This window comes from Pinus tabuliformis, chromosome 4_1 (assembly GCF_031772625.1).
Source record: "Pinus tabuliformis cultivar Carrire ecotype Pingquan chromosome 4_1, CPIR1, whole genome shotgun sequence".
Classification (NCBI taxonomy): domain Eukaryota; kingdom Viridiplantae; phylum Streptophyta; class Pinopsida; order Pinales; family Pinaceae; genus Pinus; species Pinus tabuliformis.
Window position 1 is genome coordinate 62,167,896 of NC_142303.1, and position 72,089 is coordinate 62,239,984.

The following is a 72,089-nucleotide window of genomic DNA, read 5'->3' on the forward strand; positions in this document are numbered from 1 at the left end:
AATACTGCTAATAGAATAATATACCAAGAGGTAGCTATAATGTTGTGGAATTTTTGATGTTTTGGACTAAAAACAAAGAGAGTAACTACTCCGTTTAAAACAACCCTTTCATGATCGCTAATGTCGAACGTTGCTCCACTCCCAAAGGAACTGTTCAGTACCCCGACAAAGTCATTCACCGAATCTTAGTATAGATTTCCTATATTCTTTTTTTTTACCTTATATTAGTGATCCTCTATTTTTCCCTGATTAAAGAGTCAACTTTGTTAACTTTCACTTTATCATTATAAGTATTAAATTCTACTTTTATGTTGGGAAATATGGGAAGATAACGCTCTGGGTAAACCCAATGCCACTAGCATTTCTCTGATGCCAGTCAAGAATTTTTAGTGCTTCGACGGAGTTGCTAGCATACCCCATCAGAGTAATCACAGTACAAGGGGGTGGGGAAGCAACACACTGGGTAAATCCCAATACCATTGACATCACTCCACTACCAGTCAGGCTTGTTTAGTACCTCGAAAGAGTTGTCAGCACACCTGCCCCAAATGCAATAGGTAACTCTATTAGGTACAGTATGGTGGAATAAATTAATTCATGAAGGGGAAGAAAAGATCATTTACAACCCAAAATTAATATATCCAGTAGCAAGTAGAACCTTAATGTAGAAAAAATATAGAACAATACTGGAATTGCTTGGTAGACCAAATGTTGAGTTAGTATGTATTTTAAATTGAACTCACCTCAATATCGAATTCAAAATACCAATAGGCAATTAATCCCATTGACTATAGCAATTATAATAATTTTATTTCTCTTTTTTTTCATTCTAACTGGTGTTTATTTGTTATTATTTACATATTATGTTCATTTTAACTCTAATTTTCTATGATCATATACACTTTTTCTTTGTAAGGAAATAATTTGGTATGTGAAGTAATGTTTGAGGAATTGGACATTCACTGAAGGGCCTGTTACCCACCATTTTGTACGTAATATCCCAAGGAGAAAAACAAATTCTCCAAGATGCTCCTCAACCATCAACCATCAACCCCTTGCAGGCACCATCTAGCTCATTGTGCCATTTCTGCGCCCCTTGAGCAAGCCATGTGGTCCCTCACCCATCTGCCATGATTGTATGTTTGAAGGTGGGCCTCTAAAATATAAATGTATGCATTTTCATCTGGAAATTGAGTATTGCAGTTTTCTTATCATGGACACTTCTGGGCACAGATTAATGGGGTTATTTGGTAGAAATAATGGGCTAGGTCTATGCTCTTGTCCCCTAGATCCCTTTTAGGTATTAACCTGAGATTCTAGTTTCGTGGGATCTCTTTTACTACCCATTTGGATCTAGGGATGGTATTTAATGCCAAACCTTAATTCTGGTTGCGTGGTCCTACTCCATTATCTTCTTATATTACCCTCTTTCCATTCATTACTACCCCATTCATCAATTTATCCCACATGGGTCCACATTCTCCCATTGGGTCTACATAGGGTTGGAATGCCCCTTCCCTTTTCCTATACCTTGGGTCATGGGTTGGAATGAAGCTCAGAGGTTGATGTAGCTAAAACAAAAGATAAAATCATATTCACCTCATTCAATAGGGAAATGTACCACATAATGCAAAAGACGGTCGGGACAAATATATTTAACACTTGGGAATAATCCAATACATGACCTCTACCCTTAATCATGGGCATCACCCTAGTTCCTATAGGTTCTATGAGCCCTTCTTCATCATATAGGAACCCATGATTGTCCCAAGCGCTGGTGGGCAATGAACTGCCCCACGTTTAAAGGGGGATTTCACTGCTATATGTTATACATCCTGTTCTAACCCCTTGAGCCCCGACAAGTTAATCAAAGAGAATCATAAAAAGGAATAAGGCATTAAAGAAGGGTGGAAAAATCAAGGCCCAGGCACCTCATGTACCGTGATTTCTCCCTCCTACACATTATAAACCCAAGTTTGGGCTTACCTCTTATTAGCTACCCTTGAACCCCAACATGTGACCCAGGGTTGCCCCTTCTCATTCCCTACTTCGTTCACCTATCTATCACATGCAACCACCTCTTGAAGGATGTACCTTGACTATATTATCCCCTTCAAAAGTAGAGACCACCTAATAGGATTATTGGTTAACCCCATTTGGAGTTTAGGAGACATTGGCACATCCTGAAGCCCATTATGGAAGGACAAGGAATTATGAAGTCCCCACCTATGGTCCATGATTAGGTAATTTCATTTACTCGATTTCTCTAATGAATTGTTGTACTAGAAGGCTAGGGGATGCATTGGATCTTATGTAAGATTGTCGATGGTTTCCATCTTGGTTTTGGTCACCCTATATAGGTTCCTAGCCCTGCAAAGGGCTAGATTGGCACATGTAGAGTGAGCGTTGAGAGCCACGGGCCTCCACAACAACATATCACACTCCATGGATCCCCACAACCATTCAAAGATCACTCATGGTTCACTTATTGGACAAGGAGGATGCACCTAATCCAACATGCCCAACTGGACCCAGATCTACACCATAGACATGGCAGATGATCGAGGACTTGCACAATGATGTGGCATCACCTACCCTATCATCGTATCCCTTACAGGTGATCTATAGGCATCTTCGATTTGTTTGGAGATCAATGAAGACACTTGTGTGCCCCCACATGACATTCGGGGCACCATAGGTTATTACAAGGGGCCACCCCATTGTCAATTACTTTTGAGGTCCCTTCTCATCATTGTGACACCCATGGACCTCATTAGGCATCTTAGATGGCTCTATGACATGTATAAATTATTATTTGACCTCTTAAGAGGTTTACTTTTTCATTTATGAGCTAGTTTGGTTGGCTGGTCACAAAAAGTTGTATTACTAAAACATTATTTTATTTTTGGGACTTATGTAGGCCAAGGAGGCTAATTCAAACTCCTAAGATGTGTATAAATACAAGTGAGATGAGTTCACTTCTTGTTATCACTTTGTTTTGGATCATTTATCTCTCTTGATATTTTTGAACTTTTTATAGAGGATGAATTAGAGCTTTATGGATGAGTTTTGATGTGTGGATATTGGTCTATCTTCTCTTCGAGCTTCTTTATTATAAATTGTGAATGTATGGATATACTCTATTACATGTAAGTATACAATTTTTTTTATGTTATTCTTGTTTACTTTTGTCATATATATCGGATTGGGATTTTTGTTGTTTTAGGACTAATTGTTGCATGCATTTACTGCTTAATATTGTGGAATTTGTCTCTATTATAGAATTCATTTAATGTATAGTCCATGTAATGTGAGTGAAATATCCTAGGGGTAAAATTTTATTTGAAAATCCATTCTTGTTTCACATCGAATTATAAAAGCTGCGAGGTTGCTTCTTCTTGACCTAGAAGGAAAACAAAGTGATCTTGAGGCCTCCTTGACTGGGAACTAAGAAATACTACTCTTACTCAACATAGAATCAATTCTCCCAAATATTAAGGCAATGATCTACCAAGGGTGGTCACTAAAACTCAAATTCTTTCACATCCTCCTAGGACTAGCCACATTGGGGTACCTAGGGCATCAATTTCTTGACAAGCTAGCCATCAAAATAATTTTATCTCCTAGGGTCTCCTACACTAGAATTTCCTCTAGCTCTCCTCCAATTTTGAAGACATTCCGATGGTGGAGTTGGGAAGAAAGCCAAGCCCTAGCTCTGGGACAAAAAATTTCCCCGCCATCCCCAAGTCTAGTACTTCATAGGGTTAAAATCCATATTTGAGTGAAAATAATTTCTTTGATCCTTTCCCCACATTTTCTAGAGTAAGAATATCATTGGTTGCTACATACTTCCCTCATACCCTAGACTAGGTCCACTTGGCCCTGTGTGGTGCTGCTCTTTTAAAAGAACATTCTTCAAGAACCATCTGGGATACCAATTCTAACAAGGATTTTGGGGATTGGGGAAATCCTTCAAAAGTTTCATCCCATAAAACCTAACCCTCAAAATCCTCTCTTCCTTTCCCTCAAATACATAATACCTTGCATAGAAAGCAAGCAAGCTCCATCCTTTAAAGTTTTCTGGGAAAGGGTTTGTTTGGGCTAGTCATATCCATTGACTTATCATTAATTAGTGATTCCATACATATTGGGTCTCCTCCCATTAGTGAAAGTATATAAATAAAAGGGAACCTTAGCTGAGGTGATAATGGGTTAAGTATAGTGGGCTAAGTGTCCATTTGTTGACCTTGGCCTAGCATTTTCCCCTTTAAGATCCCCTGCTAGTTTGAGCAATAACATTTTGGTGCCATTATTGTGGATGCGAAACATGTGTTTTGTTCCCCATATGACATATTGAAATATCATTATTGGAAACTCCATTAGAAGAATGAAACCCTAGTTCCTCATTAAACTTTAAGGTCGATGCTTGTAGGGTGAAGCAAGCATTTTTATAGGCATCTTTAATTTCACTTTGAAAACACATACATATGTTTCATGTATACGTCAAATAGGTTGCCATTCTTTCATAAAATTCCCACTTTGGACATTGCTAGCATCCTTGGACATCCTAATCATGTCATGGGAAGGATTCTATGTGGGATTCCCATGTTTGATGATGATGCACTCCACAATTAACCACGTAGAAAGATTTAATGCACATGCTTCAAGAGAGAAGGTTGTCCACCAAGGTGTCCTTATGTTGTTGTTCATGGGTTCAGTTGGTGGTCATAACTCATGGTTGCATGATCAAGAACCTAGGAGAATTTCATCTATTAAAGAGTTCGTTGAGGGATTTCATTTTCAAGTACACTCTATAGTAAGCATCCAAGAGGAAGGTTTCATTGAACATCATCAAGACATTAAGAATCTAGGTAATGAGAAAGAAGATGAGTCCTCCTTGGGTCCACATGATAAAATGATGATTTTGAGGACACAAGTGTTAGGAAGGATGAATTTATGGAAAAATAAATTGAGGCCAACCTTAACTTTCTCATGTCAACCTTTCTCAAGGAAATTACTCCCGATGAATCCTATTTAAAAAAAATTGAGAGAGATGATCCCATTAGCCCCTTAAAAGATGGCATTGAATATTATTTCCACATTGAAAAGGAAAAATGGAAAATTTCTGGTCCTAAATTTGATGGTGCTCCCATTTATGAGACCAACAAGGAGGAATAGGATGAGATTGGTCTTCCCTTGCCCTCAGGCACTATTTATGCTAACATACCAATTGATACCGTTGGTAAGGAGAATCTTCATTTTCCTTTTCACGAGGGGTAGTTGGAACTGAGAAACTTTCCTTTTAAGAGAGACCCAATCGTTGATACTAAGGGAATTGATAAGGCTCCCACTTCTCCTGAGTATGATTATATGTTAAAATCACTTGAGCCTTTAAATTATGACGGTTGGAAAGAGCGGCCCATTGAATACAATACTTATTTCTCCTTGTTTCCTATTGGTCATCATCTTGGGTCTTCAACAAGTGATTCCCTCACCCCTAGTCATATGATCTCAAGTAATTATGAGCCCCTTTCCCCTCCCGAGTATAGTTTCAAGGAAAATCCCATCATTGATTATACTTTTCCTCCTTGGACACACCCTCAGGGGTTTGATCACTCCATAGTCTTCCGTCTCTAGTGTAATCATCATGTGAAACCTACTTGTGTTTCTCCATCTTTTTCGCCACCCTTTCGCACTAATAATAACCTAATGAAGGCCATAAGCCATGGCATAAATAATAAGGACAATGTTGGAAGTGATATGGTAGAGCTTTCCATCCATCAAAGGTTTATGAGCTTGGACGTTTACATCTCTATATTTTGGTTTCAAGAGAATATGTCACAGAATAGATTACATCCTTTTCTAACCTCTTCTAACATAATCATCTATGTGTGGGCATCATATTTTCCCACCTCCCACCCACGACATCCTCCATGTGTTTGGATTTTCATTTACTTTGGGATTTTCTACATGAGTAGTCATACTGGCAGGAATATGTATATTGATACGATGATATGTTGGTTGCAATGGATTTATGATTACACTTAACATTAGCATTATCACATGAATGTTAAGGTAGGATGCATTGCATGTTGATTCTACATTAGAACTAATTTCATACGATATTTGTCATGATAGATAGATGCATATTTCTATATTTTATTTTTTTGTTGATTTTATGGCCTAACATATAGCATGTGCGATCGTGAGACATCGCGAAAGCATGCTTCCCTATGTAGGAGATAGGTCTATAGTAACGAAGAGATTGTTGGATTTCTTGTGACCTCCCATTTGAGTAGCTTCGCTCACCTATTCGAGAGATCATGTCCCAGTTGGAGCTCGATGTTACCCACCAGTTTGTGGGTAATATCCCTAGGAGAATTTTTTTTTCTCCAAGATGGTCCTCAACCAGCAACCAACCACCTCTTGTAGCCATCGTCTAGCTCACTGTGCCATTTTTCTGCCACTTGACCCAATCATGTGGTCCCTCGCTCATCTTCCATGATCGTATGTTTGAAGGTGGGCCTCCCGAATCTAAAAGTATGCCTTGTCATTTGGAAATTGAGTATTGTATTTTTCTTATCATGGACACTTCTGGGTATGGATTAATGGGGGAATTCCATGGAAATAATGGGCTAGGTCTATTCTCTTGTACCCTAGACCCGTTTTAGGTATTAATCTTGGATTCTAGTCCTGTGGGATCTCTTTTACTGACCATTTGGCTCTAGGGATGGCCTTTAATGAGAAACCCCAATTGTGGTTGCACGGTCTCACTCCCTTATTCGTTTATATTACCCTCTTTCCATTCATTACTACCCCATTCATCGATTTCTCCATCCTGGATCCACATTCCCCCATTAGTTCTGCATAGGATTCGCATTCCCATTCCCCTTTCTGACACCTTAGGTCATGGATTGGAATGAAGCCTAGAGGTTGATGTAGCTAAAAACAAAGTTAAGAGCATATATGGCCACATTAAATAAGGACATGTACCACAAAATTCAAAACATGGCTAGGACAAATATATTTAGCACATGGGAAAAAGCCAATACATGAGCTATACCCCATCATCATGGCCATCACCCTAGTTCCTACAGGTTCTATGAGCCTTCTTCATAATATAGGAACCCATGATTACCCCAACCCCTAGTGGGCGATGAACCGTCCCACCTTAAAAGGGGTATTTCACTACTATATATTATACATAATGATCTAACCCCTTGAGCCTTGAGTAGTTAATCAAAGAAAAACATAAAAAGGCAAAAGGCATTAAAGAAGGGTATAAAAATCAAGGTCAAGACACCTCATGTACACCGATTACTACCTCCTACACATTATAAACCCAAGTGTGGGCTTCCCTCTTATTAGCTACCCTTGTACCTAAAAATGTGACCTAGGGCTGCCCCTTCTCATTCCCTACTTCATCCACTAATCTGTCACATGCCACCACATCTCAAAGGATGTACCTTCACTATATTATCCCCTTTAGAAGCATAAACCACCTAATAGGATTATTGGTTAACCCCATTTCTAATTTAGAAGACATTGGCACATCCCGAAACCCATTATGCAAGGGTAGAAAATTATGAAGTCACCACCTATGGTCCATGTTTAGGTAAGCTCATTTACTCAATTTCTTTAATGACTTGTTGTATTGGAAGGCTAGGGGCCAAATTAGATCTTATGCAGGATTGCAGATGGTTTCCATATTGGGTTTGGTCTCCCTATATGGGGTCCTAATCTTCCATGGGGCTACATTTGTAGATGTAGGGTGACTGTTGATAGCCATGGGCCTCCATAATAGCATATCACACTCCATGGATCCCCACATCCATTCAGAGATTCCTCGTGGTTCACTTATTGGACGAGGATGATGCCCCTGATCTAACATGCCTAGCTAGCCCTATATCTACATCATACACTTGGAAAATGATCCAGGACTTGCAAGATGATGTAGAATCAGCTACCCCATCATCCAAGCCCTTGCAGGCAATGTACATGCACCTTAGATTTGTTTGGAGACCCATGCGGACACTTGTGTGACCACACATGACATTTGGAGCACCAATGTTTATTACAAGGAGCCACCCCCTTGTCCACTTCTTTTAAGTGTTCTTCTCCTCATTGCGGTACCCATGGACCTCATTAGGCCTCTTAGAGGGCCCTACGACATGTATAGATTATTATTTGACCACTTTAGAAGCTTACAAACTGATGTCAATTGTTGTATACTTCTATCACTGTGCTAAAAATTGTTGTCACTATCAATGAGCCCAATACAAATGTTTTCAACGAAAACTAACAAATCAGGTCTACAGATTTACATATCTGTATAATAGTAGAGAGAAACCCAGATCTACCATATCATGGAATAAAGCTAAAATCAAGATGTCGAACCATAGATCTGAACTCTGGTCGCTCTCATCAAAACTCTCTATGTGACTGAAACTACCTAGTCACTCTCTCAGTCACTATATGCACGCGACTCTAATTGCAGGGTAACTCTCAGGAAGCCTTTATGTGTGTGACTATGGAATAATACACTTAAGACCTATAGTTTCTCCCTCACTATTGATGTGCGAGTGATCGAGATGTTCTAGTCGCTCTGAGGAAGAAGAGTTTTTTGATAGGGGGAAGCTTAAGCTACCACCATTTATTGATTATGGTGTTATCTAGAATCTCTGCTAGTGGGCTACTACCTAGAATATCATCATCAATTGTCATCGGAGAGCATATCATCAAGGAGCACAACTCAACCTGGAACCACACTGAGGAGAAAAAGCTCCACCCATATTGAGAAATAGGATAACTCATCACACAGGGGAGTACAACCTTGACCCTAGAATTTCATCGAGGAGCTTATTTTCAACCCATAATCATATCGGGTTATCTCAATCCATCCTATTTCATACTGATCTTCCCATCGATGACCCAGAATAGTCATGTGGTAAAACACCTGCATCATAATCTACTTGGGTTTTACACCCCAAGTACACTCTCAACTCGTTGGCCAAAACAAAGAGCGGTATTCTCATCAAGTTGGCCTAGTTGAGGGTATGACGCCAACTAGGTATACTCTACAAAGACGAAGTAGGGGATCAAAATTCTTTGACCATATAAAGATAGGGGAGAAACATTCATCAACCCTCAGTAATAGATAGGGTAATGCCCTTTTGGCCAGAGTTCCCTCAACCCTAGGAGTCGTCTATCTCAATTCCTCACCTTGGGAACTCAAGTAGGGTAGGAAGAGTTTTCTCAGTGTCCTTGATCAAAACTGCTCTCATCATCAGCTTGTCTCAATAACAACTATTTCTTATTCATACAGAACATGAAATCAAATAGCATGTCAGATCATATAATAATCCTCCATCTTAAGGAGGTGCCAACCACAAGCCTGAGCTTGTTTTGCACTATCTCAATATATGAGAGTATCTTGGTCCCAACTATAAATATGGGACTTATTGGCAATCAGATCATCACAATGTATCCATGTCATATCCAGATCATGCTCAAACAACTCTCTAAGGAGCTTATATATCTTGCCTCACGGCTAGGCATGCTAGCAACATAATGATCAACCTCGATCATGCTATGGAACTCTCATCCAAGATGTCATGGAAGATTTCATACTAAAGCAACATCCAAATGTGCTTATCAACAAAAATATCAAATATCAGCAATACATATATATAGATACATATCATAGGAAAAATATCTGATTCTCAAAATATAATACCTCATGCAGATATTTCAAAGCATGCTTGGTGGCAACTCTCTATAAGTGAAGCAACTCACTCTTGAATTTATTCGGGTTCTATGTACATCATACATATACAGATGGATGTTTAAAACAAAACATCAATGCTTTTACCATCAGATGCTGATGCAGGAGCAGGAGGCTTGAAGACAAAGGATTCGACTTTTATTCAAAAAATACAAAAAAGTTTACAAGCAAAGGAGTGGGATATTTTAGCTGTCACTTTACAAAGCTTTCTAGATAGGATTTCAGCTATAATTCAGGGATTTGAACTATTTTGTAATTAATTCAAATATTTAGACTTAGTTGAGATTCTTGAGGAGAATATCATGTAGATTAGGTATCATCTAGTATTAGGCAAATTCAATCCATTGATTGAGGATCTGATTGTTGTATGTAATGGTATTTATGTAAGTTTTTAATTAGTGTAATGGGATTTGGTTGGATTTGGCTAAGGAGGATTAGACTGTAAAATTTGAAGTCTCTCTATATTTCTGTGTATTCTATGCATAAATTGTCAATCCTAGAGGTTTGAAGTTCCTTCAAAATATTTCTGAATGTTGTTGATTTCCAGTTTCGCCTTTAGAATTAGAGTTTTGAATAATCTTGTGTTATCACGGTTAAATCTTCATACACTGCACATATAAATAAATTGAGTGTATTTCTAACCCACAGAGTTTAATTAGCATTATCCTGAATATAACTTAAAGATAGATTAAACTTGGTGGAAGTGTTAAAACCTTGGCGGAAGCGCTAAAACCTTGGTGGAATGAGGAAAACCTGACAAAATTCATAAGAAACCCAAGACAAGGTTTGAACCATTTGATTGATAGATCTAATAGATCTAATGGTTATTGCGTGCTAACAAGTGCAAAAGTTAAACATAATAGAAAAGCGGTCTTTGAAGGAGAAAGTTGTTTCTCGCGTGGTCTCAAGACGGTAAGTTGAATTTTGAAAATTCATACGATTCCACTTAGCAGCCGACACGTAGCACGGGAAACTACTTTTCTTGTGTGCTCTCAACTTGTTAACCATCGCGCATTAATCCACATGAGGCTACGCGTCGACCATTGGGTCAAGCAGAATTGATCAACGATGGAGATCATTCAGCTAGTTTGCGAGTGAGGAAAGCGATAACCGTCGGATTGAGTGTTGAGATTGACGACGGAGAATTAACCTGATAAAGGTTTGTGGAATGACGAACGTGACAGGATAATAAAATGGAGTTTTAATTATTTTTTATTCCATGGGAAAGTGAAGGTTTGCCTTATTCCGGGTAAATTCAATAGTTCTACTGTTTTAGTAGAATATCTAAAATTAGAGGTTGATGACTAATATTCCAAAGGAAAGATCAGATAAAGAAGTCAGCATGGCTTTCAGAGTTGGAGGAAGACGTGATCAAAGAAGAGGAAGACTAGTTGCAAATGCTAAAGTGTTGGAAGCTATGCAACATATGCAAGCTAGATTGGAAGCAGTGGAAATGGGAAATCAAGGAGATGCAGATGCTGGAGATGTCAGTGAGCCTGAAGTTGAAGCTGTAGAAGTAGAGGAACCTACAGAAATTACTCCTAAAATGAGATTCTTTAAATCAGTGTTGGGATCCACATCTAAACCCAGACTTGAGGGTTTAGTTTATGCAAGAGGTTTAAACCCTGAGGAGTTGATATACTGGATTAATAGCATGGATAAATTCTTTGATTATGAAGAAATGGAAGAAGGAAAGAGAGTGAAATTTGTTGTCACAAAATTGAAAGGACATGCAACACTTTGGTGGGATGGAGTGCAGGTAGAAAGAAAAAGACTTGGTAAGAAGCCAATTAAAAATTGGAACAGGATGGTGGCAAAGTTAAGAGGTAAGTTTCTGCCAAGTGATTATCAACTTTCATTATATAGATAGATACAAAATCTCAGACAGAGGTCTTCGACAGTGAAAGAATACATAGATAAATTTTACAGAGTGAACATAGGAGCTGGAAAAATTCAAGATACAGATGAGAAGGATGCAATATATATAAATGGTCTCAGAATGGATATCCAAGATGAGATAAGTTTGCTGTCTCCTAAAACAATAGAAGAGGCTTATCAGATGGTATTGAAGGCTGAAGAAAAACTCATGAGGAAGCAATCTGCCAGAAGTAGAGGTACTTTCTAAGGAATGGGAAGTCAAGGTGGTAGAGGAATATCTACAACACCTAGAGATGGAGCTAGCAGTAGCTCGAGTCAGCATACACCCACAAAAGGTGATGTAAGTGGTAGAAGGAGTTTTTTCAAAGGAAGAGGAGGCAAAGGCAGAGGAAGAGAAATAAGAGGTTACAGATGTAATAAGCTGGGACACAGAGCCTATGAGTTCCTAGAAAACATAGGAACAAATAAGAGAAATGTAATTGTTTCTAAGACTAAAGAGGAAGCCAAAAAGGTGACAGAAGAAGAAAATGTACCAGAGAAAGGGGAATCTTTGATAGTTAACAAAGTTTTGTTAAAGCCAATAAAGGAAGTTGTTGAACTAGCACAGAGAAAGACTTTGTTCAGGACTGTGTGCAAGGTTCAAGAAAAATGTTGTCAAATGATAATTGATAGTGGCAGTATTGATAATTTGGTCTCTACAGAAGTGGTGGAGAAGTTGAAATTAAAGACAAAGAAACATCCAACAGCTTACAAGGTGTCATGGCTTCAAAAATGACATCATTTGTTAGTGAATGAACAGTGTGAAGTGGAGTTTCAGTTAGGCAGATACAAAGACAAAATTCTATGTGATGTGATGCCTATGGATGTGTGTCACATATTGCTAGGAAGACCTTGGTAGTATGACAGAGGAGCTATGCATGATGGGAAAAAGAACACATACAAATTTGGTAAAGATAGTGTTAATCATACATTTATGCTTATGGAAGAAGAGGATGCATCAAGAAAATATGATCCAAAGACTCTATTGCTGAGTGGAAAGGAATACTTGCAGCAGATTGAAGAGGATGAGGTAAATTTTGCATTGATTTTCAAACCCAAGGTAATAATGACTTCCACTAAGATTTCTTATTTGCCAATTGAAATTCTAGAGATGCTGGAGAATTATTGTGATATCATTGTAGATGATTTTCCTAATGAGTTACCACCCATTAGAAAAATCAGTCATAATATAGATTTGATTCTAGGGGAAAATATACCAAATAAAGCAGTTTATAGGATGAATCCCACAGAAAATGAAAAAATCAGGAAACAGGTTCAAGAACTATTAGATAAAGGACTAGTTAGAGAGAGTTTGAGTCCTTGTGCACTGCCAACAATGTTGAGTGCAAAGAAACATGGAGGCTGGAGAATCACTGATTCAATAGCCATCAACAAAATAACAATTAGGTACAGATTTCCTTTACCTAGAATTGAAGATTTAATGGATTGTTTGAGTGGAGCAAGATATTTTACAAAGATGGATTTAAAAAGTGGTTATCATCAGATAAGGATTAGAGAAGGTGATGAATGGAAAACTTCTTTTAAAACAAATGAAGGACTGTATGAATGGATGGTGATGCCTTTTGGGTTATCAAATGCTCCTAGTACATTTATGAGGCTAATGAATGAAGTGTTGATATAATTTATTGGTAAATTTGTAATAATATATATGGATGATATATTAGTTTACAACAGATCTAAAGAGGAACATATGAGACATCTGAGTTATGTCTTACAGAAGCTGCAACAAGAAACTTTATTGCTAAATTTAAAGAAATGCCCATTCATGAAGGAAGAGTTGGTGTATTTGGGCTTTATTGTTTATTTTGATGGATTAAAGATGGATCCATAGAAGATAAATGAAATCGTAGAGTGGCCTTCACCGAAAAGTGATTTTGAGGTAAGAAGTTTTCATGGTCTTGCTAGTTTTTATAGGAAATTCACAAGGAATTTTAGTAAGATCAATGCTTCTATTATTGAAACTATAAAGAAGGATAAAAAGACATTTAAATGGATTGTTGAAGTAGAAAATAACTTTCAATTGTTGAAAAGGAGGATCACTGAGAAACCTTTTTCTTCCTCTGGAAAAATCCGTAATTTTTCATTAGATTGGAAAAATTACATATTGTAGATGCTTTACGCATATGCTGTTTGCCACTATGGACAATGATCATAAGAGAAAAATACATATGATAAGCTATGTGTATCTATCAGCCAGATATACCTCGCAGGGCAATCTACTATAGTTCGCTGTTATATACTGTCAAAACTGTGTCTATACATTTAGCCTTTCTAGGCTCACATGTTTTTTCTGTGACATTTCAAAAAATATCATTTGTGTTGTTCAGATAGATAGCAAAAAACAAAACAAAATGCACCCTGTTCAGTGACCAGGGTCACGCTGATATCTTTGATCTATGTATGGCCGGTGATAGTACTGGTATTCATTTGTCCCTTGTAGCTCGGTAATCTCCCACACACCCCTGTTCATCAGCGCGACCTCCTTGGATAATTTGTCAGCATGGCTGTTATGCTCCCTGTAGATATGAGAGCAAGTGATGTTGTTAAAAGCTGCTTTGAAAATAAAAACTTCATTTAGAATGATGCTGAGTGTGTGTATGTGACAATCAAATATGCCATTGAACCAATTTATAATAATTTTTGAATCCCCGAAGATGTTTATGCTGGTGCAATGGTGACTCAGAGAGAAATGTAGTAAGTGGTGCAAGGTTATGAGCTCAACAAAGTTGTTGGTTCTAGCCCCCAGGCCCAATTTTACTTTGTAGTAATGATGAGCATTGATGTATAAGATGAAACCTCCACCGCAACCCTGTTGGTTAGCAGCCCCATCAAAGAAGGCCCAAGGTGTATTTGTGTCAATACACGGGGGTGGGTGTGGATGGCGTTCTTTGGGTGGCGGGGGGTCTGGAAGCTCCCTAAATGTAGCAATAATCCCAGCCTCGATCAGAGGCCAGTGAACAGGCCTGTTGTCAAAGATATGGTGGTTACGGGCTTTCCAAATATGCCAATTGACGAGAATCGGAAGGTTTAAGCTCTTCGATCCTTTGTGCCTCTGCGTCCATTCTTCCCATGCGAAATTCAGGTCTGCTCCTTCCCAATGCCCGTTGAATGTAATTGAATTTGATAGAGAACTCCATAGGTCCAGTATAGCTCTGCAGTGCTGTTGTGGGGAAAAGTATCCGATGCGGATGACCCTATCCCTACTCTAAAGGTGACAGTCTTTAGCAACAACTGAAAGTAAAGCTTTGATGTTTTCCTTTATGAAAGTACAGAGAGAAAGAAGAAATGATTAACCAACCTGGTGTCCTTTGCTTAGTCGATCTTGATCCTCTCTCTTTGTCTCTTGTTCCCAGCTCCTTACTCTCTTTGCCGGTCCAGCTACACACAGATCCTGCACAAAACAAGAGAGGAAACTACAAGATACATGTACTCATAACTGATGCATGGATTAGAGTGAATCAAATATACATGTAAATACAATACATCAATGCAATACAAGTATATAGGAGAACATGCAAAACTTTATTGATAGAAGTAACAGGGTTCTGAGAAGGTTACAACCAATGATGGCTCCAATCCAGCAGCACCTCCCCAGCAGCAAGAACTCTCCTCTTCACCTCTAGTAAAACAATCACCCAATAGCTCTAACTGTAATCCAACAGCACCTCCTTGCTTTACACAAAATTCCAGCCTCCTTAGACCTCATAGAAGAGCTCTATATATAGGATAGAAGAAGAGAGGATGAGTCAGCTTGAGACTGACATGAAGCTGCCTTGTGTCCTCTCCCTCTTCAGTTAATCTTCAGTTCTTGAGTCCACTTGGAGATCCTTGGTTACACATGGTGATCAAGTACCTCTTACTCATCATAGGGCGAATCTTATGAACCAAGTGTCAGTTTGGAAGCTTCCTGGGCAGTTGACACCTTGCAGGATGACTGTGCCACTTGGCCAATCTCGCCCAGCGCAGGTAGCCTTCATTACTTTTGACTTCCAGCGCAGGTACAGAGTGGGACAGTTGCATTACAGCGCAGAAGCTCAGTTAAGCAGCTGACATGATCCAAAATAAGCCTGTTTTGAAGTGTTTTCAGGTGGAGAACTGATTGGAAGTGCTGTTGTTTGATGACCTTGTTCTTTTAGGGGTAAGAACAACATGTTTAGGGACCGAGGATCCCTGTAATTATTGACATTCCATGCTCCATGATGCGAGGCACAAAAATGTCTATAACAGTTGCCCCCTAAAGTATGAGGCCGTTTATCGGGTGAAATGCTTTATCTAGAGGATCCGAAGTTTGTTCCAGTGCTGAGGAGAGTGCCCTGTAATACAATACAATACAATACATTATTTTTCATTCATCATTATTCTCATGATCTAGCTGAGGCGGGCATTCCCATACTCAGCTTTTTATAAATACATTTTGGTACATATGACAGACGATCGTCTGAAGATAGACTGATAATTTTCTGCTGAAATTATCATCCTTTGAGTAGGATGATCATCTGCTGCAATGATGTACATGGCAAATGCTTTTATATTTCCTGAATATATATCGCAGCCCGGATGGATGAAACTAGATCCGGGGTCTTCAAACTCGTTCGATCTTCACTCTAAGTACAAGTCGATCCATGTGAGAATTGCGCTGAAGTTGAACATGGAAAGACATCGCTTGATTACCGGTCAATAATGAAAACCGTTAACAAGCGCGAGAGGAATCACCAATAATGACGATGACCCTCAAGGTACTGCAGTACAATTCACGTGGCGTGAATAAAGGACTTGGCGTCGAACGCCACGCAAAATCTTCTGGTCGAAGGTCATCGATGTATACTTGTCGCCGGAAGTGAGAAACTTGCCATTGAGGCATGCAAGCTTCAAAGTACTGATGGGGGTGTTCCTAGATCAACTTCTTGGATAATGAGCTGAAGTCGACAAGAAGCGATCCGTCAAAGGAGGGCCTTAATGAATCCCACATCAATGACACGGAACGGAGCTAATGACTTTAGTGGAGGTGAAAACAAACTGTGACATATGATTCAGGGTGGCGGTCATGAATGGATGAAGGATAATGTATGGCAGTGGATGGGACACGGTTGACACTTTCAGAATGACCCCTCTTGAACATATAACGACACTGATGCGATGGATCGGTAGCATTACCCCAAATGTGGATGGTTTGGCGAGGACCATGGTGATGAGACCGGTGAATGAAACAACCCAACCCGATGTGATACGGAGGAAAAGTGTCATGTTCAAGAGTGACTTGCTACCATTAAACTTTGAATGTTCTCCCAATTTTTCCCCAGTCATTTCTGACCAGTACCTCTTTATTTTTGTCAAGCTTGAGGAGGATAACATATGCTTGTTCTATAACCTGCCCTTCGGGCAAGCCTATCGCTATGATTTAACGAGCCTAGCGATAGGGAAACTCGTTCTCGTCTAAAGACAAGTTTGTCGCTATTTAATCATTTTAACGAGTCTAACGACAAGGAAAACTCGGTCCTTTTCATTTTTAGAGAGTCTGAAAAGGTACAGAAAGTAAACTCCATAATTCCTTTTTCGTCATCTAATCCCTTAAGTCCGAAAAAGTATAAAACAATACAGAAGGGATGGCTGTTCGGTACTTTTACGAGCCGAACAAGACAAGCGCTCGATCTTTTTGTGCAATAATCCCTCAGGTCCAAAAAGATTAAAATCTAGAGGAGGGATAGCTTTCGGTCGTTTAACGAGCTAGAAGGCCAAAAACTCGGCAAACTTTTCATATTTTACGAGTCAGTGAAAAGAGCTCAAAGAAGACTCGTCTTTTGAGGAACGAGTGATAAACAGGGATAGCAACTGATTCCAGGTACAAATTGGAATTTTCCAATCACGGTAGTGTCACAAGGATGGCTAGGTGAAATCACTCTTCGCAGCTGTTCCTCAAAATAGGTAAACACACATATGGGGGTGAACGATCGGCCAAATGAAATGGAGGTGATGGATGAAAACACGACCAAGGCTTTTAAGGCTTATAAATTTGCGATCGCAATGGCTATTTACCGAGATAGGTTCATTTTTTAATGAGCTTGAACTTTGGCGGAAAAACTCTGCTCACACTTTTCTATTTTTTAACGAGCATAAATTCCGTGGTAAAACTGCTCGATTCATGGTCAAATTTAATTTTTTACTTTTACTAGCTTTTCTCTTTTCAAATGTAGTACTTCATCTTCAATTGCTGCAACAAATTTTGTTAGAAATGGACAATATTTGCATGAAAACGAGATTATAACCCTAATATTTAACTTTAAACTGTGTAAAAAGTCATAAAAAGGGGTTTTTACCTCTCATTTACCATTTCATTTGCATTTTGCTTGTTGGAGCTCTGGAGGTGCCTCTTCTTCCTTGATTTTCACCAGCTGATTCCGGGAGATTCTGTGGACGATTTTCAGCGCCGTTTGGACCAGGTAGGAGCTAAACCTTAGCCCTTCACTTTCATGGTTTCCTTTTTCAGTTTCAGGCATGTTTTTTAGAGTTTCTGGGCCCCAGGGGTTTCATTAGGGCGCCCTGGCATCAGCGCAGGTTCCCCTTTCCAAATCTGCGCTGTATTTCAGGCAGCCTTAAGGCAGACTGAGTTCCAGAGCAGGGGGAAGACTCTCTGCCTGCGCTGGGCCTAAAAAAGCTGATTTTGCATGAGTTTTTTGATGATTTTTCGCCAGATTTTCATCAAAATCAGGAACTTACTCCTTCTCTTGTTTGATTGTAGGGAACTTTTGACAAAATGTCCCTTACATGGCGAGAACGAGAACATGAAGCAGAGGACATGGTTGCACTCCATGACCCAGTCACGGTGAACGCGCTTCGGAACTGTGGCCTGCTGAAGTTCTTCTGTATCCCCGCCTTGACAGCCCAGTCAAGAAGTACATGTCCTCTTTGCCGGTCCAGCTACACACAGATCTTGCACAGAACAAGAGAGGAAACTACAAGATACATGTACTCATAACTGATGCATGGATTAGGGTGAATCAAATATACATGTAAATACAATACATCAATGCAATACAAGTATATAGGAGAACATGCAAAACTTTATTGATAGAAGTAACAGGGTTCTGAGAAGGTTACAACCAATGATGGCTCCAATCCAGCAGCACCTCCCCAGCAGCAAGAACTCTCCTCTTCACCTCTAGTAAAACAATCACTCAATAGCTCTAACTGTAATCCAACAGCACCTCCTTGCTTTACACAAAATTCCCGCCTCCTTAGACCTCATAGAAGAGCTCTATATATAGGATAGAAGAAGAGAGGATGAGTCAGCTTGAGACTGACATGAAGCTGCCTTGTGTCCTCTCCCTCTTCAGTTAATATTCAGTTCTTGAGTCCACTTGGAGATCCTTGGTTACACATGGTGATCAAGTACCTCTTACTCATCATAGGGCGAATCTTATGAACCAAGTGTCAGTTTGGAAGCTTCCTGGGCAGTTGACACCTTGCAGGATGACTGTGCCACTTGGCCAATCTCGCCCAGCGCAGGTAGCCTTCATTACTTTTGACTTCCAGCGCAGGTACAGAGTGGGACAGTTGCATTACAGCGCAGAAGCTCAGTTAAGCAGCTGACATGATCCAAAATAAGCCTGTTGAAGTGTTTTCAGGTGGAGAACTGATTGGAAGTGCTGTTGTTTGATGACCTTGTTCTTTTAGGGGTAAGAACAACATGTTTAGGGACTGAGGATCCCTGTAATTATTGACATTCCATGCTCCATGATGCGAGGCACAAAAATGTCTATAACAAGTGCAGGAAGAGGTGCTCTGTGGATTCTGATGCTCCTTTGCACAGTATGCACCAGGTTGGTCCTTGAAAAGCTCTATGCAAGAGTTGCTCCCCTGTAGGTACCTTGTTCCTCAGCATACACCAAAAAAACAGCTTGGTTCTTGGCGGAGCCGTAAGCTTCCAGATGTTGTACCACCAAGACGGGATGATATCCAGTTTTTTATGTATGTTTAGAACAGTGTATCCGACCTTTGGGGTGTATATACCATTCTCAGCCTGACTCCATATAAGTTCGTCCGAACCCTCTTTAATTCTGATATGGGATTCAATTAAGGCAGCTCTGAAATCCTGCCATTCCTGATGCCATCTGTGTGGAAGGTCCATCTGATGCACCGACCTCCATGCCTGATTAAAAACCCCTGAGTTTTGCTGGTCAGCAATATGTGAAAATACTTTGATCTCTCGTGAGTGTAGATATCTGATGAGGTCTTGAGAGAGGATATGCCTACCTCCACTGCCGATCCAAGGATCCAATCCTATTCGAGCCAGGGATCCATCATTGATCCTCCAGACCAGGTTGTCTCTGATTAGAGGTAATGAATGTAGCAACGCCTTCCATACAGATGAAATGCCTGATTTTTGCCAGCTAGGGAGTCTGACCCATTCCAACAGGTCTTGGGGCCAGATATATTTATGATATGATAGTCGGGACCATAGGTTCTGACTAGTCAGTAGGGACCAACTCATTTTGGCCGCAAGGGCTTGTGCAAATAGTGGAAGATCTTTTAGACCCCATCCCCCCCATCTCTTAGGTAGTGCAATCTTTTGCCAGCCGATCTAGGCGAAGATGCATTTGTCTTGGTTACCGGCCCGGAGATATATGTTGCATAATTTCTAAAGGCGAGCTAGAATATGTATAGGGATCCAAGCAAGAGCCATCTAGAAGACTGGGGTTGCTTCTAGGACAATTTTGATAAGCACTAACCGACCTGCCCTGGATAGGTATCTGTGACTCCAACAGGTGAGCCTTTTCTCCAATTTTGTGACAAGCCAGACCCAATCTGCTATCCTTTGACACGAGGGCTTTAACCAGTACCCCAGATATTTTAGTCCTCTGTCCATAGGATGGATGCTATAAGGGAAAACCTGATGAGCATACTGAGATTCATGGACTGAGGTGCGGGCAAAAGTAATAGTGGATTTTTGCTGGTTTACAAGCATGCCAGTAGCACTCGAGAAAAGATGAAGTATTCGGGAGAAAGCCAGTGAGTCTCTGATGTTGCCATCCAGCAGGATAAGAACATCATCCACAAATAACAGATGAGTGAGGTAACAGTCATCAGTGATCTTGAGACCACTGAGGGATCCATCTCTCTTAGCAGTAATGATTAATCTGCTCAACCCTTCCATGACAATGAGGAATAAGAGAGGAGATAGGGGGCAACCCTGTCTGAGACCCCTTTCAGAGTGAAAGAAATGGGAGGCTGATCCATTGATGAGGACACTGAAAGTAGGGGTGGTGACACAAGCCATGATCCAGTTGATGAGAATAAGAGGGAAACCCAGATGAATGAGGAGCATTTTGATATAAAGCCAGCTGACCCGGTCAAAAGCTTTTGACAGATCGATCTTAAGGATGATGCTTTTGAGATGTTTGGACCATATGGAATGCAGGGCTTCTTGGGCAGAACCGATAGCTTCATGGATCTGTCGATCTTCAAGAAAAGCAAATTGCTGAGGGGCAATATGCTTAGATAGGATGGGTTTGAGGCAATTTGCAATAATCTTGGAGATGATCTTGTAGAGGCAATTGCACAAAGATATGGGGCGATAGTCATCAAAGGAGGATGGGGTGTAAGACTTAGGAATGAGGGCAATGAAAGTAGAGTTAATAGCATGATATAGACAACCAGATGATCTGCTCTCCTCCACCACCCTCAGCAGGTCCTGTCCCAATAGGTCAAAGAAAGCTAGATAGAATTCAATTGTCCAACCATCCGAGCCTGGGCTTTTATCTTTCTTGAACCACTTTAATGTGCTTTCCAATTCCCCTGTGGTGACAGGAGCCATGAGATCATCAGTATCCTCCCCATTTACAAATCTGGGAAAATGATTTGCCACATTTATGATCTCAGCCAGATTTGTGCCTGGTGGACTCCTGTAAATGCTCCTGAAGTGAGATGTACCGAGCTGGGAGAGCTTGTTGAAAGAGTCCGCATGTCCTCCCTCTGGAAGAGGGAGATTCCAAATAGTATTTGTGAATTTCCTTCCCTTTGCATAATTTTGAAAGAATTTTGAGTTTTCATCGCCAGCTTTTAACCAAATGGCTCTGCTTCTCAGTCTTTGAGTTTCCTCCCTTAATTTGAGAATATGAGCCTTTTGGTTTTCTAGCTCGATCAAACATGCCTTTTCTTCTCCTGAGATGAAACCCAAATTCCGATCATCCAGAAGGGAGCATAGATCAGCTTCAATGAGGTTGAGTTGAGCATTTTCCCTGCTATGCTTATCCTTTGCCCAATTGATAGCCAGATGCTTCAGCATGGTGAGGTTTTGTTGAGTCCCTATAATACTAGTGATTACGCCATTACTATTGTAGTTATACCCCTTATTTATATTGTTGTGACCCCATTGCCCCCATATTGTTATTAATGTGCCCATAGAATCCCTCTATTGTTATTTTTGTGGCTTTATATTATTATTGTTAGGTTGGCTGGATTATATTGTGACTCCATAGACTCCTATATATAGAAAGGAGGTTTTGTCATTTGAATGATCCAAGAATTGTTCATTTATGTAATGTAAAGGAGGTTGCCCCCTCGAAGAGGCTGAATTCTAAGGCGTTGATCTATATTTTCTATCTTTTCTTGAGCTGGTTTCATAAAATTTGGTATCAGAGCTTTGGATTCTAGGGTTTCGCTACTCCAAACAGGTCATCGTGGCATTTTCACTATAACTTTTTTTTCTGTGACATTTCAGAAGTCGCAAAAAAACCGATTTGAAAAGAAATCGCGCTGAACCTTGGGTTTGCATTTAAGAGCTTTTCGCGCGATATTTTCGAAGGGAAAGAGTGTCATCATGGTGGTAGTTGACAGACTTACCAAGTATGCACACTTTTGTGCATTATCACATCCATTTAAAGCCAGTACAGTTTCTACTGCATTTATGGAAACAATTCAAAAGCTACATGGAAACCCAAAGATTATTGTAAGTGACAGAGATCCCATTTTCACTGGAAATTTTTTGGACACAATTATTTTCTTGTCTTGGTACTTAGTTAGCTCATAGCTCATCTTATCATCCTCAATCTGATGGGAAAACTGAGATAGTAAACAAATGTTTGGAAGGATATCTTCGTTGCTTTGTATCTGATAAACAGACACAATGGGTCAAATGGTTGCCTCTGGCTGAATGGTGGTATAACACTTCCTTTCATACAGCAACAAAAATGACCCCATTTATGGCACTTTATGGGTATCAACCACCATCCATCACATCATATTTAAGAGAAAATTCTAAGGTTCAGGCAGTGGAACATCACATCGAACATCAACAACAAGTCCTCCAACTCTTAAAGGATAACCTCGTGTTGGCACAGAATAGAATGAAACAATAGGCAGATCAACATCGCAGTGAAAGAAGTTTTGATGTAGGTGATTGGGTATTCCTACGGCTACAACCATATAAGCAAATGTCCCTCAAGCAAGCTAAGAAGGATAATAAATTATCACCAAAGTATTATGGTCCGTACAAGGTGTTGCAAAAGATTGGTACTATGGCATACAAATTGGAGCTTCCTGCAGCTTCTCGATTGCACCCAGTTTTCCATGTTTCATGCTTAAAGAAGGTTATAGGCGACAAGCTCCCAGTTCAAACAATATTGCCATAACTTGACGAGGAAGGAAAAATTATATTGGAACCGGAAGCAGTTATAGAAACAAGAACTCGACAGCTATGAAATCGAACAATTTCAGAGTACCTTATCAAGTGGAAGAACTTATCCGTTGAAGATTCCACATGGGAGGATGAGAATTTTATGCAGAAGTATCCAGAACTACTCAAGCGTTGAGGACAACACTTTTTTGAAGGAGAGGGGCATGTTGGGTCCCTATAATACTAGTGATTACCCCATTACTATTGTAGTTATACCCCTTATTTATATGGTTGTGCCCCCATTGCCCCCATATTGTTATTAATGTGCCCATAGAATCCCTCTATTGTTATTTTTGTGGCTTTATATTATTATTGTTAGGTCGGCTAGATTATATTGTGACTCCATAGACTCCTATATATAGAAAGGAGGTTTTGTCATTTGAATGATCCAAGAATTGTTCATTTATGTAATGTAAAGGAGGTTGCCCCCTCGAAGAGGCTGAATTCTAAGGCGTTGATCTATATTTTCTATCTTTTCTTGAGCTGGTTTCATAACAGGTTTTCACAAAAACCTTTTGCCAGGGATGCCTCTCTATCGATGGGGTTTGCAACCCAGAAGTCAGTAACCAATTTAATGAAGCCCGAGTCCTGCAACCATGTATGGTTGAATTCAAAAGGAGCTTTCGGCTTCTGGAGAGGGCCAAGGATTTCCAGATAAATAGGGGAGTGGTCAGATATACCCCCCGAACCGACCCATTGCTTGTAATGATGAAGATGCTGTAAAAGCGGGCCTGTCAATAAAAATCTGTCAAGTCTGCCGGCTAATGCCGCTGTATCCACTCTCCTATTCCTCCAAGTGGGCAGAGGCTTTTGCATGGGGACATCCATAAAATTGGTCTGTTCCAAGATGTTTGTCATGAACTCAATAATGGCATCAACCTAAGCCGAAGATCCCCAGGATTCACAGAAGCCCAATGAAAAATTTAAATCCCCACCCAGAATGGTGTGGTCAGGGGTCAATAAGGAGAGGTTTAAGAGGTGAGACCAAAACGTTTCCCTCTGGTGGCAAGGGCCATATACATTCACAATTTGGAGGGTTTTTCCGAGTTCAGCAGAGAAAACATCGATACCCATGAATCCAGTTCCTCCCTAGGATGCATCAACCCTGATAGTTCTAGGGTTGTATCCGATAGCCAATCCCCCTGATCTCCCAATAGCATCAAGAGCCAAAAACTTCCATCTCGGGGCCAGAGCTTGCAGAGAGTGTGTGATATTCTCGGCCAGACCTAGAGTCTCTTGAAGCAAAATAATATCAGACGGCTCAACCTCAAAGAGTCTCCGAAGGGCTAGTTTCTTGGGGGCACTAGCCATGCCCCTGTAGTTAAAGGATAAAAATTTCATGGGGGAACGCTTCGCGGGGTAAAATTTTCTCTAAGGACCCCATCAAGAGTGGATTGTCGACCAGAGGCGACCTCCGCCCCAGCCCGCAGAATAGCTTTGGATAGTTCAGTCTTTCTACCTCTGGTGGTCATAGGTCCCGGGCCCGGAGAAGCTAACCCTAACCCGACCTGATGGCTTGGCGTATCCATGGAGTGGGAACGAGGATGGAGAAAATATGGGTGGGAGGTATATTTCCTAGAGGAAGATGGTGAGGTGGAGGTAGATGAGTGAGGAAAAGAAGATGGAACAACAGTGACGATGGGGGGGGGTCGACATGTTGCAATGAGCCATAGTGATCTGTGCAGTAGATACAACTAGAGATGAAGAGCTACCAAGAATAATGGAGGTAGGGATAAGAGCGATACCCGAGGCGTGTGCGGCTTCTGCTGCAGCATGAGCCCTGGTCATCAGCGGAGAGAAAGAGCCGAGTCCCATCGTCCCAAATTTTTGTGGAGTAGCTTGAGCGGCAGGTGAAGACCCCGAAGGTGGACGAGAGATGACCGGAGAAGATCCTCTTGATGGAATGGGAGTGGCCTTGGGGGAGTTCTTTGGTTTTTTGTTGAGCGGGAAATCTTTGTAGAGGTGTCCCACCTGATGACACCATCTTCATCGAAACGGGACGCCTTCATAATCCAGAATTCGAGTCCTACTATATTTCCCCCACTGTAATGTAATCTTTTCCTGCAGTCCTTCGCGGGTGTCGAAGTGTACCAGCACACGAGCAAGGGTTCGATTCTTCAATTCCACAAAGGTGCGATCGTGTTCTAGGTAAGTGCCAAGAGTATTTACAATCCTTATGAGTACATCCTCACTCCAGTTCTACAGTGTCAGCCTCGGTAGTCGAACCCACAGGGGTCCTGCCCCAATCTATTCGCGCTTCGGGTCGAAAAGGTGGCTCCACCTCTTGAGGAGAACGGAGCCATCTCAATATGCCAGTACTTTGCTAGTACCAGATCCATGTAAACTTCCATTGAAAAATGGAGGGAGAACCATCCACGGGGAAGGACATGAACATCTGGTAATTCTTTAAGTAGGGCACCCCAAATTTCCTTTACACATTGCATCAGCCTGTTAGTAGAGTATGCACGACCTCACACATGTCCGACCAGCACCATGCGTGCCATGACCGCAGCTTCCCCTATGGCCGAGGTCTCGCCAAACCTGATGGTGATATCCTTAGCAGTCGCCTTAATGCGCCTTGTTTTCCTCTTCTTGGTATGGGGGGCTGAAGGGTGATCAATAAAGGGGTTTTGGACACCCTCAAGAGAGATGTTCTTGGAAAGTTTAACGTTTACTGCCGATGTTTCGAAGCATCCGGAAGGCCGTAGCCTAGGCACAGGGGTAATGTATGATCCAACCACGGGAATATCAACCGGGGGTGTCAAGAGAACAGTGGAGAGGGGCGGATGAGGATCGAACGAGAGTGAGTGAGGCGTGTCGGTTGATAAATTGTGCAGAGTACCCGGAGATAGGGGAGGAGCTTTAAGACCCAACGAGTCCACAGGAGGCGGCTCGGAGGAGGAGGGGGTAGAGTTATATCCGGGCAAAGTGACCACGGGCGTAACGGCTTGCGAGGTAAGGTCCAAAATCGGAAATGGATCAGAAACCGACATAGTGAAATTAGGGTTATCGAAGATAACTTGATCCGGAAAAGGGTCCGCGGTGTAGTCCACGAGTTCTGTCTCCATATTCCCCTCCATGACAGCCAGCGGTCGGACACGGATGGTGATGGGTGTGTTTACGGCAAAACGACACTGGCGAGGCAGTGAAAACGAGAATAGTACAAGCGACGGCCTGCAAGATAATGCAGAAAAAAACCCTAAACATTTACCCTAAACCGGCGCGCTCCATCCCTCCCTCAACATCCTATCCATCAAAGGTTTGCTTCTCAGATCACTGAGAAACCTATTTTAATTTTGCCTGATTTTAATAAACCTTTTCAAGTGAAATGTGATGCTAGTGGAGAAGCTATTGATGGTGTTTTAAGTTAGGAGGACAATCCTATAGCTTATTTCAGTGAAAAACTGAATGAGTCAAAGAAGAAATATTCTTCTTATGATAAGGAATTTTATGTAGTTGTACAGTCATTGAAGAAGTGGAGACATTACTTGATGTCTAAGGAGTTTATACCTTATTCAAACAATCATGCATTGCAGTACATTATGCAACAACCAAAGCATAGTCAGAAACATGCAAAATGGGTAGAATATCTTCAAAGTTTTAATTTTATATTGAAGCATATAACTGGCCAATCAAACAACGTAGCAGATGCCTTCAACAGAAAAAGTATTTTAGTTTATGAAAGTCAAATTCAAGTGGTGGGTTTTGATTTTCTTAAGGAATTATATGAGAAAGATTTAGATTGTAAGGAGGCATTTGAAGCTTTTAAAAATCATGTTTTGTTAGACAGAAGTAAGTGGCTGGATTTTTTCTTGCAAGAAGGTTTGTTGTTTAGAAGAAATCAGCTGTGAATACCAAATTGTTCTATGAGATAAAATTTAATCAAGGAGAAACACAGTGGTGGACTTGGAGGACATTTTGGTGCAGACAAGACTTATGAGCAAGGGAGTTGGTTTTATATCTAGTCGAAGATGAGATCTGAAGTGGAGAAGTATGTGAAAAATTGTAAAGTCTGTCAGTATGCAAAGGGAAGGAGCCAAAACATAGGTTTGTATGTTCCGTTACCTATTCTAGATAGACCTTGGGATATGGTAAGTATGGATTTTGTTTTGCGTTTACCAAAAAGTCAAAGAGGTAATGATTCAATTTATGTTGTGGTTGACAGATTTTCTAAAATGGAACATTTTATTCCATGTTATAAAACCAGTGATGCTACTCACATTGCTAATCTGTTTTTTAAGGTTATTTTAAGGTTGAATGGGTTACCTAAGAGCATTGTTTCAGATAGGAACACTAGATTTGTTGGTCATTCCTTTAGGACATTATAGAAGAAACTTGGTACTAAACTGAGTTTCAGTTCAACTTATCATCCTCAGACTGATGGACAGACTGAAGTTGTAAATAGAAGCTTGGGTAATCTTCTGAGAAGTCTTGCAGGTGAACATCCAAAACAATGGGATCAAATTTTAGCATAGGCTTAATATGCTTATAATGATTCTCCTAACAGGAGTATAGGGCAGAGTCCATTCCATATAGTTTATGGAATGTACCCAAGAGGAGTGTCTGAATTAAGGGACTTGGGAAAAGCTGAAATGAGAAGTGCTTATGGAGAAGATTTTGATTCAGAGATTCAAGCAATACATGAATGAGTAAAGCAGCAATTACATGATAGCAAGATAAAGTACAAGAGAAGGGCAAACTTGAAGAAGAGAGAAGTTAATTTTGAGGTTGGAGATTTGGTTTTAGCACACCTGAGGAAAGAAAGGTTTCCAAAAAGGGAGTATAACAGGTTAAAATTTAAGAAAATTAGACCACGTAGAGTCTTGAGGAAATTTTCGGCAAAATCATATGAAATGGAATTACCCCCTAATATTGGAATATCTCAAATTTTCAATGTTGTTGAATTGTATAGGTATGAAAGTGGAAATGCAGATGATACAACAGAAGACAAGGAAGAACAAGGGGTTGATTGGATAAATTAGTTGCCTACAACAAAGGCATTGCAACCAGAAATTTTTTTGGATAAGAGAGTTTTAAAAGGACAAGAGGAAAGGAGTATTTTCAGTATTTGGTCAAGTGGAAGGATCAACCAGTTGTTGATGCTACCCGGATGATAGATTCCATGCTACAGAAGTTGGGCAATTCTGTAGAAGAGCTTATGGATAGGAGCCCATGAAGAATTTTTTCCTCAAGAGTCTGATGCAGAAGCATGAGGCTTGAAGACAAAAAGGCTTCAAATTTTATTCCAAAAATACAAAAAAAGTTTACAAGCAAAGGAGTGCGATCCTTTATCTTTCACTTTACAAAGATTTCTAGATAGGATTTGAGCTAGAATTCAGAGATTTGAACTATTTTTTAATTAATTCAAATATTTAGACTTAGTTGAGATTCTCGAGGAGAATATCATGTAAATTAGGTATCATCTAGTATTAGGCAGATTTGATCCATTGATTGAGGATCTGATTGTTGTATGTAATGGTATTTATGTAAGTTTTGAATTAGTGTAATGGGATTTGGCTAAGGTGGATTAGACTGTAAAATTTGAAGTCTCTCTATATTTCTGTGTATTCTGCGCATAAATGCTCAATCCTGGAGGTTTGAAGTTCCTTCGAAATATTTCTGAATGTTGTTGATTTCCAGTTTGGCCTTTAGAATTAGAGTTTTGAATAATCTTGTGTTATCACGGTTAAATCTTCATACACTGTGCATTTAAATAAATTGACTGTATTTCTAACCCACAGAGTTTAATTAGCATTATCCTGAATATAACTTAGAGATATAATAAACCTGGCGGAAGGGTTAAAACCTTGGCAGAAGCACTAAAACCTTGGCGGAATGAGGAAAATCCAACGAAATTCATAGGAAACCTGGGAAAAGGTTTGAATCGTTCGATTGACAAATCTAAAGGATCTAACGGTTATCGCGTGCTAACAAGCGCAACAGTTAAACAGAATAGAAATGTAGTTTTTGAAGAAGAAATTTGTTTCTCGTGGGTCTTAAGGTGGTAAGTTGTATTTTGAAAATTCACGTGATTCCACTTAGCAGCTGACATGTAGCATGGGAAAACTGCTTTTCTCGCGTCCTCTTGGCTTGTTAACCATCACGCGTTAATCCATGTGAGATTACACATTGACTGTTGGATCAAGTGGGATTGATCAACGATGGAGATCATCTGGCTAGTTTGCGAGTAGGGAAAGCGATAACCATCAGATTGAGTGTTGAGATCGACGGTGGAGAATTAACATGATAAAGGTTTGTGGAATGATGGACATGATAGGGTAATAAACTAGAGTTTTAATTGTTTTTGATTCCATGGGAAAAGTGAAAGTTTGCCTTATTTCAGGTAAATTCAATAGTTCTATTGTTTTAGCAGATTATCTAAAATTAGAGGTTGATGACTGATGTTCCAAAGGAAACCTGAGAAGAAGTTTCACCTGAACTAGAAGAGATATTTTCTGTTTTTGAACAATTATCCTTAACACTTGAAACCAGGGCACCAGATGCCATGTCAAGTTCAACAACATCTTCAACTTCAGATCAAGTATCCAAGGATTTGCAATTTTCATTATTCAAAAACATTTTCCAACAGCTTTGTAATACGAAATTTCTCTCCCAAATTCTAGAAATCGATTCATCATGCCATGTTACATTTTTTTGGGCTTCATAAGTCATCTCCCTCTGATTTAGATCATCAGAGGCTCATCACCTATCACAAGTAGATCATCATGATATAAAACCAAAACCATAATCAATATCAAATCCATACCTTGGAACTGATCATCCTGACTTCATTAGATAACTATCAAATCTAGACATATCTAGATTATAATGATCTAAGCACAATGCCTTGTTAAGACAACATAATCATCCTTACATAACTCAATGTTGTACCATCAATCAACGAAGTCAACCTATCAGAGTTTAGAAGCCAGATCATGAGAATTATCAAAGTCATCATTATCATAGTATTAATACTTTCAACGAGGAGACAGTTGGAGCTCATAACAAATCATGACTTCATCATGCCAACAAGTCATGCATTATCAATTCGAACTTGATTAAGTCATTCTCATAATCATAATATAAGTCATCTTGTCACTAGGTGAAAATCCATATACCAAGGATGAGTCATGCAGGTTCCATTTTTCATGCGAAATCACAACTATCATTATTTCAACCATTGTGCTAAGAATAAGGAGGCCAATCTCCAAATACCCACATAAGTCATCATGCCCTCATAGTATTGATATTAGGGAAAATCAACAATCATCAAATCAAATCACTAGACATCAGGTCAAGTCCAAATTTCTACCATAGATAGATCTATATTCAAAGCACATCTCAATCATCAATTCAAAGTTATTTTCAAGCATCATGGAAAAACACTAGTAATTCCAAATCATGCCAACCTCTTGTAGCACAAACATAGTGTCATACCTATATGTATGTCTCGGTCACCTACAAACACAAGTTCAGTTTGCATGTGCATGTTATGGAAAACATTCAACCTTTTCCTGCTAGTAGATCTTGTTGTTATCTATAATACATCTATGGTACTGACATCTTCCAGGTGACCATATGATTTCATGCACAATGCTTCATTATATGATAAAAAATTTAACTCAACAACTTCAGAAATTAGTTAACAATCGAATAATATGTCAGTGACATCATAATTCAGAGTTCAGATAGCCTCAGAAAGCTTTAGATGATGGTGAACAATAGTCAAACCCATGGTTTCTCTCTTTATAAAGCTTCAGAAAGCGTGGATGTTGCTTAGGCCTCAGAATGAGTGCATCTAGGAACGAAATATCCTAGATCTGTGACTGTGTCTAGAACATAAACCCTAATTTATGTAAGGGCTTCAGATCTAAGACTCTACTATAGATAAATACTATCAGATGCACATAAATCATACTTCAGAAGCATAGAATACAAATAGTAATAAGTGTAAGAATATTTAGAAAAGATTCTCCCTCTGACTAGGGATCTGCATCATTCATCTTCATTCATGTAAGAAACTTGTATTTAGTAGAGTCATGCAACAATAGATCTATTATATCATAAACATATGGCTATCAACATCATGACATCAACATTTCATCAAAGGTTATACTCAAAGAAATAGATAAATGCATCATCATATCTCAAATATTATGAACACAATAACATTTTCTATCAAGTCATTCCATCAAGTTACTGCATCTAGTTTAACCATATGCCACCAAGATAGGACCATAGGTAGTAAAAGGTGTATAATATCAATATTACACTTATACCTCTCACATTAAGGTTATCATGATCTTCATGACCAATCAAATTAGGTCATTCAATAAAGCTGTATAAAAAAACAATAGTCTTAATCACTCTTTCCATATGATTTCATCATGCTTATCGCAAACATTAGCAGTAGATTCATGTATAGGATTCAATAACCTATACTTCTATATGAAATCCATCATGAAAATTATCAAGAGTATTATTTTATAGAGCTAAGGTTCTAGCCTTCTTTATAGGATCAATATAGCTTCATAGAATTCAAGAAGGTTAAAATGTTCAACACTAAGTGCATAATGTCATCATAGGAGACATAGATCCAAGTCACTTTCATATGCATGTATGAGCCAATAAGGGAGGAGACATTCTCATCAAATCTCAGGGCTTACTGAGCCAATAGCTGAAACATACCATGCATACCTTGTGGTATTCAAATACTTGAGAACCTACTCATTACACATAGGCTGCTAGAAGAACTTTATCATATTTTCATTAAGTACCTCTTTGTCTGTTTCCAAATCTGCATCTCAAAATGATCCTCAAGAAGGATCTACTCATCACATCTCATCAAGGATGTTAGAAACATCCATATGCTCAAATTCATATGCAGGAAGTACAAGCAATAAACATAATCATTAGATCCATAACTCTAACAAGTAAGAAGCATCATAAGTCAAGAAATACTTATCTTCAATGAGAGATGATAGTTATCACCAAAATATTGATCATCTAGCCTAATTTACTAGATGGATTGAAGTACACCATGTAAAGCCAATTTTACCATAGTAAAATTGCATTCACTATGAGAAATTACTTAATAAACCACCTTTGTTAAGTAATTTATAGTTAAACCCATGAAGAATAATGAAATAAATCAATATTTATTTGATTTTCTTCTAGGAATAATTGATTAAACCATTGTTTTACTATTATTCCTTGTCATATTTAACCCAATCATAAAAAATAAATAGATAAATCATTAATCATCTTATTTTTCTCCAAGAATAATTAATCAATCACTAAATAATTATTATTGTTTGTCAAATTTGACTAAATCCCTTAGGAATAATTAAATAAATATTTATTTGTTTATTATTCCTCATCTAATTCCTTGATATGGTAAATAAATCATTTATTTATTTATTATTTATAAATAAAAGTTTAAATACTTTTTCCCTCCTAAACAAATATAATAAAATATTCCAGGTGGTTATTCCAAGAATGGGTTCAATAATATTTATTATTGCTCATTATTCGAGGATAAATCAATATTTTGTTATAAATAAAAGGGTTTTCCATTCATTATTCAATTTTGATTATTCATTGTTGCACTCACAGTTGTAACTCTGATTATTTTCATTGTCGCACACCATATTTTTGCTGGGTTTATACATTATAGAGGAGAGAGAATCTACATAAGCTGAAGACGTTTGAGGATAGCCAAGAACCCATCCCATAGAGGTGGACTGGTAACATCTATTTGTTCCCTTCACAGGTGTTATAATAAAATTATTCTTTACATATCTGGTTTCCATTGGATGATTGGATTTATCACTCTTTCTTTTTTTTGTTTAACTATCATTGTGGCATAGATCCGAACTTTGACAGGTTTTGTTTCTATCAGTTGCTGTAGATGTACAATGTTTAGCAACCATTTATATTGTTGATATTGTTTGTCATCCATAATCGTAAGTGGGTTATCGTACATCATTGAGAAGAAAAAACTACAAAAAAATTGGTGACTCTGCTCGGGAATAATTCTAATTTAGAAACCTGGGTCTCCAATACAAAATTGGTGACTTTGCTGGGTTTTATACTTCAGATCCGGAAACTAGGGTGTCATTTGATTTTCAACTTAAGGTTTCTTATTTTTAAAATTCCCTTAATGTTTCCTAGTCTTTTAACCCTACATCTGTTAAATTTATGACTTCTGCAAGCTTTCTGGTCTTTTCCTCAGGTCACAGGAACCAACTGCGATAAAGGTGACACTTTTTTCTGAGATTTGCCGACAGAGATCCACAGAGAAAAATCACACTTTTTGGCCCAAAAAGTGCAACTTGGAGGCCACAACGCATTAAACAATCCAAAAAGTGCGATCCCTACAGAGAAACAGGTCAGTACCTACAATTTCTGGGTTTTAGGGGTTTTCTCAGATTTATTTTTGGGTTTTGCAGAGAGTTGTCTATTGGATTTTCTGACCTTTGTCTCATCCTGCTTTAGCCTTGATTGACTCTGATTTACTCACCTAAGTTGTATTTAGCCTCCCTTAGGGATTTTAGTATGCTTCCACGTTTCTAGGAGGAGTTTAGCTGAGTGAGTAGTCTGAGTTTCTGCAACGCTTTCAACCACATTTTCTAGATTTGTACTCTTCTATTTCAGATCTATTAAGATAGGTTGCTACCATCCATGATTTCACATCTAAACTTGTTTTGTCATTTGCCTTAGGGTCCTATTGGTTTCCCTAGGTGTTTCACCCATGTCCCTATCTTTTACAACGATCTTCCTCTCTAGTTTTTTGCTGTTGTTGCACCACTTTCCAATAGCTTAGTGTCACTTGATCCCAGTAACACCAACATTCATATAGCTTGACCATTTCAGTGTATTTTCCATCAGTTTAGCCACCAATAAGTACAGTCTTTGCAAACCCATTTTGGGTGGGGTTTAGTTAATTGTTTTGTTGTTCATTTTCCGTTATTGATTTCAGTTTATTTTCAACAAGTTTTTTTTTTCTTTTCTACAAACACGATCTGGGATTAATCAATCAATACACTTGCACACACAAGAACACCTTAAGTGAAGGGCACTTGGTTTACACTACTAAGCCAAGACTTAACATAATAAATTTATCTCCTTGCATCGAGACAAAGATATATTTTTGATCTCCCTTCACCATTTCTATGTCATGTGTGTCTTACCACCATTACGCCACCAAGGCATTTGTCATGGAGACTATTAGGCCTTCACCCCCATTTTCTACTTGGGCACATTACCCCTCCCCGTTGGGTTTGATTTCATAGCCCTCTGAGTCCCCATACCGACTCTTCTCCTGGTTCATCTGATTCCTCATTTGATTATGAGCCTCCTTCAATGCATATCATCACCATGTCTGGACCCATAGCTGGTGCAGGAACCCAACCTGGTGTTGGCTCCGATTCTATACCAGTGGTCACATCAAGCAGAACAGTCTTAGGAACCATTCTGGCAGCCCCTATGCTCCCCTTTATGGATGGGTTAAGACTATCGATTTTAACCAGTTGATAAACGACCCCATACACCATGATGCTAGTTGGCCCTCTATGCCAGCTAAGCTTCCCTCAGACATCTCGAAGTTTGAGGGTAATGCTGGAGAGGATCCTACAAACCATGTTCGATCCTTCCACATGTGCTATTTGTCCAACTCCATAATCGATGACTCCATTCATCTTCAGCTCTTCCAATGCACACTCACTAGAGACGCTGTTAAATGGTATGTAGATCAGCCCTCCACATCTCATTCCATTTTCATGATGCTTTCTAAAGCGTTCCTTTCATATTTCCAGTTACCTCTCTAGTATGACACTGGTATGGAGCTATTGACCACATTCCATCAGTCCTCCACCACTTGTCTTTCCAACCATGTTCAAGAGTGGCATCGAAGGAGGAGCACATGTCGTGCCTTGCCTTTCGAAGACCGTGTCTATCTAGATTGGTTTCTTAGGAGCCTTTTATCTCCCATTGGAAAAGATGTCATGTCCCATTTTCCTCAGACCAAGGAAGAAGATCTTCAAATCACTCTGAGATATGATCTGATTTATACACAATCTGGTTATGTCTGTACTGTCATTCTAGACCTCTCTCGTCCTGTAAGTGCCATTGCACCGGGGACATCTCACATCACCGATGGTATCAATGGATCCCTTTCACACGCTTTGCCATATACTAAGAAAAGTTATGGCTACCCGTGGGGGGGCACCAATTCCTCCAACACTTACACCCCTCCTGCTAGCAACATGTTTCCAGGGACCTAACTCGTCTACCAAACTGTTGCTCCTCCTTATGCACAGCCAAGCACTCTAGCCGCTCAAGCATTAGAGCCACAACCTCCCATACATCCTCAGCCCTAGCAGCCACTAACCCCTCAGGGTCAGGTGTTTGCACAATAGATTGCTACCAAACCCAAAATTTCGAAGAAAAATAATAAGGGGAAGGGTAAGAAGGGTAACTAGGGTAACCAAGGTAACCATCCTAGTTAACCCTGGGGAACCAGCCTAACACCAACAATTAGCAACAGGGCAGCCAGGCCGAGCAGAACAAGGCTATTCATACGAACAAACCTTGTGTATGTTGTGGTTTACATGGCCATTATACACATGAGTGTCATCTCTTACCCAGATGTACTAAATGTGGTAAGCTCAAGCAACTTTTAGAGGTCAACAATTGCCTCAGAATCCTGTGCCATCTCAACCGCAGTGCTCACAAATCCTTTCCCTCAGCAAGGATTTGTTTCTGCTCAACCTCAGCCAGATCAAGAAGCCCATCCCTCCTAACCTTCTGGTCATGGTGACTACTAGATCCTTATGATGAACTTTGATGAGGTTAACCCCTCCAATATCAACCTGCAAACTCAGTCCCATCAGTATGACAAGCCCTCGACTTCATATGCTACTAAGTCCAAAAAAAAAGTATCTGTTGAGCCTCTTATGACACAAAAAGGTCCTTTAAAGATCCCTCAACCTAAGGTTTAAGCCATTCCTAATATCCCAAAGAGACCAATACACCATAATGTGACTTCTAATAGAGTTTCCCATACATACAGTATAGTAGATGACTTGATGCAATCACTTGCTGCCATGTCGACACTGGAAGTCCTCTAGTTGTGCCCATCCTAAAAGAAAGCTCCTCTTACTACCTTGGGTGTAGTACATCCTTCTGACAATTGTCTGGATGTCTTCCCAGTCGATACATCAGAGCATCCCCCATTGCCTTCATCTGTTGCTTTCCAGATACTAATTAGAGTCCGTAATGGCATCATCTCCCCATGCATTATTGATGTAGGTGCATCCGCTTGTGTGATGTCCGCTGATATTTGGAAATAACTCAAGTCACCTGAGTTGTCCCTCTCCACCATCACCTTGCGTGCTTGGGATGGACACTCCTCCCAACCCCTTGGCATGTATCGTAACTATCTAGTGACCCTTGCGATAAGACTGTCCATGTCGAGACTGAAGTCATTGATGCTCCTTTGTATTACAATATTCTCTTAGGTTGTAGTTACATATATTCCATGTCAGCCAATGCATCTATGATGTTTTGCAAGATGTGCTACCCCCATGAAGGGAAGATCGTTACCATGGATCAGTTGAGTTACTACGAGCCAACATCCGTGACCTCCCCCGAGTCCATTATCTCATCAATGTCTGACAAAAAGTATTGAACCACCAGTGTTTCACCCAAAGTCTATAAAGATTCCTCATTTTTGGGTGCTTTGCCTAGTCCTCCCCCTTCCATCTCAAAGCCTAAATCTACAAGTTTTTGCATGTTACAAGCGTCATGGGCTGCCCTTAAGTAGTCCGGTACACCTGATCAACAACTAGCTCCTCAGCACCCTACTATTTCTCTTCGAGCTGAACCCTCTGGACCGACCCGCCAAGGACTCCTTCGTTTGTGGGTGCCTCTCCTATGTTTCCTCCAGGAAATGTTACTCTAGGTCTCAACCATCCAGGAGCTATTCCTCCTGGAAATTACTCTGTAGGCCAGATACCATCCCCCCTCCAAGAATTTTTTCCGTACCTGTCATGGCTTCACTGGTCCTTCCTAACATGACTCTGGGGATCCCAGTATGGTATATTGATCCCCCTTTGAACATTCTTCCTAGTCAGCCAAGACCATATCATGCTTCGACACCAGTTCAACTGGTCCCCATGACCCTTGCTACTGCTTCAGTTCCATCACAAACTCAATAGGAACCAACTCTTGTTACGAAGGCATTTGGCTAGGGGGAAAAGCTAAAAGGAAAGAATCGAAAGACAAGGCTCCTCAAGCTCCTCTAGCCCTTAAGGCCCCTAAGCCGACACCCTCGTGCGATTTGTGTAAAGTTGTTGGGCATGCCACTAATAATTGTCTCGAGCTTCCTCAACTTAAACCTTTGGTTCATGAAGTGTTCCCCAAGTAAAATATCTCGGAAGTCCATGTTAACTTAATGGTCCCACCTAATAAACTCAAAATGCTGCGCACAAACCACCCTTTTGCTCTGTGTGATCATCATGGTCACTATTCCCATTGTTGCCCTTGTCTTGATGGATTTCATGATTTCCTTGGGGCATTCGTGAATACGAGGCCACTCGTAGTGGATCATCCATGCCTCTACCTGTGGATTCTTGTACCACTATTGAACCAGAACATGGAGACTTTGGCCCCACTATTGTGATCCATCCTCCCGATGTTGAGATGACAGACACCATGGTCCATATCCCTTACCTGTTGTCATCCTTGAGATCTTCACAGGAAAACCTTTCTGAGTTTTTTTCATGCACTTCTATCAAACCTCTTTCCACAAAATCCCAGGTCTCATCATCTGTAGATAATTCATCTACTAGTCCTTCGTCTACCATTCCAATTGATGCGTATGTGAACCTTGTTTCTCAGGTTTATGTGCCAGGTAATGCTGCCGCATCATGTAGTCAGTCTTCCTCTTGTCCGCCCATCTCTCAGTTTGATGAGGACACCATGGAAGCTATGTCTACCCTTCATTACCCTACCCTTAAGTAAGGGGGCATTTATTCAAGGGATTTTGAAGGCCATTTCCTTCCTAATTCTCCCAATGCGCTCTACCTCAAGAAATTTCGCTCATAGCACATCCATTTGATTTGCGTGCCTATATTTATACCATAAAGATACGTATATTTCATCATCTCATCCATTGTCTTTTTCACCTTTCATATGGATCTTTCATCCACATCGTATATCGGTCATGCCGACTGTGCGAGTCACTTCTCCCGGAATATAGCTTTGACAGCTTGGGCCATTTTTAACCCCTTGCATACGTTAGTCCTTTCGAATGGCGTGTGCATTGGATATACCACCAATAATCAGGTAGAATATGATGCAGTGATAGGATTATTAGTCGATTCCCTCACTCATCGCATCCTTCATATTCATGTTCATTTAGATTCCTTTATACTTGTCATGCAATTGAATGGTGTATATCATGTGCATAACCAAGTACTATTTAGAAAATATCTACGAGTTAAGCGATTGGTACATCAATTTGAAACCATTACATTCAGTCATGTGCCTAGAGCCCAAACTCACTATGTAGATACCATCACAAATGATATTCTAGATTGGCATTTATCACATGTATGACACAAACAATAACCATAAACAAAACAAATGGTGAAACATCATCATCATATTAAAAATGCATAATCATATTATGTATCATATAAGTGTTTGGAGCCACTAGCTCTAAATACATCCAGTACACCCATAACATATTGGGGAGGCACATAGGTCCCTACATCTCCTTATCATCTATTGGAAGACCTCGTGCCAAATTGGGCTGAGATGCTTGAATCCCTTTTTCAAGCACTCGGAACACAATGACGCTCCAAAAAGTGCTCCTCTGCATACAAGATCAGTCCCCTCCATCACATATTTTTGGGGCAGTATCCCATGCTTGGGGCATGATGGTTTTCCCCTCACCATATTATTAATTAATTCAAATAATTCTTGGCCTAGATCCCACTGAATCTAGGTATGGTCGATTATCCTCCCATTCCTTGGATAGTTTTTCCTACCGGCCTCTCAGGCAAGCCATATGCACATCACATATCGTAGACATTTGATACCATATCTTCAAATGTTCTAATCCTTTACCACCTAGTCCCCATATTTGATTTAGTGGGCGAGGATGATTCTAGACCTCCTGTAGTAGTTCATTCTCATTTTCCTCTTCCCTTAATTCTTTACCAGGAACCATCATTCCAAAAACCATTCAAGCCATCTTTACAAAAGTAAGGCCACTTGCCTAAAATTTCTAGATATCGATTTCGATGGTTGGTTTTCACGCTACGATCTCCACAATATTTAGGGACTTCTCCTCCTCTCAAATTAGAGGGAAAACACCCTTTTATAAGAAAACCCACAATTTTTCGGTCTCCCCTTGCAACTAGACTGTAACTCAGTTTGATGAACTATCAACACCATTAGAAAGCTCTCATTGAGCTCTATAATGGGGCTTCCTCAATTTTCAAGGATTTTACACTTCATGAGAAAGCCATTTTTCTAGGAAAGGTCACTTCATCGCCTCTTAAAAGCGAATATCGTCATAAAGCGACACTTGTACTTTGAGGACCACCTCCTCTTAATACATTTCGTACCATATGTCAACTTTCATCACGAGTAACCATTATTTACTCATGTTTTTACGGTCACCACCGAGCCTAGTCTATGTCGCAGCATCATTGAGTCACCCTTGCTCAAAGCATCTGTGATGAGTCACCCTTGTAGTATTGGAGACTATTTCATGTACCATTATATCATGTCATAATATTCCATCCATATTTACATATAGTTCGTCCTTTCTTGCTTATTTTGACCACCAGTCATATTGTCCCCACCCCCTCCACAGTTGAGTTAGTCACTACCCGATCAACCATGCACTTTATGCTTTGACAAGGGAACTCATATGTTTTTCCCTCAGTCCCACTTTTTCCATTATCCCTAGTGTCAATCCATCAGTCACATTACTATTTTCCCATGTGCCTTAGCTGAGGATCCTCATTGCCTCATCTATCGCGGACCCTATTCTGTCGGCATCAACTCATTTATTCCAGAAGAACGGCGAGGGCTGTGTATCTTGGTGCTAGCTTCCATTTTAGTTCGACACCTTGGATCGAGCAGAGGGACCCATTATTTCCCTTTGAATTGGTTGTTTCATGTTCTTGATCCATACACTTGATGGTCTAGTGATGCAGTAGATTGTACTAGTGATTCCCGGGTGTGTATGAGATGTTTCAAACCTCATGAGGGGGTGGCCCTTCAGGTAACCCCTCACATGCCCGGATGCATACCTACTATGCCACAACATTAGATGTAGTTCTGGAGAGTTGATGGGTTCGGTTCCTACTGATCACAATGTTCATAGTATGCACGTCTCGTCGACATGATCCATTTAGTTTTGCAGATCCCCTCCTTGTTCAACAAGGCTTCTCCAGTTGTTCTACCCTCCCTTCCACCCATTTTTAAGAGAAGGGGCTTTGTATCTCATGTACTCAGATATTATTGTATTCAATCCTAGCTCATGTTTTTTCCAAGTGCATTATGTATATGTGATTTGAAATGATCATATGCTAAAACTGAAGTAGAATTGATTATGTCAATAGTGAAATGAATGTTAACTTAAAGTGCTGAAGCCGTGAGAACTGCCTGAGAGGAAAGACTTTACGATAGTTGATAGAACATAAGTAAGATACAAAATATAAGCAAAAACAACAAATACATAGTGATACCAGACAACAAGATTGATTACGGAGTTCGTCGCTGATGGACTACGTCTCTGGGTCCGCTTTCAAGATGGGTGACTTCTTTATTAGGATTGAAACCAAAGAGGTTTATTACACATAAATTTTACCAAAATGAAGGTGCACGTAGGCACTTCTAGTCATTTTCATAAGATAGCTCTCTAAACCAGCTTTCCAACGCCTATCATGATTCCGAATTCCGACTCCGGATGCTCCTGTTACACTGAAAACAAAATAGCCTATATCCCTCCATAACCTGCACATGAAACTCAAAACCACTCTATATCTTCTTCAATGAGCAAAAAAACCTTTTAAAGCCATGCAAGTATATTCGAACTTCTTCATCCAAGTTTAGGAATGAACTAGCTAATTCTAGGGGATTTTTCCCCTCGTTCTTGTCATGAAATGACACCTAGGGATAAGGTTATATGGTCTTTGAATTAGTTTTTAGAACAAACTGTAACTAAAACCCAAATATAAACTTTATATTAATTAAAAGAACGTTAGTTGTTTGCTAACCGTACGGAGGAGGAGACAGTGAATGTCAGAGCTGCTTTTCAACGGTCTTGGCTGATGGTGCTTTGGTGGTTAATATATTACAATTTTCCTACTCACATGTATTATAACCTTTGATGGTTATCAATCTCCGCTCACATGCTGCATTTTACTTCACAGTCTCCGATGCGGTGAACTGCAATCTCGACTACCATGGTAACTGCCCCTTCTCACATGCAAACCGTGGTTAGACCGCAATTTGGTTACACTGTCGGTTAGTCGTTTCTATCCATTACGGTGATTTCCAACTATGTAGTGTTCACATCTGTGGTCGCACTATGGTTAAATCTAAACCTCTCTACTGATTGTAACCTGACAATTATCCTTTGGCCTTGTTCACATGCCTTCTGCCACAGTTGACTCTCCATGCGGTTAAGTCCTACGGTTTATGACTGTATTAAGTTTATTACATAGTTTTTAATGTATTACAAAATATCGAGGGTTCAAAACGTAGGTTTTATGTATTTTAATACATTTAGAGTTGCTTTATTACATAGATTATAATGTAACATGCCCGATAGGTTTAGGACTTAGGGTAATGGTCTAGAACCTAGGTTTTAGGTATTTAATGTATGGTTAGGTTAGAGTTTTAGTGTTTGGTTAACATAATGTCTTAGGTTTAGGGTTTTAGTCTTAACATCAAATAAAATCCCATTTACAACCATTTGTCACAAAGTGACATTCAAACCCACACACATATCTTTGACAGAAAGCTACATTTGTGACGACATCACATGACGACAAATCCGTTGACAACCAAATCCTGCGAGGTGGATGACAATCACATATCAATGACCAAATATTGGTGGAACTAATGACAACAATATGTCGACAAATCTTGGTGGAATTGACGATCACCACATGTCGACAATTAGGTTCCAAAGCATATCACCATGAAAACTATATACATTACCAGACAACCTGAACCATAAACATCACTCTCAAAACTGATGACACCGAACACTGAATGGTGATGATGACACTGAACTTGTGTAACTGATCTAACGATATCCTCCTGGATCAATCCTCTCCACTTGAAATCTTTTGGACCACAAACGTTTGACTAGATAGATAGTAAATGAGGGTAGAGCTCCCTCACTCTCTGCCTTTTCCTGATGATGTAGCAATACATTTGATCAACCACCTGAAAGTGATGACCCTGATGATGCTGACCATGGTGCATTTTAAATCAGTGACCTATTCCATCCATCCACAGTATGAACAACTTGCGAAGATGGTTAAACATCCTTTTATGAACATGGAAATTGACTTCTTTCCATGAAATACCATGAGTTATTGATTCATAAACATCTTTGAAAACAATATCTATAGGATATTGTCCAATACCATTGACATGTATTAACAATATATATTTCGGAATGGTAGAGACAATTAAAGATATTTTTGACATCAAAACAACTACTTGACTTGATATACTTTCCTGATTCCTGATTACTAAGTGAACTTGCTACAATAAACCCATCAAACTGTAATATGACAACTACTGCAACTTAGTTTGATTTTGAAAGTATTGAATTAGTTGTTGATTTGTTTGAATCATTATTTCTTGATTCATTAAATGATGTTTCCATTGAGTAGCACTTCCCCCTCATGCATAAGTTTCCCTTAGATGTATTGGATACTTTGACACTGCTTTAGAAAAGGCTTTGATATGAAAACAAATAGTCTTCCTCTCCACTTGAAAAGAGATATCCAAAATGTTTGAAACATGAAATGGTGACAAAATACAAGAGAAATTGAACACTAACTTCCCCAATACCGAACTGCATCCCTGTGACTTATAACTTCCAAACTTGGACTGACTTGATTCATTTTGACATTAGGAAGAGGAGATTTAGGCATCATTTGTAATTCATGTTGTATTCCTTGCGTGTGAGTAAGATGTTTTGTTTCTTTAAATAGAACTGAAAAAGTTTCTACCTCTTTTATCAAACTATCTTTAAGCTGAGACTTATAACTTGAACACGCATCATGTTGATTCTTATGTTGTTCCTTTACGCACATGATTACAAATCTTTTATTTGAACTTATTAGTTGCTCCATATGATTAGAAATAACTAAATTCAAGTGATTTTTGTTTTGATGTGCCCTGACAATAAATTCAATCTCATGTTTCTTAAGGTGATATTTATTCTCTCTTCTATAAAATACTACATCACGATCATAAAGATAAGGACTTCCTAAGACAACTCCACATATGTCTACTGGAATCACATCTAATTCCACTTCATCAATGTAATTAGCTGTAATGGCAAATCTTAATTGACATTGTTTTGTGACTTTTATCTGAGTTGAAATATTTAGCCATCCTAATGGGTAAGGTATTGGATGATTTTGTGTCTCCAAACTTAAATTCTTAACTAACTATTCAGATATTAAATTTTCTTGTGATCCACTTTCAAACATTGTATCTATCTTTGTGTGCTTAGAAGTTATCCTTATGTTAAATAATTCAACTCTTTTATCCTCATTTGAAGGATTATGTTTGATGAAGATGTAATAGTATTCGAACTTGAACCAGTGTCAAAAGTTTTACCTGTCAAAACTATGGAAGTTATCCTCCTTTCATCACCTAAATTTGAACCTAGATTTTGCTGGATTGCTGCAATTGCCTTCTTTTCATCCTTCTCTTTAAGGAACTTTTTGGGCTTATGTTCTGGATGAAGTTTCCAACATTTAGATTCATCATGACCGATTCTCTGGCAATGAGAACAAGTAGGTATTTTAATAAAGTTTCACATGTATCGAATGAAATATCAAGTGCCAATGCTTTCTTTCTGAACTCCTGAGTAAACAACTGAACGCACTACCCTTTACCTTGCCTCAAATGCTGCTAATCAATAACAGCTTGCTGCATATCCTAAAGGATAGAATTGTTTCCTAAGAGATTTTAAAAACTTACACCATGAAGAGATGACTTTACCTTTCCACTTTACATCTATCTTAGTTTTACTTTCCCACCAGATTAAAGTTGTTCCCCCCCATTCTAAGTGTAGCTAACTGAATTTTTGTTTTGTCATAAGAGATGCTCTAAATACAACAATACTCTTCTAATTGCTTAATCCAGTTATCTAGATTTTCAGGATTCATTTCACCATCATAAATAGGTAACTCAAATTTTACATCAAGTTTCAAAAGAGATTTTTCATAGGTTTCTTTTCTGTTTTAGATTCTGCACTAGAATAAGAAGAAGAAGAAGATGATGATGGAGATGATGGAGATGATGGAGGTGAAGGAGGTTTGTCAACCTTGCCTTTACCTTTTTCTTTCTTCGATGTCTTCGAAGAAGAAGCTGCATCTCTCACCTTCTTATCTTCGTATAATTCTCCCAACATCTGCTGCATATTCAAGAATGCTTGCTAAAATTGTTCAAAACTCATCTTAGTTTCTGGCATTTCACTTGCATCAGATCTTGTCATGGTCAACTTATGAATGACTCGTCGCTTTCCAATCTCTGGATCAATTTGCTCGAGGGTTCCTTCTCCACGTTGTGAATTTGACCTCGTTAACATTGACTAACAAATTCTACAAATGAAACCTACTCTCATACCCAATTATATGATCTGAAATGATCATATGTTAAAACTGAAGTAGAATTGATTATGCCAACATTGAAATGAATGTTAACTTAAAGTGCTGAAACCATGAGAATTTCTTGAGAAGAAATACTTTACGATAGTTGATAAACCATAAGTAAGATGAAAAACAGAAGTAAAAGCAGCAAATACATAGTGATAGCAGACAACAAGAATGATTACGGAGTTCGTCCCTGATGGACTACATCTACGGGTCCACTTTCAAGATGGGCAACCGCTTTATTAGGATTTAAACTGAACAGGTTGATTACACATAAATTTGAGCAAACTGAATGTGCACGCAGGAACTTCTGGTCACTTTCATAAAATAGCTCTCTGAACCTGTTGGAAATACTGAGGGGGGGGTGAATAAGTATTTCCTTTTCCAAATATTGTTTCACCAGTTAAAACGTATATATTCAGAACACAAGATGAACAACAAGAATAAATGCTTTTATTAATATAAATTGTGTAGTAAAATAGATACAATATATAGATGGTTACAATCAGTTGCCAAGCTCCAACTTGGACTTTGGTGAGGCTCCAACCTCCAGAGCACCAACTCTATTTCTCCAAGACACTAATCTTGGACTTAGGAGCAACAATTCCCAAGGAATTCAATCCTTCCTACTTCTGAGGCATCAACCCCAAGGACTCCAATCCTGCTTACTTCTGAGGCACCAATCCCAAGGACTCCTATCCTTCTTGCTTTTGAGGCACTAGCCCCAAGGACTCCTATCCTTCTTGCTTCTGAGGCACCAGCCCCAAGGACTCCTATCCTTCTTGCTTTTGAGGCACCAGCCCCAAGGACTCCAATCCTGTCAAGGCACTTTTGATAATAATGTTCTACTCTCAAAACTCTTCTCTGCTGAGTTCTATCTGGTTATAGTTTCTCTGTAGTCTCCAAGCTATAGCATTAATGACAACCAATCTTCTCTTGAAGGAGTCTTTACAACTCTTCCTACCATTCACACAGAGTCTCCAATAGTTGACCTCTGATCATCTATCCACACTGCTTAGGTGAGTCCACTACAACTGCACTAGAACTTTGCATAAGAACCTGCTTTCAGTTCAAGCATATGTTATAATGTCACGGTGAATGTTTCAGCAAGACTACTTCTCTACTGGCAACTTCTACTCTTCAAATTCCTCCTGTCCCATTGGTCCTTCGGCCCTCTTTTTGTTCTGCTGGGCCCTGTTTCTGTTCTGGTATTTTCTCCAACTTCTCAACAATGTTCAACAGCTGCAACAACCTTCACCAGCATTCACCAGCAACTTCATACAACGCTTAACCATCTCTGCTGCTTCTACTACCTCATGTTCTGGTTCTTCGCAACACCAATAGCCCCCATAGTCCTCTGTTTTTACTGTTTTATACATTCCCATGCCTTCATCCATTCATTTCCACATACACCGCCTCTTAGACTTCCTCAATGCTCGCTGTCATTTCCTCTGTGCTCACTTGCTTCTTCAGCTTCCCAGCTTTTGGTTTCCTCTATCTATTCGTGCTCATAGGACACATTGATTCAATGGTGATGACCGAGTCATACGCAGAGGACACATATTCAGAAAACTGTAACAGTGCTCCTGTTTTCTCATGATAGTAGGCACACAGAGGGATGACATTATTTAACAGACCTGCCACGTCCTGATCACAATCGCCATCGAAATTATCTCAGCCTTCTGAACTATTGGGAGCATTCCATAGTGTATTTCTACCTCTAAATGCCACATAAGCCAAAAAATGCATTTACACAGGAAACACAGGCAAAATGGCTAAAGGGCGGACTTCAATATTAATTCACCCACAACTATTCCTGTATCAGATTCACAGCATATGTCGCAATCGACACTCAAGGCTTCCAAGGGTGCTATATAATAGGACCATTGGGTTTGCGTACATTATCGCAATCGCCACTTTTAGAGGTTCTCCTATAAGTCGAGCTCATGACATTGCCAATGGTCGATGGCCGATTCACCACTGGACGCGATATTATATTAAGCCAAGTTGTGATGTTGCATTGGGTCTGCAACGTTCATCGCTATTGGCGATCGAAAAGGGGCCGCTTACCACTGTATGAATTCGCTCCGAATTCCTGATGCAATAGTCTCTATCAGCGATCGCAACATATCGACAGTCGCAGTCGCAGCATATCGACTGTCATAGTTTTGGGTCCACTCTTGCAATCACAGTTGGAGGTTTTGGGTGTGACACTTAATAGAACCCGCCGATATAATATACTGCTTCGCCTCCTATAGTGTATTTGTAACATGTATGCTTTGGCCTTTGTTTTCACCTCTGATAGTGTTAAGTGCATGTATATATGGTTTTTGCCGCCGATGGGTAAATACATGAGTTTGAGGCATATTTCCACTCCCAATAGTGTTATCTATGGATATATGGCTCCCGATAGCTCTCGATAGCTATGTCTACTTCCTCTGTGGCTCCGACAGCTGTGTTTGCTGCGTCCCATGGCTCTATTTTCTCCTTTGTTTGCTCTATCGATGTGTCCTCCACTCTTCCTCTATGCTCCTTTGATCGGTCTTCCTTTGGATTGTTGCTCTGATAGCTATTAATGCATATATAGATGGGTTTTGCCTCTGATAGCTCCTGATTGCATAATCTGCTTCCTCTGATGCTCTATCTACTCCTCTGTTGCTCTGATGGCTGTCTGCGTCCTCTGTTTGCCATGTATGCTCCTCTTCTTTGGCATATATCTATATATATATATATATATATAGCTATATATATATATATGGTTCCCCTTGGCTTCGATATGCCTCCTTGCTCTGATATGTCTGTTTCCTCATATCTCTCTCTCTCTCTCTCTCTCTCTCTCTCTCTCTCTATATATATATATATATATATGTATATATATATATATATATATATATATATATATATATACATATATATATACATATATATATATATATATATATATACATATATATATATATATATATATATATATATATATATATATATATATATATATATATATATATATATATATATATATATATATATATATATATATATATATATATATATATCTATATATATGGCTCTTCCTGCAGCTCCTCTTAGTCCAATGTGGCTCCTATGGCTTGGCAGTGTCTTTCAAAGACCTCCTTGCATATATGAATGGCTCTCTTGCTCTGATATCCTGTGATATGCTTTGATCTACCTCCTTAGGTAACTCCTCTTTGCTTATGGCTTGGCTATCTTGATGGCCTTGCTCCTGTCTCTTCATGAATCTGTTCTTCTTCCCCTTGGCTTCATGTCATCCTTTAGTATCTAGAATATTTCCATATTGACATCAATGACAAGCTAGGTCAACAAAACCAACTTTCTAATGCTTGTCATGGTTCCTAATTTTGACTCTAGATGCTCTTGTTACACTGAAAACAAAATAACCTGTATCCCCCCAGAACCTGCACATGAAACTCAAAACCACTCTATATCTTCTTCAATGAGCAAAACAACCTTTTAAAGACCTGCAAGCACATTCGAACTTCTTTATCCAAGTTTAGGAATGAACTGGATGATTCTAGGGTTTGTTTTCCCTCAGTCATGTCATGAAATGATACATAGGGATAAGGTTATATGGTCTTTGAATTAGTTTTTAGAACAAACTGTAACTAAAACCAAAATATAAACTTTATATTAATTTGAAGACCGTTAGCTGTTTTCTAACCATGCGAAGGAGGAGACAGTGCATGTGACAGCTGCTTTCCAACGGTCTCTGCTGACGGTGCTCCAGTGGTTAACATATTACAGTTTTCCTGCTCACATGTATTATAACCTCTGACGGTTATCAATCTCCGCTCACATGCCGCATTATACTCTGCAATCTCTGATGTGTTGAACTACAACATTGACTGATACGGTAACTGCCCCTACTCACATGCCAACCGCAGTCAAACCCCAATGCGGTTAGACCAGTAGTTAGGCATTGCTATCCATCGCAGTGATTCCCAACTGTGCAGTGTTCACATCTACAGTCGCACTGAGGTTAACTCTAACCTCTCTGCTGATTGTAACCCGACAATTATCCTCTGGCCTTGTTCAAATGCCTTCTGCCACAGTTGACTCCCCGCGCGGTTAAGGCTCGTGGTTTATGACTGTATTAAGTTTGTTACATAGTTTTTAATGTATTACAAAAGACCAAGGGTTGAAAACATAGGTTTTATGTATTTTAATACATTTAGAGTTTTTTTATTACATAGGTTATAATGTAACATGCCTGAGAGGTTTAGGACTTAGGGTAATGGTCTAGAACTTAGGTTTTAGGTATTTAATGTATGGTTAGGTTAGTGTTTTAGGGTTTGGTTAACATAATGTCTTAGGTTTAGGGTTTTAGTCTTAACATCAAATAAAATCCCATTTACAACCATTTGTCACAAAGTGACATTCAACCCACACACATATCTTCTATGCACAGCTACATTTGTGATGACATCACATTAAGACAAATCCATCGAAAACCAAATCCTGAGAGGTGGATGATAATCACATATCGATGACCAAATCTGGGTGGAACTAATGAAAACAACATGTCGATGACCAAATCCTAGCGGAACTGACAACAACCGCATGTCGACAACTAGGTTCCAAACCATATCACCATGAAAACCATATACATTACCAGACAACCTGAACCATAAACATCACTATCGAAGCTGATGACACCGGACATTGAATGCTTATGACAACACTAAACCTATGTAACTAATCAGACAAGATCCTCCTGGATCAATATGGGACACATTGTATTATTTTTTGGCTCTGTTAGGTCAACATGTCATGTACCATTTAGCATGTACTTCATTGCTTAGTTTTATATTTCTGGGCGGACCATTATTTTTGTACTAAGTTATCTTGGCAGGTATGGGTATGCCTCCCCCGCCTCAGTGAGGTCCGGTACCACAACATAAAAGGAGACTTGCATTAGTCTCGCCCCATCTGTCCCTATCCTCTTTCGAATTCAACTTCATTAGTCTCTCTCACTCTCTCTCTCTCTCTCTGACTCCCCTATGTTGTATAGTGATTGTGTCTTTACAACGTACTTCGGTCATACATTTTTCTCCTAACTCTCATATGTTGGGGGGCAATCTATTATAACCAAAAAATTGATCATCTAGCCTAATTTACTAGATGGATCAAAGTACACCATGTAAAGCCAATTTCACCATAGTAAAACTGCTTTCACTATGAAAAATTACTTAATAAACCAACCTTTGTTAGTTAATTTATAGTTAAACCCATGAAGAATAATTAAATAAATCACTATTTATTTGATTTTCTTCTAGGAATAATTAATTAAACCATTGTTTTATTATTATTCCTTGTCAAATTTGAGCCAATCATGAAAAATAAACACATAAATCATTAATTATCTTGTTTTTCTCCAAGAATAATTAATTAATCACTAAATAATTACTATTCTTTGTCAAATTTGACTAAATCCCTTAGGAATAATTAAATAAATCTTTATTTGTTTATATTCCTTAACTAATTCCTTGTGGTGGTAAATAAATCATTTGTTTATTTATTATTTCTAAATAAAATATTATATACTTTTTCCCTCCTAAACAAATATAATAAAATATTCGAGGTGGTTATTCCAAGAGTGGGATCAATAATATTTTATTATTGCTAATTATTCGAGGATAACTCAATATTTTTTTATAAATAGAAGGGTTTTCTATTCATTATTTACTTTTGATAATTTTCATTGTTGCACTCACAGTTGTAACTTGATTATTTTCATTGTCTCACACCATATTTTTGCTAGGTTTATACATTATAGATGGAAGAGATTCTACACAAGCTGAAGATGATTAAGGATAGCCAAGAACCCATCCCATAGAGGGGGACCGGTAACATCTATTTATTCACTTCATAGGTGTTATAATAAAACTATTCTTTACATATCTAGCTTCCATTGGATGATTGGAGTTATTACTCTTTCTTTTTGCTGTTTAACTATGATTGTGGCATAGATCCAAACTTTGGTAGGTTTCATTTCTATCAATTGCTGCAAATCTACAATGTTTAGCAACCATTTATATTGTTGAGATTGTTTTTCATCCAGAATCTTAAGTGGGTTATTTTCGTACATCATTGAGAAGAAAACACTAAAACAATGATCCTCTCCCTCTTACACCAATCTTTAAGAGCTATCAATGTCCATGGTCCATATACCAATGTTTCCTTAAAGTATCCAAACAGATCTGCTAGGGATTACCCTATCTAGGGCTTCATCAAATCTCCCACAAGTGCTTGAGAATCTTCTCATTGACCATACTATATCTCATATAGTTTCCATAAACCAATGTTGTATCTTAAATGCATCAAACCCTAATAATAAATTTACCTAGGGTTTTCTTCAAACCCTATAATTATTTTAGTTCTCCAACATCCTCTTCTTGCTTCCATCAATGATGTCATCATCAAGGTGAGCTCCATGGATATTCTTCAGCCCAAGTCCGATACCATGTCAAATTTTCTTAGGGTGACATTGTTCTTTCCTATAATAGTTGCATTTCATCATTAATACATTAAGTTCACCCCATATCATCATTTCATTATTCAGATCTACACCATTATACATCAACATATGCAATTACATAGAAAGAAACAACATCAAAAAGACCATTAATGCAACGAAGCATAAAAGAAACAATAGAACAAAAACATTCACACATATAAAGACACTAGGATTGGTCCAAGAATAGGGAAAAACCCACTATGTTGAAAACACTTGCAAATCTTCCTCTTCTTAGATCGTCATCGAATGATGCAATAAAAGAGAGTACAATTATCCATAACTTTGTATATGTAGAAAAACAATAATTGTATCTATGAAACAGATCTAATTATGCTAGGAATCAGAAACCTCATAATGATGCTGGTAATGTGTTGTCACAAACTTATTTCATTTGATGTATACTTATGTCACTATGTCGAATACTGTTGTCATTGTCAATGAGCCCAATACATATTTTTGCAGTGGAAACTAACAAATTTAGAGTGTCCCTTCTTGGTTAGTTATTTTTTGTGACACCTGGAGGGTGATTTGGATGGAGTGTATAAATATTATACATGTGAGACTTATGTATATGCTTGTACATTATAGAACTAGTTTGGGTCACATGGTTGTTGCATGCTTATGATAATATCTATGGTTGTTTGTATAAGACTGATTTTGGTTAAGTGCATATTATCAATGTTTCTCTTTTGGAATCCTATTTTGACTTTGGTGCATGGCATGAATGATGGTCTATGATTGTGACACATGAACAAAAGATGATATGTGGAGTAGTTGACTGACCATAATCTTGTTGATGATCTATAAGTTACATGATTATGTATGCTTAACCATGTATTTAGCAGGAAATGGCAGGGAAATTAGTTACTTGTTGAGAAGGATGCTCAGACCATAAATGACCATGGAGACCATGTATACAAGAAACAAGACCTTACAACAAATCATCAAATGTGTATGAGCTCACAACTAGTACCTTGAGGAAAATCATGGAGCTTCAAAGAACCATAGATGAGAATCTATGGAAAATATTAGGGCATGGAGTCCTAATTTTCTAAAAGATCAAGGCGTGGAGTATTGTATCTTTGCAATAGATGAAGGCATGGAGTCTTGATTCTATGAGGACATGAAGTACTTGGTACAGGGCAAGGGCATGAAGTTTTAACAAGTCGAGAGAGGTGCACAATAGGGGTGTGGAATCCCTATTCTATGACTGAAAATAAACCCCACTTAAGGGATTACATCAACTAGGTGAATTAATCTAAGTTAAACTTTCACTTGAATTAATTCCAATTTACCCACTATGGAGGGTCATTTGAATAAAAATGATTTTAATACAAAAATATTAGTTACCTATTTTTTATAGAAAGGACATACATCAAAGAGAAATGTGCAGACAAACAATCTAAATGATTAAACTACTAAAGTGGGAAGAGGTGGTATTACCCAGCGGTCCTACATTCATGGTCAATCGCGAAGGGTCAAAACCCTCTGCTCCTTCCGATGGCTTTAGAACTTGTACCTTATCCAAGAAAACCATATACAACAACAGTAACAAAATTAATGTTCATGATTGTTAGATATCCATTTGGGCACATCAATACCATCATCCAAATCAATTTTTTAGGGCTCATCAAACCCTAATTTCAGTTGCTTCATGCCCTAAATAAGTCACCCCTTTGAATTCCTCCTTCCTAGATAGTTAGATGACTTGAAGACATCTAGAAATGGCCTCTAAAGGGACCAACGTAGGTAAGCCTTTGTAAAGGTTTGCTACAGAGCAGTTGAGTCCACTGCTGGGGTTCTCTACAGAGCACTTAGGTTTCCTTTCACCTGTGTTAGGTGAGATTGAGTGAAATTCACATAAGGTTTTGGGAATATTCTTATCTTTTGGAGTCATCTAGAAGGTTCCCTCACTTATCAACTCCTATGAGCTCGAAAATGGACGGGGAATGAGTTAATGTGCATCCTATCCTCTCATCCCTTCCTCCATGGAACTAATTCTAAGTATGGAAGGCCATTCAATGCCACCCTTTATGACAAAACCTCCTTCATCTTCCTATAAATTGACCACTCATCTAGGTGATCAGGGGCTAGATTATGTTGAATTGTAAGGAGATAATGTTGCTATGAGATTTGGCTTTGAAGCAAGTATTGTAATGCTACAAGTTTGTCATGCTTTTTATGTGATGTGGATGGGATCCAAGCTCGAGGAATGGCTTTGAATCAGACACCAATGGTCGTAATTCTTTCTTCTATTTAATAAAGTGTTTGAACCTTTCTCCCATATGTTTGTTTTGTTTCATAATGCTTATATGTGTGAATTGTATCTAATTCCATTCACTTATATTCAATAGAACATGTGCTTTGATCAATTCTTTGTTTTCTGTTGTGTTTACAGGTACTTGTCAAGTGTCTTAAGTATGAGAAGGAGCAACAGGATCGATACAAGGGAGATGAGAGGAAAGTGGAACTAAAGGTAGGTCTTCTAATCTTATCTATTGATTATAGGAAAAGTCTAAAACACTTTAAACTGTTGTTCTATATACAACTACTTATCTAGGGAATTATTATTTATCCGTAAATACCAAATTCTCCAAAACAAATTGGCAGCCATACTGGGGAAAGATCACCTTTCATAGTAGCTTATCGACATCCTAGGAAATCCTTGCAAACCCTACTCGTGTTCACTGATTGTATTTCAGCCCTTTTCCATTGAATTTTTGTCAAAAATTGAGGTTAGATGACCCTTGAGTGGCCCATTAGGATTCAATGAAGGCTTGGTCAGGGGACGGTGCTCTGTAGAGCACCAATGAGGGAGAGATAGTGCTTTGCAGTGTAGTTAGGCCCTCTTTGACCTGAGTTGATCCACCTTAGGTCAAATTCCCACCTTTGGATTGAGGCTTTTACCAAATTTCTTCTGTTTTTTTGTTTGCTGATTGATTAATGAATGTTATGTCTCAGAGAACAAGTTTTTATCTCCTTTTCCAGCCCTACTTTGATTTGATTGATTAATGTTTCTTTAATGTTTTATTTTTCATTATCAGCCTATAGTCAAAGTTAGGATATAGTTGATTAATCTTCATTAGAAAGAAAGTGTCGTAAAGTATTCTCTTCCTTCAAATTAGAACTTTCGTAAAAGTCTTTGTTCTTATGAAAGATTGATTGATTGTATGTGCATATTTCCTTTTGTTCATATTCACATTAAGGAAATTGAAAAGAAAAGCTTCCATCATTCATATTGTAGTTTGTGAATTCTTGAAAGGAATAGCTAGGGAAATTGCATTAGTTGTGTTCTTTTCTCTTTGTCAAAGATTTGAATGCTCTATCCCTATTAGCTAAGGTTTTCATTGTTCAATTGAATGAGAATAATGCTTATCATATTAGTTGAATTTTAGGAATTACAAACTTACATCACATGGTGAACCTTGAAAGGCAAATTCTAAAGAAGTTTAACTTAAAATTTATCTGAATTTACCTAATGGAGCATTGTCACCTAACGAAAAATATTTATAGGTCTAGGCTAGAGACATGTTCCGGCATCATAAAATAAAGCAATTGTTGCTAACTTGTCTACAATACATCCCGAGTGTGATACCTCATTCCACATACATGAGTATATTGTAGCTCATCCACATACCTTCGGATATATAGGGCGGTGTTACATTACGTAAAGTATATGGGAATGCTCTCACTATAATTTCGGGTATATATGGGAGGACAACACTAGATTGCTATCCATCCTTTTTTAACCGAGTTGGCTGCCTTGTAAACTATGATACACTGAACACATCATTCGGGGAGATTTCATGCCCATACTTCTCGGTTCCCTGGGAGGTATTTTGCATTTCATAGTTACTTGGTAATCGTTTTGCCTAGATCATCCCTCTTTTTTTCGTTATGTTACTTTTATTTAAATAAAATTAATTGACCACGGATAAAATCCTCCAAACTCTCTCCTTAGTTGATCTTAGGTTGAGACATATGGTGACAAATATGGAGTCCACTGATTAAGGAATTCCTTTTGATGGGAATCCTAGTCCTTTTCCTCCTTTTGGAAATATTAGTGCTCCTTATATGGCTACATTGTCCCTTCCGATACTTACCATTAGCTTACCATTATGGTTGTTTTCAACCTCCTTAGTTCAAAATGTCGTGATTTCTCTGCAATCAAGTACACCTCCAACTGGATAAAATCAAACTTCAGTTGATCCTACAGTTTACCCTTTGCCTTCTTCCTTAGTTGTTTCTTCCTCCCCTTCTTCCTCTTCGCCTGGTGAAAGTATTGGTACTAGTAACCAGGTGGCTAAGAAGAAGAAGCAAGGGAAGAAGAAGAAGAAGAAGCAAATTTAGCAAAGGGGAAACCAAATAACCATTGCTTTGAATGCAACATGTGATGAGAAACTGTCCATCAAGCCTCACAAAGTTTGATATCCATGCAAACTTTGTGCGGGAGACCATCTTCTTCGAAATTGTCCTGATATTCCTAAGATCTTAGACGAATGGTCTTCTCGTTCACATCATCCTGTGTCATCAACTTCTGGAGATTATGCTGGTGACACACCATCAACTAGTGGTAGTAAAGTTCATGGAAGAAAGGGTAAAGTTAATTGTCCCTGTAGGTTATGTGAAGGGAATCACCCCATTCACCTTTGTCCCTATTTGGATGAAGACAAAAAAGTGTTGGATAACCATCCTACTTCACCACAGCGACTTCCATCTGGTTACAGGAAACTCTCCCTAAATCTTTCACTAGTTGATGAATTGACTGACCAAAATCAATCGTTGGTCAAACCCACTCTCTCTGAAAGAGAGTCACCTATGAGTCTATACCTGACCCAAATCAAGAGGCTAAGGTAACATTTGACCCGATTTCACCTTCCATTAATCGTACCTTTCTCGAAGAGAGTTAATATGATACCACTCAGGTTCTTTTTATTTCTTTATATTCCAACGAGCTTAGGGCAAATCCATCTGTTCCATCAAGACAAGAGGAAAATTCTCTCATTCTTGTAACTCAAGGGGTTAATTCTCCCATTTTTACGGTACCCTCTCCAAGTAGTCTGGTCACTTCCTTTGATTGGAATCGACTGGAAGGATTCTGTCTTCCTTCTTATGTACCTTTCCAGATCATAGTACAAGTTTGTAATATGATTGTATCGGGCACTATTATAGATGAAGGTGCATTAGTGAGTATCCTTTCCTCAACTACTTGGCAAGTGCTCAGTTCACCACCACTTGTGCCTGTTACCCATAATCTTTTGGCTTTTAACAGAGGAACCAGTCAACCATTAGGGATCCTACCTCAGTTGCCTATTACTTTGGGAGGAAAAATCATTTATCTGAATGTGATGGTAGTCCCAGGCCCTTTAGATTGCAACTTAATTCTAGGGTGCGACTATGTTTATGACATGGGAGCTATTGTTTCCACACCCTTTCAAGTGATGTGTTTCTCACATTAAGGCAGAATTGTCACCACTAACGAGCCTTCATTTCCTAGTCCAAATATGGCTTCCAGTCAACCATCTTCCCTAAATGGTCCTTTTGTACCAATGGTATCATCCCCGCCATGGGTTAATTATGTGGCAACCCGTTCCATGCCTACATCAATTGACTATTAATTTAGTGATGTTGTACATTATGTACTAAGGGAATTGGAACTAGATCTCAGTTTCCTTGATACGGTTCCATTCCAGAGCATTGTTCTCCCATAAGATGAGAATCTCTTGGAAGTCATGACCTCATATGGGTCGTGATCAAGGAATATGAGAATAGTTCTTTTACTATGTCAACCTCATTAAAAAATGAAATAGCTCCTGGGAGGACAGTTTCTGGTCTTGTGTCATCCTTGTTAAAAAATGAAACAAGGGTCTATGAGGATAGTTCTTTTACTGTGTCAACCTCATTAAAAAAATGAAACATCTCCCATGAGGATAGTTCCTTGTCTTATGTCAACCTCGTTAAAAAATGAAAGCAAGGACATGAGAATAGTTCTTTTATTGTGTCAACCTCGTTAAAAAATGAAGCAGGTCCATGAGGACAATTCCTGGTCTTGTGTCAACCTCATTATAAAATGAAACAAAGGGTGCGAGGACAGTTCCTAGTCTTGTGTCAACCTCGTTAAAAAATGAAACAAGGGTCTCTGAGCAGAGTTCCTTGTCTTGTGTTAAGCTCATTAAAAAATGAAACAAGGTCCCCAGTTCCAAGTTGAGTCTTTAATTAGATCTCGCAAAATCTGAGTCGAGTCTTTCACTTGATCTCGTATATGAACCTTCATTCCATCCATCTGATAGCCACGAGTATTCTACTTAGGTGAATGTAATGAAACTTGGGGGGCATGCTCTTAGTGGTAAATTTAAGTTTCCTTGTAGGTTATGTGAAGGGAATCACCCCATTCACCATTGTCCCTATCTAGACGAAGCCAAAAAGGTGTTGGATAACTGTCCTGCTTCACTGTAGTGACTTCCATTTGGTTATAGGAGACTCTCCCTTTCATCATGCCGGGGGCATGTAAACCAATCGTAAGCATAGTTCTTCATTTTAAGCTTGTGTAAAAATAAAATTGAATCCAAGCATAGTTTTTCATTTCAAGCTTGTGTAAACATGAAACTGAATCCAAGCATACTTCCCTATGGTTCAAGCTTGTGTAAACCTGAACCTGTCTCCATTTTAACCCTCGTGATTTCCATTCTATCAGCCTCTTTCATCAGATGAGCCTTGGTTGTTTTCATCCCATCGCCACCATCCCTTTGGCTAATCATAAGCTTTCACTTGGTTGTTTTACCTTTTTCTGAGGAATAATTACATTGTGTGGGCTTATTAGCCAGCCTCTTCACATAAATCAACATGTTTTGAGAATTTCCAACATCACTAGAACTAGTTGCTACCCTAGACACCACTCGCTCCTCAAAGTGGAGTCCCCTTTAAGCTCTGTTTAGACTCTCTAAATATGAAAAGATTACCGAGCGCTTGTCCTTTCCAGCTCATTAATGGATTGGAAATGACATCTCTCTTATATTATTTTATGCTTTTTCAGGCTTGAGATATTAATTTATGAAAAATAACTTGTGGAGTTTTCTTTTTGTTCCTTTTCAAACTCTCTAAACATGAAAAGGACGGAGTTATCTTTGTCGTTAAACTCGTTAGAACATCAAATAGAGACAAACTTGTCCATTTAGACAAGACCGAGTTTCACCTTCTCTAGACTCGTTAAAACATTAGATAGTGATGGATTCACCTGAAGGGTGAAATTATATAAGAATCATATGTTATCCTCCTCAAGCTTGATAAAAATAAAGAGGTACTGGTCAGCAATGACTGGGGAAAAATGGGAAAAAGGGAAAAACCACTTTATGGTAGCAGGTCGCTCTTGGACATGACACTTTCACTCCATCACCATGACTATTTGGGTTGGGTTATCAAATTGATGGTTATCACGTTGTTGGTCTATCATACCATCCATCACTTTGTTTTGGGTCAATGCTACCAATTCATTTTAGTGTTGCCAACATGTTCAAGAGAAGTCATTCAGTCAAAATTCATCCTTTGCAATACCATAAACCTTCATTTTCATGACTGCCATTCCTGAACTTTGTGTCATCAGTCAAATTCCATCTCTAAAATCACTATAATCATTTCATGTCGTTGATGTGGGATACATCAAGGCCCCCCTATGACAAGTCACTTCTTGTCGACATCAACACATTATCCAAGAAGTTGACTTAGAAACACCCTTCCAGTACCTTGAGGCTTGCATGCATCACTGGTAGGTTTCTCGCTTTTGGCGATAGGCTGACATCAATGACCTTCAACCAAAAGAATTTGTGTGGTGTTCAACATCAAATCATCCATTCACACCATGCAGAATGTACTACGGTAGCTTGAGGATCATTATCATTATCGGTGATTTCTCTCGCATTCATTAACAACTTACATCATTGGCTAGTAATCAGTTGGTGTCTTCCCATGTTTGACTTCATATCACATATTCACATGGTTAGACTCATACTTGAGTGAATGATTGAACGAGATAGAAGAACCTGGATCTAGTTTCATCCATTCGGGCTGCGATTTCAGGAGTACTAAATCATATGTACAATGGCTTTACATTGATGGTCATTCCAATCATGGGTCTATATCTGTAGGTGACTATTTATGTACATGTAATGAAATTTTATAAGATGAGCATGGGTATGCCTTCCCTCAGTAATTCATGTAAAATAAAATATCATGATATAGGTATTGTAATTGATGAAAGTCACCTTCCACTTCGATACCTCCTCATCACGTCGTAAAGCATTTCATTCAACATTGGCATTTTTTCGACTTCATGCTTTAGGGGGAAGTTGTTACAGATCCATTTGGGCACATCAATCCCATCATCCAGATCAATTTTTTACGGCTCATAAAACCCTAATTTTAGTTGCTTCATGCCCTAAATAAGTCACCCCTTTGAATGCCTCCTTCCCAGACAGTTTCATGATTTGAAGACATCCAAAAATAGCCTCTAGAGGGATCAGCGCAGGTAAGCCCTTGTAAAGGTGCACTACAGAGTAGTTGAGTCCACTGCTAGGGTGCTCTGCAAAGCACTTAAGCTTCCTTTCACTTGTGTTGGGCAAGATTGAGCGAAATTCACATAGGGTTTGGAGAATATTCGTATCTTTTGGCATCATCTAGAAGGTTCCCTCACTTATCAATTCCTATGAGCTTGATAATGGATGAGGAATGAGTTAAGGTGCATCTTATCCTCTCATCCCTTCCTCCATGGAGCTAATTCTAAGTATGGAAGGCCATTCAATGCCACCATTTATGACAAAACCTCCTTCATTTTCCTATAAATTGACCACTCATCTAAGTGATCAGGGGCTGGATTATGTTGAATTGTAAGGAGATAATGTTGCTATGAGATTTGGCTTTGAAGCAAGTATTGCAATGCTACAAGTCTTTCATGCTTTTGATGTGATGTGGATGGGATCCAAGCTGGAGGAATGGCTTTGAATCAGACACTAATGGTTGTATTTCCTTCTTTTATTTAATAAAGTGTTTGAACCTTTCTCCCATATGTTTGTATTATTTCATAATGCTTATATTTCTAAATTGTATCTGATTCCATTCACTTATATTCAATAGATCGTGTGCTTTGATCCATTCTTTGGTTTATGTTGTGTTTACAAGTACTTCTCAAGCATATTAAGTATGAGAAGGAGTGATACGATCGATACAAGGAAAACAAGAGGAATGTGGAACTACAAGTAGGTCTTGTCACCTTCTCATCTTATCTATTGCTTATAGGAAAAGTATAAAACACTTTAAACTATTGTTCTAGATACAACTACGTATCTAGGGAATTAGTATTTATCCGTAGATACCCTATTCTCCAAAACAATGATATATGTGTTAGATCATATAAGAAAATGAGAAATTGAGCATTAATATAAGATTTACAAGCAAATCACAATGTGGATCAATGCATAAACACAATTAATATAAGGAGAAAAACAACAACCTGAGTCTTCCTCTAGCTCCAAGTGGAAAGCTAAATGAAAGGTGGAAAACTACAAAGTGAGTCTTCCTCTAGCTCCAAGTGGAAATTTCCTCCAGATCCATCCTGTCCTGGCCTTAGCAATATCTTGATACACACATGTATGTCATAAGAGGGATGAAGGACATATCAAAAGAGGAAACAAACGTTTTCTATAACTTGGGAGTGTAGGATGCATAAGGGTTTCTTCAGATTTGATTAGGGAAAACTATAATATCAATATCTGTTGGCATTATGATTCTGGTATGGCTCTATGTTACAGGTGTTACAGGTGTTGTACTTGATGGCAACTCACTCAAGTGGCAATGCTCTGTTCAGGCTCTCAAAATGATGGAAATTAAGAGGTTCGCAGGTGAATGGTTCAAAAGGTGTAGACCCGCAGGTTCTGCGTTGACGAAATGCAGTCATACCCGCAGGTTATCCGTTCAGAAGGTGCGGTCCCCCAGTTCACTCACTTCAAGGCAGAGAAGCGCGCCCACGTGGGGTTTCTTATGTTTGGCCCGTGGTATTTCGTCCGTCGTTCATGATCCTATGGTTTTGGCCCGTGGTATAGGATCTAATTTAGCCCTCGGTTTGAATCCCTTGTATTAGTTATTTGATGGTTTTGCCCCATGGTGTGAATAAGGGCTTGACTATAAATAGGGAAGGAGATCACTTGGCCAAGGCATCTTTAGAAATTGAATATCTTAAGATCTGAAATATTGGGTTATCGGTCTAAAAGGCTTGATCTATATAAAAGTAAAGTTAAAAGTGAATCTATGAAGTGTGATCTCTCTGGCGCATGATCAGATCTGGGCATCCGACTGTCAGTGGCTCTTCGAAGGATTGTTAATTCTGTTCAAATCAAAGGTCTGCAGGTATTTCGTGGTTCAGGTGCGGAGGACCGCAGCTCGGTGAAAGGTCCAGTGCGGTGGTACGCGGATTAACAGAAAGGCACAGTGCGGGGGATCACAGTGCGATCGAAGATGCACTGCGTAGATACAGTAGAGGTACGCGGCGTAACAGAAGGACACAACGTGGATGCACGCAGAGAGACAGATGAAGAAGTGCGGAACAAGATCAGAGGTAAGCGACGCGATAGAAGGAAAGCCTGCGGAGGTACATAGAAGTACGCGGCGCGATAGAAGGAACAAGTGCGTTGGCACAGTAAATGTATGCAGAAAGGCAGTAGGTGATTTGCGGTGAAGCAGAAGTTGCTCTACGTGGATATGCAGGGAAACAGAAGGCGAGGTGCGGAGTCACGCAATCCAGATAAGGAAAAACTGCGGATCTGTCTTAAAACATTTATTGGTTATCTTTTATTTATTGCTGCAAAGTCCTAGGTTTATATTTCTGGTACTATCTTTCTGTTTATAGCATTCTAAGAAGTTGGGTGATTGCATAAGGAGTTTGGGTGATTTGCATGTACTTGATGATTATTTGATTTTCTTGGATCCAGTTTGAAAATTTATGAAAAGTGGTCCTTGAAAGAAAAGAAGTAGGGGGTTGTAGCTCCCTTCCAGGAGAGACTGGGAAACGAGAGAGAGAGTTGTAGCTCTCTGCAGGTTGTAGCCTGCGTACTGGTAAAGGACTGCACCAGTAGAAAATCATTGTAAAAGGAGTTTCTAATTGAAAGAAGATAGAGACATATTGCAGCAGGTGGTTTTCACCCACATTGGGTTTCCACCTTATATCTGGTGTTCTTTGGTGTGACTATCTATTTTTCTTGTTCATGCTCATTATTTTATGATACTGACATACAAAGTAATGATCAATATTTGAAGAATTATTCAAAATATAAATATGGAAGATATATTGAAAAGAATTTGATAATACTGATTCACCCCCCCTCTCAGTATTATTTCCAACAATTGGTATCAGAGCCAGGTTCTTCAGAGAAGCTTGACCGCTTGAAGGAAGATCATTCATCATGAGAAACTACGAGAGGGAAGCATCAATCAGGCCACCAATTTTTGATGGGACAAACTTCAATTATTGGAAGGTAAGAGTTACTACCTATCTTCAATCTCTTGGTACAGAAGTTTGGTATATCATAGATACAGGCTACACTTTTCCTTTAGCTACTCCTACAAATCCGGCCGAGAAGAAGAAATATGAAACAAATGCTAAAGCAGTCAATACTCTGTTGGGATGCTTATCTAAAACAGAATTCGTGAAGGTTATGCAATATAAATCCGCAAGAGAAATATGGGACAAGATTGTCTTGAGCTACGAAGGAGATGAACAGGTAAAGCGTGCTAAACTTCAAACCCTCAGGATTCAGTATGAGAATCTCAGAATGTATAATTATGAAAGTGTGGCTAACTATTTCCTTCGGGTAGACGAGATTGTTAATTGCATGAAAAACTTGGGTGAAGAAATAAAAGAGGCTATTGTGGTTGAAAAAGTTCTAAGATCATTGTCCCCCAAGTTTGAATCTAAAGTGTCTACCATAGAAGAAAAGGAAAATCTACGAACTCTTACTATGTCTCAACTACACGGAATTCTAACTGCTTATGAAATGAGAAAAGGAGGTACATCAGACAGGAGAGAAGCTTCTTTTAAGGCTTTAGGCAAAGGAGACTACTATGAATCAAGTCACGTGCCAGAAGAAGAAGAAGAATCAAATTTTGTCAGAAATCTTCAACGGGGTACTGGAAGGTTCAGAGGTAAGTTACCTTTTACTTGTTTTGCTTCTGGAAGAGTAGGTCATTATGCTGCGAAATGTCCTCATAAGGATAAGATTGACAAAGGAAAGGAACCTGCTAGATGGAACAAGAAACATAATGCAAATAAGAAAAGCTACTACGCTCATGAAGACAGTGATGGTCTATCAAATAGTGATGAAGATGAACGAGGTAATGACTATAAACTTTTAATGGCATTTGAAGATGATGATTACATGGATGCTATAGATGTGGATAATTTTTATGAAGAGATTTCTAGACTCAAGACATGTATAGAAGAAAAGAATATGATCATTGATACTCTACAATTTCAAATTGATGAAAAAGAAAAATATCTTGAAAAGTTAGAACGTGAAATTGTTGGCCTTAGAAAAGAAATTGAGAAAACAAAGGCTATTAATCTTAAGTTTGTCAAAGGATCTGAAACTCTGGATGAGATCATCAATGTACACCATTCTCTGCTAAACAAGACAGGTCTGGGGTATAATGGAGAAACATCTCAAGCATCCACGTCAAAGAGTTATCTTGATGCAGCAAGAAGAAATGAGCAAAAGCACAATGGAGATCACCAGGTAAAGCAGGGATGAATTACATCAAGAATGAACAAAGACTATCAGGTAAACTAGGGGCAATCTGTCTTAAGGGTGAACAAAACCTACAACCAGCCACAAGTAAAATCTTCTCAATTTGCTTCAAGAATGGATGACAATAGAAATTACAATCATTTGGCTGGTAGATTTGATAATCACAGAAGTTTCTTCAATGGGCAATATCTCTCTTGCCATAACTTTGGTCACAAAGCAGTTCAATGTGTTGCATATAAAACAATCATGACTAGAGAAGCTCAAAAACAAAGAAGTATGACCGGGATTACAAAAAGGATCTATAACAACTTTTCGGCTCTTAAAAATGAAGTTGAATGTTCTATTTGCAATAACTTTGGTCATGAAGATTCTGAATGCAGGAGCAGGTTCCAGCAGACAAAGGAACAAGCCTCAAGCACCAGAACATGGAGAATAAAGGAACCACAAACAGAAAGATGTGGGATAGCATTTTATGCAGAGGGACAGGAAAATCTATGGTACATCGACAGTGGATGTTCGAAGCATATGACAGGTGATAAAGAAAAACTTGAATCATATTCTGCTTTACAAAATGGAAAGAAAGTTTCTTTTGGAAATGATACTCCTGCAGCTATAAAAGGAAAAGGGACGGCTCAGTTAAAAGAAAAGGTCAAAGCTGGAAATCTTTTGTATGTTGATGGATTGAAGCATAATCTTCTGAGTGTCAGCCAAATGTGTGATCAAGGAACCGAGGTAATATTTAGATCAAATGGATGTCGTGTTCATGATCTTAATACAGGTGAAACAGTGATCAAGGGTAGAAGAACTCCAAATAATCTATACATATTTGAAGAAGGACAACAACAATGCTATTTGAGCAAGGATGATGAACATTGGTTATGGCACCGGAGGTTCGGGCATCTAAGCTTTTCACAAATAAGGAAAGCATGCAAATATCAGGCTGTTCGTGGTCTTCCAGATATCAAAATTCCAGACAACACCATATGTAAATCTTGTCAGTTTGGAAAGCAAACCAGAACTAACTTTCCGGAGAAGGAAGGATCAGCTAGCATGCCTCTTGAGCTAGTCCATACAGATGTATGTGGTCCATATAGGAAAAGGACACTTCGAGGAGAAGCATACTTGATATTATTCATTTTTGATTTCTCCATGTTTGTTTGGTTAGGACTTATGAAGCACAAATACGAAGCATTCGAAAAATTCAAATCCTTCAAAGCCTTGGTTGAAAATGAATCAGGTTACAAAATTAAGTGCCTCAGGTCTGACAGAGGTGGAGAGTTTACATCAAATGAATTTTTCAATTTCTGTGAAGAACATGGGATAAGAAGAGAATTCTCTACAGCTAGAACTCCTCAGCAAAATGGAGTGGTGGAAAGGATGAACAGAACAGTCCAACAAATGGCTCGTGCTATGCTTGATGAGTCTGGAACTTCCGCAACTTTCTGGGGTGAAGCTGCATATGTTGCGGTTGTTATTCTCAACAAAAAAAATGTCTGAGTGAACAACACTCAAACTCCTCATGAGCTCTGGTATGGTGAGACTCCTTCGGTAAAGCACTTCAAAATCTTTGGGAGCAAATGTTATATTAAGAATACTGATGAGCAACTTGGCAAACTTGAACCTAGAGCTGATGAAGGCATTCTTCTTGGTTATTCTCCACACAGCAAAGCATATAAGTGCTACAATAAAAGACTTGGAAGAATTGTTGACAGCATTGATGTAGTAGTTGATGAAAAGGGATACATTCCTAGGCAAGTAAATCATAAAAATATCGAAGAAGATGAAGACTACGCTCAAAGACAGAATGATGAAGAAGAAGAATCTCAAGAAGCACCAGAGGAACAGATAAGGACAGAAGAAAAGACTCCATCTAGGTATGTTCAGAAGAATCATCCAGAATCTCAGATTTTGGGGCAAAAAGAAGCAGGTGTACAAACAAGAAGAACAATTGCAAAAGCTTCAAGCTATTTGGCATTACTCTCTTCCACTGAACCACAAAATGTGAAAGAAGCATGCAAAGATGAATGTTGGGTCAAAGCAATGGATGAATAACTTGAGCAGATCGAAAAGAACAACACGTGGGAGTTGGTTCCTAGACCAAAGGATAAGAATGTTATAGGGACAAAATGGGTCTTCAAAAATAAGTTGAATGAAAATGGGGAAGTAATTAGAAACAAGGCCAGACTTGTTTGTAAAGGGTATGTGCAGCAAGAAGGAATAGATTTTGAAGAAACTTTTGCTCCTGTTGTAAGACTTGAGGCCATCCGAATGTTCCTTGCTCTCTCAAGCTTTCAAAAGTTCAAAGTATTTCAAATGGACGTGAAATCAGCCTTTCTGAATGGAGACTTAGAAGAAGAAGTATACATTGAGCAACCAGATGGTTTCATTCTTGGAAATGATCCAAATCTTGTATGCATACTGAAGAAGGCTCTCTATGGTCTTAAACAAGCTCCAAGGGCTTGGTACTATCGGTTGGACAAATATCTTCATCAACAAGGTTTTTCAAAAGGATCAGCAGATAACAATCTTTATATAAAAATTGAAAATGACAAATTGCTAATACTTATTGTGTATGTAGATGACATTATCTTTGGCAGCAATGAAGAATCTATGAGTCAAAGCTTTGCCTCAGTGATGCAGAAAGAATTCGAAATGTCCTTGCTTGGAGAATTGACATATTTTCTTGGTTTGCAAATCCAACAAAAGGAAGGAGGGATCTTCTTGTCTCAAACCAAGTATCTCAAGCAGATTTTGAAGAAATATGGCATGGAAGATGCAAAACCAGTATGTACTCCCATGGTCACAGGATGTAGCCTCAGTGCAAATGATGAATTAGCAACAGTGCATCAACCAACCTATAGGTCTATGATTGGAAGTCTACTTTATTTGACAGGTACCCGACCAGACATCATGCATGCAGTGGGAATAGTTGGAAGATTTCAGGCAAATCCAAAGGAAACTCATCTTCAGGCAGTGAAGAGAATTTTCAAATATCTTCAAGGGACTCAAAATTATGGCTTATGGTATCCTAGAGATACAGATCTCACACTTCATGCTTATACAGATGCAGATTGGCCCGGAAGAGTGGATGACAAGAAGAGCACAAGTGCTGGTGCATTCTTTATGGGTTCCAGATTAGTATCTTGGTTCAGCAAGAAACAAAGTTCGATTGCCTTGTCTACAGCTGAAGCGGAATATGTTGCTGCTACATCGTGCTGCACTCAACTCCTTTGGATGATGTAGACCTTGCAGGATTTTCAAATCATTTGTATACCACCCAACTCCATCTTATGTGATAATACAAGTGCAATCAGCATTTAAAAGAACCCAGTCATGCATTCAAAGACCAAGCACATACCGATCAAGTATCATTTTCTCCGGGAACAAGTACTTGAACAAAAGGTCAAGTTGGAGTATGTTCCTTCTAAGGAACAAGTTGCTGGTATACTCACGAAACCATTGCCCAAGGAGACCTTTGAATACCTCAGGAAAAAGCTGGGGGTTGTTGATGCATCATCTTGTTGTTGAATGTCTTTTGATTGTTGGTTGTATGCAAGGTTCATCTGGGGTATATGCGTACATGTGCTGGGGTGCAGATTGGTTGAAGGTCGAATGGCACAGGTTCAGGGGGAGCATATAATGCATTGTTGGCATTATGGAGGAAGTACAGAAGGAGATCATGGATGATGGTCTGAATATTGCTGCAATATGTCTCTATTTCTTTCATGGTCATTTATGGTGTTTGGTGGATTATGATTCTTCTTTGCAGATCTGGTTTATAGTCAGGGGGAGCATGTTCTTAGGGGGAGCATAACCCTTTGCCCTTGATGTCAAAGGGGGAGAATGACGTTGCGGATTTTTGAGGTTGCCATCAAGTCCAAAGGGGGAGATTGTTGGCATTATGATTCTGGTATGGCTCTATGTTACAGGTGTTACAGGTGTTGTACTTGATGGCAACTCACTCAAGTGGCAATGCTCTGTTCAGGCTCTCAAAATTATGGAAATTAAGAGGTTCGCAGGTGAATGGTTCAAAAGGTGCGGACCCACTGGTTCTGCATTGAGGAAGTGCGGTCATACCCGCAGGTTATCCGTTCAGAAGGTGCGGTCCCCCAGTTCACTCACTTCAAGGCAGAGAAGCGCGCCCACGTGGGGTTTCTTATGTTTGGCCGTGGTATTTCGTCCGTCGTTCATGATCCTATGGTTTTGGCTCGTGGTATAGGATCTAATTTAGCCCTGGTTTGAAACCCTTGTATTAGTTATTTGATGGTTTTGCCCCGTGGTGTGAATAAGGGCTTGACTATAAATAGGGAAGGAGATCACTTGGCCAAGGCATCTTTAGAAATTGAATATCTTAAGATCTGAAATATTGGGTTATCGGTTTAAAAGGCTTGATCTATATAAAAGTAAAGTTAAAAGTGAATCTATGAAGTGTGAACTCTCTGGCGCATAATCAGATCTGGGCATCCTACTGTCAGTGGCTCTTCGGAGGATTGTTAATTCTGTTCAAATCAAAGGTCCGCAGGTATTTCGCGGTTCAGGTGCGAAGGACCGCAGCTCGGTGAAAGGTCCAGTGCGGTGGTACGCGGATTAATAGAAAGGCACAGTGCGGGGGATCGCAGTGCGATCGAAGACGCACTGCGTAGATACAGTAGAGGTACGCGGCGTAACAGAAGGACACAGCGCGGACGCATGCAGAGAGACAGAAGAAGAAGTGCGGAACAAGATCAGAGGTACGCGGCGCGATAGAAGGAAAGCCTGCGGAGGTACATAGAAGTACGCGGCGCGATAGAAGGAACAGGTGCGTTGGCACAGTAAATGTACGCAGAAAGGCAGTAGGTGATTTGCGGTGATACGCAGTGAAGCAGAAGTCGCTCTGCGTGGATACGCAGGGAAACAGAAGGCGGGGTGCGGAGTCACGCAGTCCAGATAAGTGAAAACTACGGATCTGTCTTAAAAAATTTATTGGTTATCTTTTATTTATTGCTGCAGAGTCCTGGGTTTATATTTCTGGTACTATCTTTCTGTTTACAGCATTCTGAGAAGTTGGGTGATTGCATAAGGAGTTTGGGTGATTTGCATGTACTTGATGATTATTTGATTTTCTTGGATCCAGTTTGAAAATTTATGAAAAGTGGTCCTTGAAAGAAAAGAAGTAGGGGGTTGTAGCTCCCTTCTAGGAGAGACTGGGAAACGAGAGAGAGAGTTGTAGCTCTCTGCAGGTTGTAGCCTGCGTACTGGTAAAGGACTCCACTAGTACAAAATCATTGTAAAAGGAGTTTCTAATTGAAAGAAGATAGAGACATATTGCAGCAGGTGGTTTTCACCCACATTGGGTTTCCACCTTATATCTGGTGTTCTTTGGTGTGACTATCTGTTTTTCTTGTTCATGCTCATTATTTTATGATACTGACATACAAAGTAATGATCAATATTTGAAGAATTATTCAAAATATAAATAAGGAAGATATATTGAAAAGAATTTGATAATACTGATTCACCCCCTCTCTCAGTATTATTTCCAACAATATCTCATCTCTTCTCCCATTAGGCCTTCCCATCGAGGTTTATTTATACTTCTCCAAATTAGTTTTTTCAGTTGGGAAATAGTTGGGCCATAGGCTATAGTAGGTGAGTAACATGTAAAACCTGTAAACTCCACCCGAATTTAAGGATATTATTTATTTTTTAGTGTCTAACACATATACATGGGTTGGGTATATACTTACCCACGTGTACAGGCTTTTAACACAGGGCAAAGTAGCATATGGGAAGTAAAACACTGTTTTTTATAATTTGGACCATGTCTGGAAAGGAAGGGTTTCCCTAGGCCATAACTAGAGCATAAAATCTGCCAAGAGTGGAAGATGGTGCCATAAAAGGCAAGGGAATGAAGTTTCAACAAGTCGAGAGAGGTGCACAATAGGGGTGTGGAATCCCTATTCTCTGACTGAAAATAAACACCACTTAAGTGAGTACATCAACTAGGTGAATTAATCTAAGTTAAATTTTCACTTGATTATGTTCCAATTTACCCACTTTAGAGTGTCATTTGAATAAAAATAATACAAAAATATTAGTTACCTATTTTTTATAGAAATGACACATGTGGGGGGGTGAATATTAGATTAATTAAGAAAAAAATGAGAGATTGCCACCTCAAGGGAGGGTTTTGAAAGATATGAATTATAATAAATTTAAAATAGGTTAATTTTTTCCATGAAGGGGGTGAGGTGTCACTCCACTCAATGCTTAAAAATATTGAAAGAAATTTCCCCATGGAGGGGGATACTAGTGTTGTTGGGAAAAGTATCTACTCAAAACGCCCCTATCCCACTCTAATGTGTGACAGTGCCTTAGCAACAAACAAGGAAAACTACTTTCGTATTCTTCTTTATGAAATGTAAACAAAGAGGAAGGATGTAACTAACCTGTGTCTTGCGCTAGTTTGTTGATCCAATCGCTCTCCTCTTTGTTCGCGTCCCGCTGCCTGCTCCCTTACTTGCCCAGCTTCACCAAGTTCCTGCAAGATCACAGAAGAGGAAAACTACACAAAAGACATAGATTTACATTCATAAATAGCTTAGGATAAGATTTAAGCTAAACATGCAAATATAACAAAACATCATTGATACACAAGCATGTAGGAGAAACTCAAATAGTTTTATTGATATAATAAGAAGATCCAAGAGGAGATACAACCAAGTGAGTCCCGATCCAGCATCTACCTCCCAGCAAAGGAATCCCTTCCTCACCTCCAACAAAGCATAAGTCACCCAAAGCACTAATCTCAATCTCAAAACCAACAGCAATTCTCTGCAAAGTACAAAATTCCAGCCTCTGGATCTCTTGGTGAGGGATCCATATATATTAATGTATGCAAAGAGGATGAGTCAGCTTATGTTTTGACTTGTGGCTTCTCTCTGTCAGTTCTTGCTTCCACTTGGAGACTGAGAGCCTCTTACTCATCACTGGTCGAATTCAGTGAGGCAAGTGTCATTGGAAAAGATTCTGGAAGCTTCCATTGTCTTTCCACCTCGTTGAATGACTTTGCCATTTGTCATTTCCCGCTCAACGCACCCTGGTAGTGCATTCACCTGCGTTGCAACGCACCTAGCCAGTGTATTTGGGTGCTTTGCAACGTAGGCAGCTAGTGGAGCATCTGAATTGATCCTGACTTGACTAGTTTTGAGCAGTTTCTGGTGGAGAACTTCTGGGAGAAGCTGTAATTTGTTGACCTTGTTTCTTTAGGAACTGGAACAACATCTTTAGGGACTTAGGATCCCTTGGTTTATGGACATTTCATGCTTATAGCTGTAAGGCACAAAAATGTCTATAACAGTTGCCCCCTAAAGTATGAGGTCGTTTATCGGGTGAAATGCTTTATTAGGAGGATTCGAAGTTCTTTCAATGCTGGGAGGAG